Source organism: Pongo pygmaeus, chromosome 7 (assembly GCF_028885625.2).
Source record: "Pongo pygmaeus isolate AG05252 chromosome 7, NHGRI_mPonPyg2-v2.0_pri, whole genome shotgun sequence".
Lineage (NCBI taxonomy): Eukaryota > Metazoa > Chordata > Mammalia > Primates > Hominidae > Pongo > Pongo pygmaeus.
Window position 1 is genome coordinate 78508942 of NC_072380.2, and position 58638 is coordinate 78567579.

Below are 58638 nucleotides of genomic sequence, written 5' to 3' on the forward strand. Positions count from 1 at the left end.
AATTTCACTATATAAAATAGTGTTTTGAAGATGATTAATCTGTAGTGCCTAAAAACAACTAAAACTCAGGAAAATAGTAGTGTGTATGAAAAAGAGTGTCATCAGAGTTAAAGCATTCAAAAATTCATGTATTTGATAGGAGAAGGGTAAAGTTGTTTAACTTTAGATTTAAGTCAATTATGCTGTCAACACTTAAAGGATCACCCCAGAAGGACAGAAATAGAGTGTTCAATTTCCAAACCAGTAGGAAGTTAAGGTCAAAATGTAAAAGAAAACTCATGCAAGCTATTAAAATGCAGGAGCAGAGGAAAAAATAGAAATAGAAAAGTCCAGGTAGACACATAGCACAAAATAAGATAGAAATAAATTCAATACATCAGTAATTACAATAAATATAATCTAACTGTATTAATTAAAAGTCAGATATTGGCAGATTTTATATAAACAACAAATCAACAACAAAATTCAGAGATATATTGCTTAAAGAGACATATAGCTAAAGCAAAAAGGATGCAAAGAGGTTGGAAACAAAAAATGAAAAAAGATGTACCAGGTACACACTAACGAAGAACAATATAGCTATAGTGTCATCGAAAGCATTTTCAGGAATAAAGATGTTCGCTATGTTATAATAAAAAGATAAAAGGAAAACATCACCAGGAAGATTCAGCAATTCAAAATGTTATGCTTTTAATATTAGAGCATCAAATACAGAATGGGAATTTATAATCAAAGTAGAAAGTTTCAACACATCTTTCAGTAACTGATAGATGAAGAAAACACAAAATTAGTAAGAACATGGAAGATTTAAATAATAAAGTTAAGAAAATACCATTGTGGTTATGTCTTCACTGGTCTAAAACCTTCCATGACTCCCTATTGCCTATAGCATCAAATTGAAATTCTTCTTCTTGATCCTAAAGTTGCACCACAGTTGGCACCACCCTGACCATTTGCCAAGCTTATTTCTTACCTGTCCCCAATACAAATCATCTATTCTAGGCAAATCAAATTGCTAGTGAACCAGAAAGAAGAAGCTTTATGATGCAGTGTTTATGTGCATGAACTCTGAGATTGGACTGCAAAGGTTCAAATCCTGATTCTACAAACTATTAACTGCATAGTAACTTAATAACTTAATCTTTATGACCCTCAGTCTTCTCATCTATAAGATGAGGATATTGATAACATCTACCTCTTAGGCCTATTGTGAGGATTTATAAAGACAATCAGTGCCTGACATATTATACTTGCCATAAGAATTAGCTACATGCCTTTATTCATATTGTTACCATCTACTGGAATGCTCCTTTCCTTCTCCTATCTATTAGAACTCAGGCTCCAAAGCCAAATCAGGAACTTTCTCTTTCATAAAGCCTTCACCAGTTACTCCCTCCAGCCTTCATTTATCTCCCTCTCCTACAATACAGTAGTTCTTAACCTTGTGAAAGAGGGATAGAGAGTCACAGATGCCATTGAGAAGCTGATGGGAAAAAATCTTCTATTCATAAAAATGCACATGCATACACACATTTGCATAAAACATCAAGGGATTCATGTCCCTCTGAAGCTCACCCATGGAACCCCAATTACGAACATCTGACTTCAAGTCTATGCTTCACCATCACCTACCCTGTTCTCCTGAGGCCATCTTAACAAAAGCACAGACAGCTACAAGGAGCTGGAAGAGGCACAGAGAGAAGCTGGTGAAGCTCACTTCATACGTAAGGAAATTCACAGACAGATAAAGTGACTGGCCAAAGCCATATACAACTATGGAGTGACAGAGATGGAGCTGGAGGCTGTCTCCTGACTACCCCTGTAGAGTTCTTTACAAAAGTGTGCTTGATGAACTAATCTCCAATTCACAGAACTCTAAAACTGAGAAATCATGTTAGCCCATTTTTCAGGTGGGGTGATGATCCCTTAGGGAATTTGTCTCCAGGTAATCAGGCCAAAAATCCCAAGACTCATACTCAGAATAATAATTACTAAACATACTAGTAATGTTTTCTTTTTGTTTTCATTTTTGTTTACTTTTCTTCCTTGTATTAAAATTTCCTCACTAACTTTCTCTGAAGCAATATCAAACTAGGAAGCACAAACCTGTCCCAATGTTATTGTTTGGGGAAGGTAATTTTGAAGCTGTCTTTAAAACTTGTCTGTAACTGCAATAATCAAAGCACATCGTCAGTTCTAAATCTTGAGCTAGAAAAGAGATAGTCAATCCACAATCTTTCCATTCTCAGACTCAACTTTATAAACATAAATATTTTATAACTATCTCCTCTATCTTCTTCTCTATGACATTTTTCCAGAACAAGTAACAAACAATAAAATGGACTATACGCTGCCCATTCTCTCTTTAAGGGCAAGCAAAGAAAAAAGAAAAGAATTACAAATAAGCTATAAAACACAGTAATCAGCCTCCACATAATTAAAAACTGATTGACATCTGTATAGTCACAGACTCCTTGTGCACACAGGAAGCTGTTTCACTAAGTGAAATCATACAATCAGCCTAGGAAATGAGATAAATGACTCAGAAAGAGGAGGAGGTTTGTAAAATGAGATATACTGGAAAAAACTTTAATCAACAACTAGGAAAGAAAGCACTTTATAAGAAAACAACACTGGAGCACCTGAAGGATGTAGGTTTGAAACAAAAGAAAAGGATCATAGAGATGAATTGTAAAGGCCACCTCTTCAAAACCCTCATTTTCAGGATAAATAAGGGGAAGCCTGAGACCTAAACTTTGTTTCCTTTGAAATTCACAGGCTTTCCAGGGAAGAAAACCCGGGATACACCATAAGAAGTCAGCTTCCCCAGCTAAAAATTCACAGTATTTTGGATAATGAGGCAAGAGAAATAAACATTAGGAAATGCCAGGAACATTATTTATACATTCTAAATAAGTCCTATTTAGGCCTGGGGGAAAGCACCTACGCTACAAGCAACTGGATCTTCTGCATCCCCAAGCGGCCCAGGGAGCTGACAAGACTGGTGCACTCTCAGAAGCTGACAAGTACACAGTGACACCTACTTGCCACTAAGAGGTTCTTTCCTTTGCTGTCTTCCTTTGGCAAATAAAAACACTTCAAAAAAGAAAAGTGTAGGCTACAGAACTGACCACATTCAGAGTTCTGGTTTTTCTATCCATTGTTTTCACTTTTCACAGATGTGTTCTAAAAAATAAGGAGTTAATAATGTTTAGAAATAATTCATGGTTAAGAAGGGCCAGGAATTCGTGTTTATTAGGCATAATCACAACTTCATAACTTCCCTGTTTATTCTTAATATTGCTCTAGTGGGAAGTTTAAAAGAAAGATTTGATTGGCAGTCACTTCATTTAGAAAGGATTGATATTTCATACATGGTCTATGACTACAAAGACAAATTGAAGGCTGCATGGCAACAAGGTTGTTTTCCTTAGGGGAAAGACTCAGCTGCCTCATCTGGAGTAAATCTACTCTAAAGCAATTTACAAAAACTGTTCAGTGTCACTGATTAATAAAAACCCAAAAGGATTTTTTACTCATTGTAACTTTAAATTCATAAATTAAAATGTAATTAAAATGATAGATTAATAAGCAGATCTAAATATTCTGTTATTAGATTCTTTGAGTGCAAATATCCCTAAAATTCTGGAAATTCAGCTTTCCATTTTATATCAGTCTTTCATCCATGTAGCTGATCTCCATATAGAAGTAAAATCTAAAGACTAATACCAATCTCATTCTCTTAGGATACAATGATGATGTTTTATGAATAAAAACTATCAGCTAGCGGTGCTTACTTATAGGCAGTAATAAGATCGTGGCAAATGCAAAAAGCTGCATCTAGCGATTTTTGGAAAATAAAAACCATTGTGTCTTTTACAGCATTGGAGCTCAGAAAAACAACGCCCCAAAGTAAGGTGCTTTGGTATGCTGAGTACTTTGAGCTGAAGGATACTGGAAGGACCCCAGAAACAAAGTCTCTCTCTGGTCTTCTCCTGCCCTCCTGTCTCCTGGTCCCCCTTTCACCCTAAGGCAGGCCATAGAAATCAGAATTCCTCTGCCCCACGGTGGGTCATAGAAACTAAACATATTTCTCTCAACTTCCATTGCCTTTCTGCATATGAGCTGGCCATAAAGAAATTCTCTGGTCTACCTTGTCTGATAGTAGATCATAAAACTCTTATTCCAGAAGGGGTCCTGCTCTATACCCAGGAGGAAAGAATGCCACACAGAGAGGCCAAGAAGAATCCAAATAGACAGGCCTTGCTGGGTCATTCCCCTTCAACCTGTTACATTAGATTATTTCCTTTTTGTCCAATCCCATTTTTACATGGTTGTCCACTCTTCATTGAATCTAAGCATAAAAATGGACAGTTTTCCCTTGGGTCTTTGAGTCTTCATTGTGAAGGCTTCCGTGTCACGCAAAATTCTGACTGAATAAATTTGCCGTGCTTTTGTCTTGTTAACCTGTCTTTCATTATAGGTGTGTCAACCATGACAACCCCCCTCCTCTCTCCTTCCTTCCTTCCTTCCTTCCTTCCTTCCTTTCTTTCTTTCTTTCTTCTCCATCAGCCAGGCTGCAGTGCAGTGGCCCAATCTCGGCTCACTGCAACCTCCAACCTCCCAGGTTCAAGCGATTTTCCTGCCTCAGTTTCCTGAGTAGCTGGGATTACAGGCGCCCGCCACCACGACTGGCTAATTTTTGTATTTTTAGTAGAGACGGGGTTTTGCCATGTTAGCCAGGCTGGTCTCAAACTCCTGACCTCAGGTGATCTGCCCACCTCGGCCTCCCAAAGTGCTGGGATTATAGGCATGAGCCACCACTCCCGACAGCCATGTCCCTTTTGAGGGCTGAGGAAGGGTATCACAGCATTTTCACCCTGCAACAGAGACCAAAACAACTTAAATCAGTTCCAAAAGTCTACCATCAATTTTACTATCCTAAAATCCAAAGTTCTTTATAGGTGAATGTACAATATTTGGTTGTTTTTCTATCTGCTTCTACATTAACTATACAAAATGCTGTATCTTCTTTGTTCCTCTTTAAAATAAAATAATAAACTTTTAGTACAGGTTTCTCACTAAGACTGAAATACATAAATACAAGTTTTGTCTATGATTAAGAAATTTTTTTCCTTTAAGTACTTCCAAATTAAAATTACAAATCAGTAAAAACGAGCCATGTGGAAATAATGTAAGCATTTCAAGGGCCCTTTTCTCCTATTTTATCAAATTACTGGCACACTGAATTTCCTAGACAAAAGTACCTTTACACACTATGTTCACAGCAGGATTAAAGAATGGTTGAATCATCCCTAACAATTTCCGCTACCAAAAAGAGGCAACTGAAAAAAGAGACATTTAGAAAGTAAATCCAAGTTAATGTGGCATCAAAGAATGAAAAAGAAATTTCTTACAAAAATGTTTTACTGACCAAAGTAGTTATGTTTTGAGGGAACATGAAAGGTATTGCTTTCATGGCTTTAACCTTCTTATTCCTGTTTTGGGAAAAACTCTCCCTTCCAGGTTCACTTTACAATAATTGCTGCTTTTTCTGCCCTGCACCTCACCTCACTTTTCCCTTTCTTGAGGAATGTTCTTAAGGCTCTAGAGAGAGCTAAGATAGAAAATAAGAGTGGGAAAGAAATACTTGGAAAACAAGCATAAGGAGGACTATCATGACATGTGACTAAAAAACAGTTGCTTGGGGCCAGATCAGGAACATCCAAGACCAAGAATAGTCATTATTTCATTAAGGAGAAAGGAGAGTCTTTGAGAAGAGTGATTTGGCCAGATGCACAAAAGGTAAAGCTTCAGGACTGCCCTGAAAAGAGTACGGAAGCAGGAAACGTTGGGATGCTCCTAGGATGGTTCCCAGGATATCAGTCAGGGCAGCAAACAGGCAGTGGTCAAGCTGGGTAATTAAGAAAGATAAACAAAGAATACTTGCAGAGATGTGGGCAGTTGAAGGAAACTGACAAATAACGGTAGTGCTGCATTAGCAGAGAACTATAATCACTCCTAGGCCTGCAGCAACCAAGGGAGCAGCTAGAGGAGCAGGAGGAGGATGGCTGCGTGGACAGGGCTAACTGATGGGAGCTGTGGCCTTTTGATGGACTTTTGATGGCAATCTGCATATGTGCCCTCACTCTCTTCACGTCTTCTGATCTTCTGTCACTGCCCCTGCTGGCCAAACCCAGTTGGAAGCCAGGGACAGAGTGGAGAAAGAATATGGAGAAGCAGATGAAAGAGATCCAGTCTAGGAAAATAGTGGCAAGGTCATGGCAGTGGGAATGGAAAAGGTACAATATAGAGATAAGCCAAACAAGACTTTTACATTGATTGGATTTGGAGATAGGAAGAGAAAAGTCAAGGATGATGTCATAGTTTCAAGCCCAAACTCTAGACTAGAATGATGATAACATCAACTCAATGCCAGCATAGTGCCTCAGGCATCAAAGGCCTTCTATAAACATTTCCTGGGAGAAAAAGAGGGGATGGATGGATGGATGGATGGATGGATGGATAGATGGATGGATGGATGAAGGAGAAGCAAATCTGGGAGATGATGATGTGTTATGTCGTTTTAGCCATATTGAGTTTAGAATATGGTGGAAAAGCCCAGTAGGTAGTTGAAGATTTAATCCTAGAGCTCTGAAAAAGAAAGAAAGAAAAATGTACCTGTAAGAACCAGCTGCACAAAAGTGGTAGCTGGCACCATGCAGGTGGATGACACGTCATAGGGAGCACATAGAGAGAAAAAGTGGGATCTGATGACCAAACTTAGGATCTCTCTGTATTTATGGGATATAAGGAGGAAGAGAAACCAACAAAAGATAAAGACAATATATACCACCGTTTGCTGTACTATTAATATATATTCATATATATTTATACATCTCTGGTGGGCCTCCTTTTTCTTTTTTTAATGAAGGAGGCTTTTATTTATTTATTTCAGAATCAGGGTCTCACTCTGTTGCCCAGGCTGCAGTACAGTGGCACCATCACAGCTCAGTGTAACTTCAAACTCCTGGGCTCAAGGGAGCCTTCCTCAGCCTCCTGAGTAGCTGGGACTACAAACGCATGCCACTACAGCCAGCTAAATTTTTTATTTTTTGTAGAGACAGGGTCTCACCATCTTATTCACGCTGGTCTCAAACTCCTGGTCTCAAGGGATCTTCCCGCCTTGGCCTCCCAATGTTCTGAGATTACAGGTGTGAGCCACCATGCCTGGCCAGGGCCTGCTTTTTCTGGACACTGTATACTCTTGCCTAAAATAAGAATGATACAAATGCAACCTGGAGACCACAACTTACCCACTTACCTCAGTAAGATTTTTTTTAAGCCTGAAATCCCAATCTTACTGTTTTTGCTCACCTTGAATCTAACACAATCAATAGTAATAACCTTTAATTAGATAACCCTATAATGTTTATGCTTTTAAACAATCATTTTATTGAATGCCTAATATGTGCCCAGCACTATGTGGAAGTAAAAATCCGTCTCTAGTCTTCAAGGAAATTAAAATCAATTTAGACTATAAAAAAATACTGAATATGGCTGGGCCTGTAATCCTACCACTTTGAAAGGCCAAGGTAGGTGGATCACTTGAGCTCAGGAGTTTGAGACCAGCCTGGGTTACACGGCAAAACCCGGCTCTACAAAAAATACATACACACACATGCACACAAACAGCCAGGTGTAGTGGCACGTGCCTGTAGTCCCAGCTACTTAGGGGGCTGAGGCAGGAGGTCCACTTGAACCCAGGAGGTTGAGGCTGCAGTAAGCCGAGATCATGCCACTGCACTCCGGCCTGGGTGACAAAGTGAGACTCCGTCTAAAAAAAAAAAAACACTGAACATAAAACAGAGTTCAATTAAGAGCTGACCTGTATGATCCAGATCATACCATTTAACACTTGTCAACCTCTGCTCTTTTTTTCCCAATTCAGAAGATTGACAGAGAAGCTAACTCCTACATAACTGGTACTTCCTATTAAAGGTCCAATGACGTTACATTATATAGTCAATTTCTTTTTACCTTTCTTCCCCAGTATTCCGTAAGGTCTCAGTTATCTTTGCACCTAGTGTCTGGCACATGGTAGCCATTCAATTAAATGTTTGTCAAGTGAATGAATGAATGAGAAAACAAGCCAAGCCCATAGCAGTCATATCAATACACTCAACTGTCTCCTATGGCAAATCCCAAAGGTTTAAGGCTCAAGGCAGTTAGCTAATATGGTCTTTGACCTAGCCTTGGCTACATGGGATGACTGATGTTAAAGCCTTGATGCTGAATGTTAAAGTAGGTTCAGGGGAAAAAAAAAAAAAAAAAAAAAAAAAAAACCCAGCACATTCTAAAATGCTTCTGGATAAGAGAAAGGCTAGCACAATGCTGAAACTAAACTGAGTCTATTTGCTAATTGCTATTAAGTTAATTTCATTGGTTAATTCTCCAGCATAACCCCCTCTAGGATAAACCTTGCCCTCAGTGAAAGGAAGATAAACCCTGTAAACCACGCAATCAACAGTGCCTCTGATACTCAAATGTATATCCTAGTCACCTACAGATCTTATTAAAATAAAGGTTCTGATAAATTACATCTAGAGTGAGGCCTGGCATTCTGCATTTCCAACAAGCTCCCAGGGGATATTATGCTGCTGGTATGCAGACCACACTTTAATGAGTATCAAGTGCTTGGACGACATTGCAGAGAATAGATCTACAGACTTAAAACCAGAGTTAAGATATCTCTTGTTCTTATATTTCCTAGCTGCATAACTTTAGATAAGTCATTTCACCTCTCTGAGCCCTCTTTGTTTTATCTGTGAAAATAATATAGTTAATACAATAATTAATAACATAGTTAATACTAACAGCTAACACATACTGAGTTCTTACCATGTAGCAGGAACTAATGTTTTATGTTTGTCAATTTATAAATAAGGCTTAGATCAAACATCCTCTCCAAGTAATGGTGACCTGATACCTGATTGTAGGCGGTTTGACTCATACTTAACACCATGTAGCACTTACCTCCCAGAGCCTATGAAAATGAAATAATAATCGGTATTTGGCTAATTTGTACTGAGTACTCATATGCTCCAGGCCCTCGTTTAACCCTCCCTTGGACGATATTAACTCATTTATCTTATAACCACCCTAGGAAGTATTATTATCATTATCTCACAGGCCTTAAAATGGCCTCAACAAGTAAAATTGCTGAAGGACCAACAGTGGCACAGTCAGGATTGGAACCTAGGCAGTGTAACTGCAGAGCGTGGCTTAGTTTCAGCATTGTACTAGATTAACTGAACTAGACTAGGTTCTGTAACTGCAGAATCCCGGAGCTCCAAGTCAGCTAGCTCACTAGGGTCGGTGCACACCCGCGCCCACTCGGGGTGGCTTCATTGCCGGAGCCACTGACTCCCAAAACAAAACCAATCTTCTACAATTAGCTCTATGTGCCACAACTAGGAACCCTGAAAGCCGATTATTACTCCAGTGAAACAATTTGGCCCTAAGAAGGGTGATTGTTTAAACATCTTCACAACGGATTTACACTGAAATTGTAACACGCACTTGATTGGAACCCCACACCACAGGCAGTCCCAGGAATTTGTACCCGCCCCGGTCCCGGACCGCGCCCCTGGACAAACCCTCCGCTCCGCCCCTCCGGATTGAGCCCCAAGACTGTCCCCGGACCACCATCCTAAGACCACTCCCTGAACTGCCCCCCCTAGGACCGCCCCCTAGATCGCCCCCCAGGGACCGCCCTCTCTAGACCGCCTGCGAGACTGTCCCTGGATCGCCCCCTAGGCGGCCCCCCGAGCTGTCCCTGGACCGCCCTCTAGACCGCCTCCCGCCCCGCTGCATCCTGGGAATCGTAGTCCCAATCCTGCTCTGGAACTAGTAGTGCGGACTGCTCGCGCCAGCTCCGCCTCTATCTGGCGCCAGCCTAAAGGTCCCGCTTCTAATTCCATCATCTCTCCATACCGCCCTCTGCCGGCCTTTCCTCTGGTCGCCTGGATTGGGAGCCGCTTCCGGGCGCTCCGGAAGCGAACCTTTCTTTTCCGGATTGGGCATCCCGGCATCTGCACGTGGTTATGTTGCCGGAGTTTGGGCCGCCACTGTAGGAAAAGTAACTTCAGCTGCAGCCCCAAAGCGAGTGAGCCGAGCCGGAGCCATGGAGGGCCAGAGCGTGGAGGAGCTGCTCGCAAAGGCAGAGCAGGACGAAGCAGAGAAGTTGCAACGCATCACGGTGCACAAGGAGCTGGAGCTGGAGTTTGACCTGGGTAACCTGCTGGCGTCGGACCGGAACCCCCCGACCCGGCTGCGGTGCGCCGAACCCACGCCGGAGGCCGAGCTGCGGGCCCTGGCGCGGGACAACACGCAACTGCTCATCAACCAGCTGTGGCAGCTGCCCACGGAGCGCGTGGAAGAGGCGATAGTGGCGCGGCTGCCGGAGCCCACCACACGCCTGCCGCGAGAGAAGCCTCTGCCCCGACCGCGGCCACTTACACGCTGGCAGCAGTTCGCGCGCCTCAAGGGCATCCGTCCCAAGAAGAAGACCAACCTGGTGTGGGACGAGGTGAGTGGCCAGTGGCGGCGACGCTGGGGCTACCAGCGCGCCCGGGACGACACCAAAGAATGGTTGATTGAGGTGCCCGGCAATGCCGATCCCTTGGAGGACCAGTTCGCCAAGCGGATTCAGGCCAAGAAGGAACGGGTGGCCAAGAACGAGCTGAACCGGCTGCGTAACCTGGCCCGCGCGCACAAGATGCAGCTGCCCAGCGCGGCCGGCTTGCACCCTACCGGACACCAGAGTAAAGAGGAGCTGGGCCGCGCCATGCAAGTGGCCAAGGTCTCCACCGCCTCTGTGGGGCGCTTTCAGGAGCGCCTCCCCAAGGAGAAGGCGCCCCGGGGCTCCGGCAAGAAAAGGAAGTTTCAACCCCTTTTCGGGGACTTTGCAGCCGAGAAAAAGAACCAGTTGGAGCTGCTTCGTGTCATGAACAGCAAGAAGCCTCAGCTGGATGTGACGAGGGCCACCAATAAGCAGATGAGGGAGGAGGACCAGGAGGAGGCCGCCAAGAGGAGGAAAATGAGCCAGAAGGGCAAGAGAAAGGGAGGCCGGCAGGGGCCTGGGGGCAAGAGGAAAGGGGGCCCGCCCAGCCAGGGAGGGAAAAGGAAAGGAGGCTTGGGAGGCAAGATGAATTCCGGGCCGCCTGGCTTGGGTGGCAAGAGAAAAGGAGGACAGCGCCCAGGAGGAAAGAGGAGGAAGTAATATTTTCTAACTGTCGGATCCGTCGGTAAACCAAGGATTATAAATACTAAATGTTAAGTTCTAGGTAATTGTACGGGGACTCAGAAGGACCTGGCCGCTGCCTTCATTGAGTTTAAAGGGACAGGATTGCCCTTCCCTCAAGAGAGTATGTAAGTGTTGGACTGCACAAATTAATGTTTTTCCCACAACCGAGACTTTGGAGATGAAGAGCTTATTTGAGGATTTAAGAATTAGGGAAATAATTTGGTGGAAACCAGGAATTAGTTCTATTCTTAAACAGCCTTTTTTTTTTTTTTCTTTTTAATGTTGGATATACGGTGAGGTAGAGTTGGCCATATTTCAGAGACTTAGATTGACTTATATGTTTCTGCATTATTTTTACAAGTTTGTGTATCAGAGTGGGAGTGCGGGGGAGGGAAAGAAAACAAACTAGTTTCAGAATTGGATAGGCAAGTGACTGTTATAAAGATTAAGTAATAAAGATGTCTTATCTAGTGTGACTTTTAAGTTTCTGACTACTGGGTAGAAATTGTACTTGAAGCCAGTTACCTGGATACCTGGTACAGATTATTTTTGTTTACTTTCTGAAAAACACAAAGCAGGCCGTGCGCAGTGGCCCACTCCTGTAGAGTCCCAGTACTTTGGGAGGCCGGGGCGGGCGGATCACCTGAGGTCAGGAGTTCGCAACCAGCCTGGCCAACACAGTGAAACCCCATCTCTACTAAAAATAAAAAAATTAGCCAGACATGGTGGCTGGTACCTGTAGTCCCAGCTACTTGGGAAGCTGAGGCAGGAGTATCGTTTGAACCTGGGAGGCGGAGGTTGCAGTGAGCCCAGATCATGCCACTGCACTCCACTCCAGCCTGGGCAACAGAGAGAGGGTCCATCTCAAAAAAAAAAAAAAAAAAAGGCAGTTCAATTATAATGGTTTCAGTGTTACCACTTTTAAACTTATACTTCTTTTGGTATCAAATATAATATTCAAAGTAGTAAAACTGATGACTTTTTTAAAAGGATTTTATGCCTTTCAACACTGAACACATGGATTTCCTGTAAATGATCAATTTGGGCTTCATTGACTAATGGTAATAATCCTCATTAATCCAGAAAACACTTAAATCTTTCTCTACGTTTATATCCCCAGTTGTGTGTGTGTGTGTGTGTGTGTGTGTGTGTGTCTGTGTGTGTGTGTGTGTTTAAGCTTGACGTCAGGTATAGTTTTGTTTGGGGAAGACAGAAACAGACCCATAAGATCCTTAATTAGGACATTATTATCTTTTTTTAAGTTCCGGAGTAGATGTGCAGGATGTGCACGTTTGTTGCATAGGTAAACGTGTGCTATGGTAGCTTGCTGCACCTATCAACCCATCGCCTAAGTATTAAGCCCCTCTGCCCCCTTCCATCCCCTGCCCCCAGGCCCCAATGTGTGTTGTTCCCCTCCCTGTGTACATGTGTTTTCATAGAACATTACTATCTTTTGATTCATTTGTCAAGTTGGCCTGAGCTGGTTTGATTAGGAGATGAAATGTTTATATAGCTGTCCTTGGTCTTCCTGTCCATCAATCTCTTCCAGTTTGATCTCAGTAAATTCATTTCTGTAAAACTTAATATCTCCCGTAAAGGATTCAGATTTCATAATAACAGATTACTAAAAAGGCAGATGTTTAGTTGTTACTGTCTTTGGATACTTTCTGATAAAGTTGAGCTTTATCGTTAATCAACTTTTCCACTGGGACATGGCAGATATGACACTGCCAAGCCCTCCCGGAGCATAGTCTAATCATGGCAAGTTTTAACTATTGATGAAACCATTTTGCTTTCATCAAAAGCAAAGCCATTCACACAGTATTTAACAAAAACCCTCGGGCTCTGCCAGGTTCTTGTTTACTGTTAAAACAGTTTAAAGGCAGGGTCTTGATCACTTAAAATACTGTTAGAAGGGAAAGTAACATTTTAAAGGATTCACAGTGGAAAAAGAATATCCCTGTTGCTCTTCCTTCCCCCAAGTCCTCAACATGTGAAAAATAGAGTTGATAAGTAAAGAGATTTAAGGCAGGACCCGAGGCCTACGGAGCAGTTACCTTCTACGGCAATTTCAAGGGTGGATGGTGCAAGTGCCGCTGGGGCAGCTGGGGTTCTGGTTCTTACTCCGTGGGAAAATGGCCCTGAGCCCGACTGGGCTGGGGCTAGACAGGTGACCCCCGCGGAGCGGGTGGGCAGGCGCGGCCGAGGGGCGGGAGGCGGGCAGCCTCCGTGATTGGCCGGCGGAGGGGGCGGTGTAGGGACCCAAGGAGGGAAGAGGACTTCAAGCGCCATGGCCGCTGCCTCTCGGGCCCGGGTCGCGTACTTGCTGAGGCAACTGCAACGCGCAGCGTGAGTGCGGGGCCGGCGGGCGGGCAGGGGACCGCAGGATGCCCACGCAGCCCCCTGGGTGTGACCCGCTCGGATCCTGCGCAGTCTTCTCCGCTTACTTTCAAGAATTCGGGGAATTTGGATACCGCCCTGAGCTCCCACCGCGCGCCAGGCGGAACAGCGAGGTCACAGAGTGCGCGATACAGCCTCGCAGGGCGCAGTGAGGCAGCCTTTACTCTGCTTGTCTACCGTTAAGGAAACTGAGGCCCAGAGAGGACCTGGTCCCACATCGTAGCAGGCAGTGGAGAGCTTGGCACTGTGGCCAAAACAAATTCATGTATGCAATTGACATATTTATTGGGCATATATTATGTGCCAAAAACTATTCTAGGTTCTGGGGATACAAAGATGAAAGGCTCTGGAGCAGTTTGAGGTCTAGTGGGGAATGGGATGAGGGGACGAGGCTAAAACCGGCTATAGCAGACTGGGTGTAGAAGGGAAGGATGGATGTGAGAAGTCGCAGAGTCACACTCCCTGGCATGTACAGGGAGTCAGGGTATTCAATGTCATGACACGCCTGACTCCCAGCAGAAATGTGAGGTACATCCTGGTCACCTGATAAATACTTGCTGACTGTGCAAGTGCACAAGTCTGCCTGGGAAACATGGAAAAGTTTGAGCTCACAGGTGGAGATCCGTAGGAGGAAAGGCGAGGGACTGGAGAGGAACGTCAGGCAGAGAGAAGAGCAACACCAGCGATGGAGACGCAGTCCCAGAACACAAAAGACAAGTAGACCTACCTTTATAAGAGGAGGTAAAGATGGAGAAAACGGCTGATAAAAGACCATAAATAAGAATATAGCCAATACCATAAGCCCGGCAGTGTCTTACACACTTTGAATGGATTATCAGTATAATAGTAACTCTAATCCTTTCACTGACCCTATGACAAACGGTATTGTCATCCTCATAGATACGGAAATAAAGGCATGGAGAAGAATTTGTCCAGTGTCACACAGCTAAGCAAATGGCACAGTCATAATTTGAACCCAGATACTCTGGCTTCACAGTCCTTGTTCTCAGGCCTGTAGTAAGGAATTTGAATTGTGTGCTGTAGATAATGGAAAGCCATTGAATAATATTTCTCACCATGAAACACTGATACCTTAAAATGTCCCATGACAAAAGAATTCTATGGCCAAATAAGTTTGAGAAGCTCCTTACTGCTGTATTGCCCTCTTAGAGAATCAAAATATACGTTAGACGTGCAAGGCTCCGAGAAGCTACAAAAAAAACTAAAGCTGTGTTCAAATTTTTGGTTCTAAACCTGTGTCATCATAGAACTCTTTGTCACACAACACCACACATATCCCATGGAATCAGTGTCACACACAGAATGTTTTTGGAATGGTTGCATGAGAAGGGAGTATGGCATAATCAGAATTGTGTTAGCGCATTCTGGTGGAAATGTGGAGTGAAGAGGAAGGACTAGAGGTCATTGTCCTGCTCCAGCCTAAAGATAATGGCTTCATGCACGGAGAGGCAGTTCCTTGGGTAGATCGAAATGTTGAGAGGTTGGTTAGAATCCACAGGATTTTGTATCTGAATAGTGAAGAGTGGAGATTTCTGGCTTGGGCATCAAGTAAACAGTGGGCTCATTTACCAACGCAGGGATTGTAGCAGAGTTAGTGTTAGGAGGAAAATGGCAACTTCAGTCTAGGGCATTTTGAGTTGAGCATGCTTCTGGTACATTCAGATGGAGACCCAGTAGGTGATTGAATGTATTGTTCTGGGGCTCAAGAGTGAGTTGGGAACACATGCATCCATGTGTATGGAGGACAGTTGAAGCCTTAACAAAACTCTAACCTAGAAGGAAACAGCTGAGGGTGAATTCCTGGGGAGCAGCACTGCCACAGCAGGAGTAGCAAGATGGTGCTTTCTTCTGCACATGCTTATTTTTCTAATAGGGTAAACATTTTAAAAGTGGGAGATTTCCGATGAAAATCTTGGAAAATTGGAAAATGGCATCATTGGGCCCATGTTTCATCTGGGCAAAGTGGGCTAGGGCACGGGGTGATGTGTGGCCACTTCTATTGGACAGAGCATGCACTCTGGGCTTCTGCCCAGCACATTCCATAGAGCAGCTGTGCTGACAACTGAATGGAGGGGAAAGAACCAGCACTGAAGGAGACAGAGGGAAGGCGTGCACTGGCCAGAGAGGTTGTGGGAAAGCCCTGAAGGGCAAGAGTCACATTCTGTCTCCAGATGTGCAGTCCTGTACAGGGTGGCGGGTGCCCATAGTCCCAGCTACTCAGGAGGCTGAGGCAGGAGAATCACTTGAACCTGGGAGGCGTAGTTTGCAGTGAGCAGAGATCAGGCCACTTCACTCCAGCCTGGGCTACAGAGCAAGACTGTGTCTCAAAAAAAAAAAAAAAGATGTGCAATGCAGCCCTGCTTTGACTGTGTTATCTCTGGGGTACAGCAGGGAACAAAACAACCTAATGACACCATGCATGGGGCACAGGGGATAGATGACAAACTAGTTAGTAAAATTGAGAGTACATTAGCTGTTGAAAGTTATTACAGAGAACATAAAGGAGGCTGGGATGTTGAAGGAAGGGATGCAATTTTTGAGGTGTTCAGAGCAGCCCTCACTATGTTAGTTTCCTACAGCTGTTGTAACAAACTACCATGAACCTGGCGGCTTAACACACATTTGTCTTCTTAACAGTTCCAGAGGTCGAAAGTCTGAAATGAGTTTTACTAGGCTGAAGCCAAGGTGTGAGCAGGTCCACACTCCCTCTTGAGTAAGGCTCAGAGGTGCTGCAGAATCCACTTACTTGCTTTTTTCCAGCTTCTAGAGCTCTACCTTCGGTTCCTTAGCTTGTAGCCCCTTCCTCCATCTTCACAGCTGGCACCCATCTTGCTTCAGTGCTCACATTTCTGTCTTTTGGGTCAAATCTCCCTCTGCCTCCCTTTTATAAGGATATGAACGATTGCATTTAGGGCCCACACAGATCATCCAGGATAATCTCCTCATCTCAAGATTTTTTTTTTTTTTTTTTTTTTTGAGACAGTCTTGCTGTCACTTAGGCTGGAGTGCAGTGATGTGATCACGGCTCACTGCAATCTCGAATTTCCGGCCTCCTCAAAGATCCTCCCACCTTAGCGTCCCAAGTAGCTGGGACTACAGTGCACACCATCATGCGCAGCCGATTTTATTTTTTGTAGAGATGGAGTCTCACTATGTTGCCCCAGCTGTTCTTGAACTCCTGGCCTCAAGCAGTCCTCCCACCTCGGCCTCCCAAAGTGCTAGGATTATAGGTATGCGCCACAACACCTAGCAAGAGTCTTTTTTTTTTTTTTTTTTGAGATGGAGTCTCGCTCTGTCGCCCAGGCTGGAGTACAGTGGTGTGATCTTGGCTCACTGCAACCTCCACTTCCTGGGTTGGAGCGATTTTCCTGCCTCAGCCTGCTGAGTAGCTGGGATTACAGGCACACACCACCACACCTGGCTAATTTTTGTATTTTTAGTAGAGATTGGGTTTTCCCATGTTAGCCAGGCTGTTCTTGAACTCCTTACCTCAGGTGATCCACCCGCCTCAGCCTCCCCAAAGTGCTGGGATTACAGGTGTGAACCACTGTGCCCAGCCAGGATTCTTAATCATATCTGCAAAGTTCCTCTTACCATATAGGGTAACATTCACAGATTCCCAGGATTAGAACCTTATCTTCAGGAGCGATTACTCAGCTGACCACACTCACTGAGAAGGCAATGGTTGCAGAAAGACCAGTGGATGCAGAGAGCAAACCCTGTGGCCTTCAGGGAAGGTATGCAGAGGTGAAGCATACCTGGGTATGGAGCAGAGTGAATAAGGGGGAGATGGGAGTGTGGGGCCAAGGGTGACCCCAAGATTTTCTGGCACGAACAACTGGAAGGATGAAATTGCCATTAGAAGGGGATGGGAAAGGCTGTGGGAAGAGCAGGCTTGAAAGAACACCAGGAGCTCAGTCTTCCATAGGGAAAATGTTGCCACTTCATAGACATCCAAGCAGAGATGCCAAGTGGGCAGGTGAACCTGAACTTCGGGGGAGATGCCCAAGCCAGAAAGATAAATGTGAAGGTCATCAGCATCAAAGGTATTTGAGACCATGAGACCAGGGGAGGTCACTAAGGGACTGAGTGCGGAAAGAAAAGAAAAAGTTCCAGCACTGACCCCTGAGCCCTCCAGGGTTAGGAGTCAAAATCAGGAAAAGAAATGAAGCCAAGAGCAGCCAGTGCGACGAGAAGAAAACTGAGTGGTGCCCTGGAAGCCAGGGAAGAACATGTTTCCAGGAAGGAGGGAGTGAACAGGAGGATGCCGCTGACACATCGGGTACCATGAAGACAGAACTGAACTGAGCAGGGTGGTTAGCTAGGTGGAGGGCATTAGTGAGCTGGGAAGCTAGTCAGTTGAGTCGGGGTAAAAGCTGATGGCAGGAGGTTCCAGAGGGAATGGGAGAAGATAAATCGGAAGAATGGCTATAGCCCCGCTGAAGGGAAGGAGAGAGGTAGAAGTGGGAGTGGGAGAGGAAAGAGGAACAAGAGGTTTCTGGTTTTGTTATGTAAGATGGAGGAAATGTGCTTATTAATAAGCTAAAAAAATGCTGGTGGCTGATGGATAATGTCTAATAGGGAGGGGGATTTTGATGATTTAGGGGAGAGAAGGTAGAGCTGCTGGCAATCCTTGAGTAGATGACAGGGGCTGCGATTTAGGGAATGGGAGACAGATTGGCTTTTGCTGAGAGTGTGGCTAAGAGGTAATCAGTGATATCAGCAGGGAAGCCAGAATAATGGGGCCAGAGCCAGGAGGGCAGGTAGATGAGGTCCTGCTCTCCCCAAGCCTCACTCTGCTTCTCTGAAGGAGTCCAAAGAAGCCCATCAGTGCCTTCAGGCCATCCTAAGAAGGCGGGAACCCACAGCCTGCCCCCACACCCCCAGGCCCTCTGTCTTGGCATGCCAGGAAAAGAGAGGAGAGGGTTAGGGGAATGAAAATGTCTACATTCACTTATTTATTCATTTACTTGCTCATTTAATCAGTACAAAAGGCTTACTTTGTGCCTGGCACTTACTTGGTGCTAGCCACAGGGGACAAAGTTGTGAGAAACAGTAGATCCTGCCTGGGCATCACTAAATTCACAATCCACAGGCAGAAAGAAGCAGAAAAACAGCACCAGTGTGGTACGTTTTAACGCGAAGGGAGGCTCCAGAAAGGGTGTCTCTCTGCAGCCTTGGGCCTCAGGGAAGGCTGCCCAGGGGAACTGACAGGAAAGAACAAAAGTTATCCAGAAGAACAGGCAGGGAAAGTATGTTACAGGCAGAAGAAATAATAAGGGCAAAGTTCTGGAGGAGAGAGAGAGACTGTGGCTCATTCAAGGAAAAGAAAGAAGTTAATTTTTCCAGGAGCCCAAACCCAGAGATGGAGTGAGTTGAGAGGCCAGTCAGGCAGGGGCAGGCCTGAACTTTATGTGAGAGCCATGGGGAGCCATTGAAGCAGCTTTCAACAAGGGAGTGACATCATTGGAAATATGCCCCGACTACAGTGTGGGGAATAGAGGTGGCAGAGGTGGCGCCACGAGAAGCCAGTTGGGAATTTGGTAGTCATCCACATGAGAGGTGATACTGGAACCAGAGCGTAGCAGGGTCCCAGGAAAACTGGGTGGGCTTGGGTGGAGACATGTTTGAGGCCTTGGTGCACAATGAGCTCTAAAGGGTCAGGGAGGAGGAAGGGTCCGAATGGCTGAAGGCAGCCCAGGACAGAAACGAACATTTAAGGAATGGGCAGAGTGGAAAAGGAGCCAGCAAAAGAACAATTAGAGGAAGCCCAGACAAGTAGGGCTCCTGGAAGCCAGGAAAAAGTTCCACCTGCCCAAAAAGGTGTGGCCACGCGTTTCATGCTGCTAGAGCGAGGTGCTACGAGGTCTGAGAAGTGAGGACACAGCCGGACAGCTGGACTTGCAGACACAGCAGCCTGATTTCAGGGGCCAAAGAATGTGTCCGAGACCCAGAAACGAAGCCAGCAAATGTAGGTCGGGAGGAGGGAGAGGGAGAGTGAGCCCGCCAGAGGGGGTAGGAGGTGGAAAAGTTTCAGGCGTAAAACTCTTCAATAGGCTGAAAAAGATTGAGTGAGGGGGAGGACTAGGAAATACAGGACAGGTAGAGGTCCCGAGAAAGCAAGAGGGGACAGGATACAAACCACAAGTAAGAAGTAGAAATAATGAGTTGAGATAGCCTCAGAGCTTGGGGAAGAAAAAAAAGGGGGGGGGGGTGAGTGTGTAGGGAGGAAGCAAGGGCTCCCAGGAGCGTTCACGTTGGAAAGCTTTGAGTTTGGATTTTTTTTTTTCCTTCCTTCTGCCTCACTTTTCTTGTCCTTGGAGGGCGTAAAGCAGGGAAAGTCCTCCAACCAAAGCCCACTGTGAAGGGACAATCCTGGCGTGGCCCGCGTCCTCTCCCCCGGCGCGCGCGTCGGGAACCACTAGGTGGCAGCCGCGACTCGCGCCAGCTCTCACTCGCCCCCGCGTCTGCTTTGACTTCACAGTTCGAATTTTTGAGATCTGGACGGCCACTGAGATCAACCCTTTTCCTTCCTCCCCAACCTTCCCTCTCGGGTGTTTTAATTCCAGATTTGAATTTTTGGCGGGGAGAAGGAAGTGATGCACTCAAGTGTCTACCGAGACCCAACCACTGGACAAGGTCTTCTGGGCAACCCAACGAAACATAAAACCGTCTTCCCAGCCTGGATCAGAGAGCGAGCAGGAGAAAGAGAAGCCAGAGGAGGGACTGGGACTGTCCAAGAAATAGGAGACGACCAGGACAGGAAGAGGGACCACAGCCAGGGGAGGGAGGGTTTCCAAAAAGGAGGACGTGGGAAATCTGTAGAGAAGTCGACCGAGAAGTGAGATGCGGTGGCGGCCTCGGAGCGCGGGATGCGCCGAGTGTGCGCGCTGCTGGGGCCGCTGGGGAGCGGCGCGGCGGGGACGGAGGAGAGCTCGGAGCCCGGGGCTGCAACTGGGCAGAGAAAGATGGGGACCAGGGAGGTCTTTGGGTCCAGGAAGTTTTCCTGGAGGCTCGGGTCTAGAGCCTGCTTGAAGAAAAATCAGACATCTTGAAGACACTGTGAAATACACAAGGCAAGTTCCCAGCATAGGGTAGTAAGTAAGAAGAGGCACACAGGTAGAGTTAACCTTGGGCCGATTTGGTCAACGCTCCTAACCCAGTAAGAGCTGGGGCTTCATGGAGACCAGGGACCCCCATCTTAAACTTGTATGTACCCCCAGAGTGTTTATCTCAGCTGCCCGCAGGCATTTGATAGGAATTGCTAGAGTAAATGAATTCGTGAAAGAATGATGCTACAGCACTGGGAAGACGCTGAGTCAACTTTTTGTCCATCGTGATTTCTGGGTCTATATATATTTTTTCTATTGTACAGTGTCTGCCAAGAACTACCAATTTGATAGCATCTTAGCGCTAGACTGCAATGTGAGTTAGCTTAAGGCTTTTCATTTTTTGGTCTCTATTTTCACCTTAGGTTTTTTTTTTTGCTGTCGTTTTTATTTTCCCTAGGTGCCAGTGCCCAACTCATTCTCATACTTACTCCCAAGGTAATACTTCTGTATTTTTAAACTAGCCACAATTTTGGTTTCTGCATTTGGCATTATAATACATTTGGATAGAGTATGTAAAGAAAACCAAGGCATGTGAGAGCAAGGTCCATGAAAACAGTTACCATTTCACTGTGAAATTGATAACACGTAACTCTATACAAAGTTAGCTGAATGTATACTACTAATCACGTGTTTGTCTCAAATATCTATTTAATGCTACTTATAACGCTTTTCTCTTTTAATTATTTGCCAAGTCTAAAAATGCACAGATAGGATTTTAAGAATGTCTGAGTTTGTCAAACAATTAATCAAGATGAAGTCTTTGGAAGGTTCTAAGACATCTCTAAAAACTGGAAGCTAAAGAACAAGAACAAGGTGGTTCCTAGAAAGAAAAACAAAACTTGTTTGTATCAATCTTTAAAATAATATTGTATTTAAAATAATATTGTATTTCCTAATACTTAAAAATAATAACAAAGCTTCAGTTACCACAACATCTTAGTCATTACCAAACACCAAACACTGTGGTCCACAGAGCAGCAGGAAACTCAACATAGTTTCAGCATGTCCTAAGAATGTCACATGGATCACTGACACAACCACTGATTTTGTCTCTTCTAAGGTCAGATCTAAACATTAAGGCAAGAGTTGGAAAGGAAAGAGGCTGACCATCCAGGATCCTAAGCAGAAACCCACAGAGAAGCCCGTTGGGGAGTTAGAACAGAGAGAGCAACTCACCAAGGGCTTTCTCTTGCCCAAGGAGTGACTCACCCTTCAGGACAAGCCAAGGGACCTCCCTGTCCATCATTAACTGCCATCTATGAGGCAGAAACATGTCCAACCTTTAAGGCCCTTCTGAACATATACAGAATTTTGTCTTCAGCTGATTTTCTCTAATTCTTAGTTGGTTTCAACAATTAGTTAATTTCCTATTTGAAGGAATAAAATTAATAATTTACAGAAAGATATTCTCATTGTTTTCCAGGATCATATTTGTGTCTTTAAAATTTAGTAACAGAAATATTAGATTTTTATATATAGAGAGAGAGAGACAGGGTCACCCTCTGTCACCCAGGCTGGAGTACAGCGGTACAGTCGTAGCTCACTGTACCCTCAAACTCCTGGGCTATCCTACCACCTCAGCCTCCCACGATGTTGGGATTATAGGCTTGAGCCCCTGCACCCGGACCGATTATTTTTTTTAAGCCTAGAGGAATCCAATAAGTTTGAGTTTTGGTTAAGAGTGCCTTTGCACTCAGGTAGCTGAAGGTAGGTTGTTGTCTAGTTCTGATCTATTTTCCTTAAAAAAGAAAAAGCATAGTGAAAATTGTTCTGTAGACTATATGACTGACCAGTATTGATATAAATAAGTAGATAAAAACAAGGATAAAAATCTTTAATTAGGTCCCTTTCATTGTTCCAATATGACAGAAAATCATTTTTACCATAATTAAAACCTAATCAAGGAAATAGCACCTTATAAAAATGTTTATTAGGCCGGGCACGGTGGCTCACACCTGTAATCCTAGGACTTTCAGAGGCCGGGGTGGGTGGATCACAAGGTCAGCATGGTGAAACCCTGTCTTTACTAAAAATACAAAAATTAGCCAGGCATGGTGGTACACGCCTGTAGTCCCAGCTGCTAGGAAGGCTGAGGCAGAAGAATCCCTTGAACCTGGGAGGCAGAGGTTGCAGTGAGCTGAGATCCCGCCACTGCACTCCAGCCTGGGTGATGGAGTGAAACTCCATCTCAAAAAAAAAAAAAGAAAAAGAAAAAGTAGCTTGAACCTGGGAGGCGGAGGTTGCAGTGAGCCAAGATCCCACCACTGCACTCTAGCCTGGGTGACAGAGCGAAACTCCATCTCAAAAAAAAAGTTTATTAAATTTCACCAAGATAAATACTTTTTTATATGCATAAGCTTGAGAAATGTAAATATCTTACTGTGATAAGTTATCCCTATGAATTAAAAAAAACTTAATTCAAACAAGTTATCACAGTTGCTATAAGAAGTGTAAGCAAGCCTCTAATTCATGAACTTACTAATACTTGTTCTGTAATAGTAACCCACCTCTAAACTAGGCTATTTTTTTCCTAGAGGATTGTTACACATTATATTTTCAAACACATATTTTAAATATAATGGAAGAAATTTTTTATTATTTTCACAAATTAGGCTCAAGTTAGCATTACATTCTATCTTTTTTTTTTTTTTTTTTGAGACAGGGTCTCACTCTGTTGTCCAGGCTGGAGTGCAGTGGCGTGGTCTCGGCTCACTGCAAGCTCCACCTCCCGGGTTCACACCATTCTCCTGCCTTAGCCTCCCGAGTAGCTTGGACTACAGGTGCCCATGACCACGCCTGGCTAATTTTTTGTATTTTTAGTAGAGACGGGGTTCCACCATGTTAGCCAGGATGGTCTCGATCTCCTGACCTCGTGATCCACCCGCCTCAGCCTCCCAAAGTGCAGGGATTACAGGCGTGAGCCACTGCGCCTGGCCGTATTACATTCTATCTTAAAATGCAGGTATTGATTTTAATTTGATGTGCAACAGTGAAACCTGGAAAAAATATATTTTTGGTAAGACTTCAAAGGAAATACTTATGTTCACTGCTGGATTTTACTGTCAAATAACATTTATGCTTTTTTTTTAAGACCCACTTTGATGCTAACTTTTACATTTCTAGCCCCTGGACTTTCACCTTCTGGGAAAACAACAGATTATGCCTTTGAGGTATATTCACTCAATCCATTATTTCTTTTATGAATGACTAGAAAAAATAAAACTAGAATGTTTTGCTAATGAATTATTATTTTATTTTAAATCTGTTACTAATTCACATTCCATAATCTCTATTTGATCGGACCATATTTAGCAAAGTATCTGGTTGGTATAATGGAATATAAACCTTCTGAGATCATGACTAATGTCTAGAGTGCTGTCTTTGTACAGTCACTAAAATAGGATAAATTCCCAATTCTACAAATTCTCCAATATATATATGTTATATGTTAAATCTTTTGTTTTATAATTATAACAATCCCAAAAGAGGTCAAAGTAAAGTAACAATTCTGGTGCATTTTTATCACACTGTAATTACATAATTACGTATAATTATTTGTTTAAGTCCCTGTCTCCTCCTAGTCCAGGAATTTTTTTTTCTTTTTTTTTTTTTTTTGGAGACAGTCTCACTCTGTCACCCAGACTGGAGTGCAGTGGTATGATCTCAGCTCACTACAACCTCCGCCTCCTGGGTTCAAGTGATTCTCCTGCCTCAGCCTTCTGAGTAGCTGGGATTACAGGTGCACACCACCACACCCAGCTAATTTTTGTATTTTTAGTAGAGACAGGGTTTTGCCATGTTGGCCAGGCTGGTCTCGAACTCCTGACCTCAGGTGATCTGACCACCTCAGCCTCCCAAAGTGCCAGGATTAGAGGCATAAGCCACTGCGCCTGCCTTCGGGAATTACTAACCGGGGGCCTGACAGTTAACCAACAGATGACCAGGCTGGGTGATGCCATGCTGAGCTCACTGAAGGCACAGGCCCCATCTAAGGTGTGACTCCACTCAACCTTATCAGATCACTGCCATATGGGAATGCATTCCCAGTTTGCTGGATTATTCAAGAGAAAGCGAAATTCAGATGGTCTTATTAAATTTTTTATCCTGATTTTTAAGCATTATTAGTCAATTCAAAAAAAAAGAAATTTAAACATAACACAGATCAAATAAAATATATTTCAGGCCAAACATGACCCATCATCCATCAGTGTAAAAGCCTTTCTCTCACCTGTAAACTTTATGAGGCCATGCGTCTCTTATTCATAGTTGAGTTACCAGAGCCTACACAGTGCCTCAAACATAGAAGACAGTAGCATTGACTGGGTGGCAGGTATGCAAGGGTGGGTGGATGAATGGAAAATAAGACATTTGAGAGTTATTTTACAGGTGGAGATGGAGGAAGGCAGGAATTTGAAGCTAAGGGAACAGTTGAGAGTTTATGATGTGTTTGGGAAAAGACAAGTCATTCAAATGTGACAGGAGCTGAAGTTTGCTTAAGGAAATGTGGTGCGTCCACACTTCTTTAAGTGAGACCAGGTGGGAGATGACCTGGAAGACCATGCTAAGGAGTGTATACTTTATGCTCTAGGCAACAAGAAACCATTTCAGGTTTTTAGAAATGGACCGGCCAACTCTCAAATACTCCCTACACCTAAACCTTTTTATTTTTTTCAGATGGCTGTTTCAAATATTAGATATGGAGCAGGAGTTACAAAGGAAGTAGGAATGGCAAGTATTCGAGATGTCTACAGTCTCCTACTGTGAATGTTACATATCTCATAAAACACATGCTAAATGACAACAATCACATCCTCTATTTTAAAAAATGTACAATGTGAGTTTGCCAGAAGAGTCTGTTGCAGTTCTAGTGCAGTTGAACCTAACTTATAGGTTTTCTTGTAGGACCTACAAAACATGGGTGCTAAAAATGTGTGCTTGATGACAGACAAGAACCTCTCCAAGCTCCCTCCTGTGCAAGTAGCTATGGATTCCCTAGTGAAGAATGGCATCCCCTTTACGGTTTATGATAATGTGAGGGTGGAACCAACGGATGCAAGGTATTCTTGTATTGTTGTTATTGTTTCTTTACTTTAAGCAGAAGCTAACTGTTGATTAAAACTTGCCCCCAACCAGGCGTGGTGGCTCACCCCTGTAATCCCAGCACTTTGGGAGGCCGAGGGGGGCAGATTGCTTGAGGTCAGGAGTTCGAGACCAGTCTAGCCAACATGGTGAAACACTGTCTCTACTAAAAATACAAAAATTAGCCAGGCGTGGTGGCAGGTACACCTGTAATCCCAGCTACTCGGGAAAGTGAGGTGGGAGAATCGCTTGAACCCAGGAGGCATAGGTTGCAGTGAGTCGAGATTGTGCTACTGCACTGCAGCCTGGGCGACAGAGTGAGACTCTGTCTCAAAAAAAAAAAAAAAACACAGAACTTACCCCAAGCCTTAGTTAATGGCATGGCAATTTATTTCTGAAAAATATAACATAACTGGTTTTTATTTTCCCTTCTCCAAGCTTCATGGAAGCTATTGAGTTTGCCCAAAAGGGAGCTTTTGATGCCTATGTTGCTGTCGGTGGCGGCTCTACCATGGACACCTGTAAGGCTGCTAATCTGTATGCATCCAGCCCTCATTCTGATTTCCTAGATTATGTCAGTGCCCCCATTGGCAAGGGAAAGCCTGTGTCTGTGCCTCTTAAGCCTCTGATCGCAGGTAAAGACTGTTTATTTCTTTCTTTGTTTTAGTTTGCAATTAGCAAAAGGTCTTAAGAAAGATGCAAGCCAGTCCTTTTAGAATATACATTTCTAAAGCTTTCTGGTTTGTTCATTTCAAATCAATGCCTTGTTTGGAGACAAATCATTCATTTACAAATTCTGATCTTCGTTATTGTATAGATAAAGACAATTGGGGTCAGTGGAAGTAAAGTTTGCAGATTTAAGCTATGGCGTCACCATGTGGAAAAGGGGGAAGGTCGTCACTGACATATGATGAGATCCCTCTGTCAGCAGCTTTGTCCTCTAAACTGCTCTCTGTTTTGTCCCGTTTTGCCAGCCACTGTAGAGTTTAAGGAGAACATTAGCTGTTATTTTTCTGGTGTTGACTCAACCCTTTCTTCTACATAATGGCTCTTCAGCTGACCTCAGGCTTTGTCTCTTCCCTGGGACATGTGGCCAGCATGGCCCATCATGCTGGGTGACATCTGCTCTGTGGCTCCCCAGGGCACAGACATACAAATCCAAATCAGAATAGCTCATTTGTTCCACAGGGAACCTTGAGATTTTCTAGTCTTTTCTTCTCTGCCATTTTTATGGCTGCTAGCATATTACTATTTAAAGTTTTACAGCTAACATGCACTAACTGGTAACTGGGACATATCCTCAGTTTAAAGTTTTGCCCTTTCTTTTCCCCTCTCCTGCCCTATTGTGAAGAGGCCTTGTGATGGGATGTGAGTGAGTCGATGGCAGATGAACTGCTGTGTTGTGAATGAGGGATCAGCAGGGAGCAGCATAATTGGTGTCTGGCAAATGGAACCCTCTGGTGAAACTGTGTCAGCATCACACAGAGGGGTGATTAGTAAAGTTTAGAAACTTGACAGAACCACAAAACCACGGAGCCCAGCAAAGGCAGAGCGTCACTGTGCTTGCTGCCAAGAGGGAATAAAGATGTCTTTTAGAGACAGCAAATATGAGTTTTGTTACCAGAGGTGCCGGGCAGCCTGCATTGACCCAGCTGCAGCTGCTTAAGCTCTGGCCTCCGAGGAGCCTGAGGTTCCCAGAGCTCACTGCTATTAATACAGCACAGTCATCACACATGTGCATGATTAACATACATACATGTTAACAAAGACACAGAAATCATACATGCATGTTAACACAGATACAGATCACACGCACATTAAACACACATGTATGTTAATACAGACAGACACCATACATATTAACACTCATATTTATGCAGAAGCAGGCAATATGCATATTAAACATGACCATGTTAATGCAGACACAGACATGCATATTAAACACACATGCATGCTGAACATGCACATATGTTAATGCAGACACGGACATCATACATGCATGCTAACACAGACACAGAGGTCACAATACATATTAAATATGCATACATATTAATACAGACACAGACATTACGCATATTAAACAACATAAACATTCATCCAGCAATCATGGTACATGTCAAACATGCAAGTGCATTAATGCAGACATAGACATCAATGTCCATGCTAAACATACATGCATGCCAATAGAGATACAGACCTCATGCATGCCTGTTAATGCAGATACAGACATCATACACATTGGACTTACATGCATGATAACACAGACACTGACATCCTCCATGTTAGATTTACATACATGTTAATGCAGACATAGACATCATACATGTTAGGCTTCCATACATGTTAATTCATATACATCATGCAAACAAGAGGGTCAGCAAAGTTTCCTTCTCTAATTTTGTTCCTCAGTCCTAAGGCTGAATTAGGTATCTCCACTCACCTTTATTTAGATGCTTTATTAAAATTAATATTATTTTGTTCAAGTGCCAACTACCTCAGGAACCGGGAGTGAAACTACTGGGGTTGCCATTTTTGACTATGAACACTTGAAAGTAAAAATTGGTAAGAACCATACTTTTGAATTATCTCCCTTACCTTTCAACTCCACACTCTTCTTTAAATCCTAATATTTAAAAATCAAGCAGTTACGATACAGTTAGAATAAGCCCCAATATTCTATGGAAGAGTAAGGTGACGAAAGTCAGCAACAAAGTATTGTATATTTCAGAGTAGCTAGAAGAGAGGACTTGAAATGTTCCCAAAAAGTACTCAGAGTGATGGATACCCCACAGAGCCTGACTTGATCATCTTTCTATGTATGTAACCAATACTCACATGTACCCTATAAATATGTTACATATTTTGTATCAAGTTTAAAAAGAAAGGAAAAAAATCAAGGAGCCAAGGAAAGGGTGTGTATATATACACATTTTCTTTCCTTTTCCAAGTACATATAAAAATATGAAACAATGTAATAAACTTCTTGAGAATTACTGCTGAAAGCATATTGAAATGCCGTGAATCTTAATTGGCTATTCTCTGCCCAAGTTAGTGACTGTATACCAATGATAAATGGCTGTTTCCTTTCTCTGACGTATTTTTTACATTTTAAATCAATTGTATTGAGATGTGATTTTTGTATAATAAAATGCACACATTTTAAGAATCTGGTTTGATGAGCCTTGACAAACATATATGCTCATGTAACCACCACCCCAATCAAGATACAAAACATTCCCATCACTCCAGAAAGTTTCCTCATGCTCCGTCCCAGCCAATCTCTCCAGTCCTTTTCCCAGGTAACCTCTGTTCTGCTTTCTGTCTTCTTAGTCATTTTTATGCCGTCTTCTCTGTCGCAGACTCTTGGCTAATGTGGTAGAAATGTCTCTCTTTTTAGTCTGGCTCAATATCCTGCTTTCAGATCTCCGTAGCAGAATAAATTGACATTTAACTGCACACTTTTAGTAACTTTTCTTTTTAAAATTAAGTTGCACTATCCTTTGACATTTCTTAAGTTGATGATAATAATGGCCAACACTTACATTCTACCTTACATTCTAAAGACTTTTACCTAATATTCTCTCATTTGATCCCTACAACAGCTCAATGAGAGCTGGAGGCCCTGTGCTATTATAGTCTAATCTTATAGAGAACTCAGAGAGGCTAACTGACTTGCCCAAAGACACAAAGTAAGTTGTAGAGTGAGGACCAGTGATGTGCTAGTAAACTGGCTCTCTGGAATTTAATAATAAACAAGTAAGCCCTGACTTGTAGTGTTGACCCATTTCTGTGGTGTAAATACTCTCACCGTGGCCAATGACATCACTCATCCAGGAGTTGGAAAGAGATGCATACACATGGCCCTTGGAAACCAGTAGGAGCCAGCTCCAGCACACCACTGAAAACCCCAGGTTTCTGACTCTAAATCACTTTCCATTGCTCCTTGCTGCCTCACTACATGAAAATCAACCTTTTCTCATATTTTTATTTTTAGGGTGATTTATTATCCTGAAGTCATTTGCCTTCTTAAAATGATGCCCATGGCTTTAGCCTCTACTGAAAATCCTTATGTTTTAGGCATCGCTTCCAGAGCCATCAAACCCACACTGGGACTGATTGATCCCCTGCACACCCTCCACATGCCTGCCCGAGTGGTCGCCAACAGTGGCTTTGATGTGCTTTGGTAAGTGCTGGTGCTGCCTGGAGGGGCTTTTTTAGTACTGGGTCTATGGATAGTATTTTGTTGCTCAACGCACATGCTAAGTATTCATTGACTAGCACCCCACAACATCCCTAGCTTTGGCTGTCATTACCCCCTGTCCTAAATCAAACATTCAAGCTTTAGAGGTTGGTGACTAGGTGACATCTGGTGTGGGCCACAAACCTGCTCTTCAGGATGGACCCCCCCAGCCACAGCCAGGGCCATAGGGATGCCGCTAAAGGGGCAGTTGGAGCTGGTGTGCAGCATCTCAGGGACACACCAGCTACCTTTATGGTCTCACTAACTAGGCAATGCCCAAGGCTTCATGTCGTGGAAGAGGGCAGGGAACAGAGCTAACACCTCCAGAGCACCCCCAGACCGTGCACATTGTGTCAGCACCTCACATACATCACTACTTCACTGCAGCTCTGTGTGATACAGGACCTTTGTTTTATTAAACAAGAAAACTGGGTTTGAGATGTTTAGTGACTTGCCCATAGTCTTACTGTATGTTCCCTCGGCTTCAGCTGCATTGTGCCGATGGCCCCCTAATCAGTATTTCTATCACAGACCTTGCTCCTGAGCTCCAGGCCTCATGGAGACCCCACAGGCACTTCACATTCAGCATGTGCCAAATGACCCTTGTTCATCTATGTGCACATGCACATTTTTTTCACATTTTAACACCTCTGAAATCAGGACATAACTTAAAATCTGTGGCGTCACAGTATGTTTTCATTCTCAGTGGTGCCTATTTTTAAAACGGTGCAGGCTTGGCACAGTGGCTCACGCCTGTATTCCCAGCACTTTGGGAGGCCAAGGTAGGAGGATCACTTGAGGCCAGGAGTTTGAGACCAGCCTGGGCAACAAAGTGACACCTCGTCTCCACAAGAAAAAAAGTTTTACAAATTAGTCAAGCATGGTGGCACATGCCTGCACATCCCTGTACAGTGACTGTCACATCCTAGGTACTTGTATACTGCTAGTTCACACAAGCAGGAGGTGACAGAGTTAGAACTGACACCCAGAGGTCCCGTAGGGCCACAATCTGCTTCCCTCACTATGTTATGCTGCCTGCCAAGAGACTGTAGAAAATTGTGTCTAACTCCATTCTGGTCAATATTGTCAGAACTTTGATGAGCTGTCCCCTAATAACCTGGAAATGAGGGGAAGAAGATTATCCTTCCTAACTGTAAAGTACATAATAAATACATCATGACCCAAAGCAGCCACCCTTAAGTGGGTAACTCACAGGCCCAAAGACTTCACTGTCAATCAAAGTGGGGAGTGGGCTCAGAAGGCAGGAGAATAATGGCAGTTGCTCTTTCAAGTACTGCCCAAGGGAAAGAACCCCTGGCCTGAGGAATCTGCCCGTAAGGCCCAATGGCCTGTTCTGAAGGTGGACAAGCCATGTATTGAATCTTCGAGGTAACTCTGCTCATTAGGACTCCATGGACTTCTGATCATAAAGTGGCCATCCTAAGGCTTGACTGTGGGGAGAGAAGGTGCCATCTGGAAGACTCTGATGTCTGCTCAGTAGTTATGTTTCTTGTCATAAAGCATTAAGCTGACTTCCAGGCTTTACACATAGTTTCTGTGAGCTTAGCTCAGTGAGTCCGCCCCTGAGAAACAAATCTGCACTTGGATTTGGGATCTGATGCAGTCTAGATGTGCTGCAAGGCCGAGGTCACACTCTGACTACAGTGGCCTCACCGGCCACCCCAACTTCCCCATGTGGACACCTCATTCTTGCATTATTCACACATTCCTTGCTTAGAACCACAAAGCCTTCATATCCATCTACAAACTAATTTCCAAAACAATTTTCTAATGATTTGTCCAAAAAATATTATCTGCTTCTCATATGTAGAAGAGAGTAATTCCTCCATTCTAGGGAAAATGAAAACTGTAATTCATGCAAAACATGGGGTCATCTCCCTTCACAGTCATGTGAAACGAGAGTGTCCCAGAAACACTACAGAGGCCCCCATGGGGAATTATACTGAAAACTATAATTCATGCAAAACATAGTTCATGTTACACTGTGTTTCCAGTGCATCACTGATCTAGATGGTGATGTCTGTTCTCTTCTGCAGCTGATGAGCTAGAAGTCATGGCAGGCCAGCAGGTGGAGGCAGCTATGAAGCTTAGTTCTTGAAGGAGCAAACTCTGAGTTTAGGGTACATAAGAGAAAAAGATCTGCTTTTTCTTCAGGCCAAGAATTAATAATAATAGTGAATACTAAGATGTACAATGTGCCAGGTACTCTTCTAAATACTTTACATGTGTCAACTCATCGAATTTTCACAGTCACATCATGAACCAGTACTATTATTTATCCCTGTCTTAGAGTCACAAGAAGGATAGTGCCTCACACCAGGTCCACAGCAGGAATATCTTGTTCCAGGATTGACATCTGGGCAGCTGACCTCAAAGTCTATATTCTCACTCATTACTGTAATTTTCATAGGAGTCTGGTGTAGCTATGACCCACTTTTGGTAATATGGTATTTGATCAATGCAAGGTATAAAATGGTAAATATCTTCCACAAGGAAGTCATTTTTTAGATTCAGTGCTTTTTTGTTGCTCAAATATATAATTCGACACCATAAAAATGTATTCACACTAGAAAAGGTCCATATATAATCTTATACATACTACTCAAAAATACTGTAATGCTGTTAATGTAAACTCAACTGTATTAATTTATATTATAAGTAATGACTGTTGTAGGCAAGAGGTGGGCTGGTAGAATATACTGTGATCATCAGTGTTAGGTAATATATCCACCGTGGGTTGAGTGCCAAACAGCTCCAAGACAGGTTGTGATCTAAATGGAGGGAAGGAGGAAGACGACGCTTTCCATCTGTGTGCTTTCAATATTTCTTGTTAGCCATGCCCTGGAGTCATACACTACCCTGCCCTACCACCTGCGGAGCCCCTGCCCTTCAAATCCCATCACACGGCCTGCGTACCAGGGCAGCAACCCAATCAGCGACATTTGGGCTATCCACGCGCTGCGGATCGTGGCTAAGTATCTGAAGAGGTATGTCACCCCGAAGGGGATAGAAATAGAACACGAGGCCCACATTCTGCCGGCACGTGAAACATGACATGCCTGAGCCTGAAATATCCTGAGCAGGTCTGTTCGCCAGAAAAGCAGTCAGTGGATGCGCAGAAGCCCCAGACACCAGCAGCCTCTGGAGGGACCCAAGGGACAGGCAGATGAAAACTGGGTCCTTCAGTCCCTAAAAGGCAAAGGCAGCCAGGGGACAAACTAGGAGCCAAGCTAGGATGAGGGGCGGTGTCCTTTGAGATTTGGCTCCCCAGGGCAGAAATGAGACCCACACTGGCAGATGTTGGCTATGCCCATCCAGGCCCTGTCCGAAGACACACAGAATCCATCCATTGAGTTAACTCAAATGAACTAAAGAAATAAATGTGGACTGGGCACAGTGGCTCACACCAGTAATCCCAGCACTTTGGGAGGCCAAGGCAGGAGGATGGCTTGAAGCCAGGAGTTCGAGGTTGCAGTTAGCTATGATTGCACCACTGCACTCCAGCCTGGGTGACAGAACAAGACCCTGTCTCAATTTAAAAAAGAAAAGAAAAGAGTAGAGATTGCTGTCCCAGGAGATGTAAAAGGCAGAAAATGTAAAAAGATTCCTAAGAGGTTGTGAAAGATTTATGAATACAAGTATATACATACATGTATAGCCATAGGCTACAGGAGAGCAAATAGCAATCAGGTCCTGAGACAGCAAAGATATACTTAGGATGAAAGCTGATACCTGAGATATTAGGACATACTCAAAGTCAGACTCACTTTTGTATTTATACATAATGGACAGAATGGCCACAGGTAGGCTAGGCCTAGACATGAGCACGGTGCTTCCTCTGGCCTTGAGCTAGAAGCTCCAGTGACAAAGGAGCCTTGGAATTGCATTTGTAGCAGAGCAGCAGGAAGGATCCCAATACTATTTCAGGTTTGTGGGGGACTCCCAGGACAGCACAGCAGCACTTGACTAGGTCCAAACAGACACGCATCATGGGGAGCCAGTTTGTTTGACAGGGACAGAGGCTTGGCGGTGGCACAGTGGTGGTAGATAAGGAGAGACGGACAGAGGAAAGGCTGAAAGCTCCACCACCTGCTACTTCGCCTTGCCATTGGGGGAATAAGGAGCTAACATGGGGTTTCAGAAAGGAGGCAGGAACACCCAACCATTCCACATGAAAGGAACATTTCAAATGAAAGGGAAAAAAAAGGCTGTGCTTTTTTATTTCACCACAGGAACTCTTACACAAGGCAAAATTGCAAAAAAGCCCATGAAAAGTAGGTTCCCTTGACAGTCGTCAGGCTTCTTCCCTGGGGCAAGGTGTTAGCAGTGACTGCAGGAAGGCTGTGCACCATCAGAAAGGGGCTTTTGAGAATTTACTTTTCCAAAGTGGCATTGGGGACACCCAGAGCAAACTAAAGCTCATTCGACAATCACATCCACTTCCTCAATAATGTTGGCATAGAGGTGCAGCAACCACAGATATAAAGAGGCCCCCAGTGAGTCCAATGGGAGGCAGTGTCTCAGAGAGAAAGAGCGCTGGCCAGCAGGTAGCCCCGGGCATCTGAGAATGTTTACATCCCTTCACAGGGCCGTCAACAGCACTGACAAATGAAGAAGAAGAATGAGTCTCAGGGCACCTTCCTGGAGTGGCCCTCGCCATCCAGGGACCAGCGCGTTGCCTCCCCCGGCGCTTTCACATCACATGAGCAGCTGACAGCATATTTATTATGCCTTTGCTGAAACAGTTGATAAGAAAATATGTTTCCCTTCAGTTTTCATTTAGAAGACAAGACGTCGTTTGAATAACTTGCCGAATTTTTCTTCCTACCGAGTAGCATTTCTTTTTTTTCCCCATATCTTTCCCTAAGGCAGCTCCTTATTCTGTAGGAATTGCCAATGTTGATGTGTTATTGTTAGGTATTTATATCATTCACAGGGCTGTCAGAAATCCCGATGATCTTGAAGCAAGGTCTCACATGCATTTGGCAAGTGCTTTTGCTGGCATCGGCTTTGGAAATGCTGGTGTTCATCTGTGGTGAGCAAGTCTGAGATTTCATTTCTTTACTCAAGCTATTGCTTTAAAAATTTTTAATGTTTATAATTCAGGACAGGTGGTAAAATTTAAATATGCTATAGAAGGAAGAAATTTAACTTTATGTTCCTAAATGTATTCTTTTTTCTTTTTTTCCTTTTTTCACCACCAGCTAAAGTAGAAACCTAAATGTATTCTTAAATTGAATGTGGTTCCTAAATGTATTCTTTTATGTTCTTAAATGTATTCTTTTCCTTTTTTTCTTTTTTCCACCACCACCTATAAAGTAGAAACCTAAATGTATTCTTAAATTGAATGTGGTTTACTGGGTTTTTTAATAACATATTTTTAAGGTATAATTCACATACTATACAATTCACCCATTTAAAATGTACAGAACATTAGTTTCTAATATATTCACAAAGTTATGCCACCATCATCAATTTTAGAACATCTTATCACCCCAAAAAGAAATCCCATACCTCCTAGCTGTCATCCACCAATCCCCCCCACCTTCCCTAATACTTAGCAACTACCAATTTACTTTCTTTTTCTTTCTTTTTTTTTTTTTTTTTTGAGCTGGAGTCTCACTCTGTTGTCCAGGCTGGAGTGCAATGGCGCAGTCTTGGCTCACTGCAACCTCCACCTCCCAGGTTCAAGCAATTCTCCTGCCTCAGCCTCCTGATTAGCTGGGATTACAGACGTGCACCACCACGCCCAGCTAATTTTTTATATTTCTTAAGTAGAGACGGGGTTTCACCATGTTGGCCTGGCTGGTCTCAAACTCCTGACCTTAGTTATCCACCCGCCTCCACCCCCTAAAGTGCTGGAATTACAGGCATGAGCCACCGCGCCCAGCCTACTTTCTGTCTCTGTAGACTTCCCCATTCTAGACATTTCATGTAAATGGAATCATAGAATATGTGGTCTTTTGTGTCTAGCTTTTTTCTTCTCTATGGACATAGGTTTTCCTTTCTCTTGTTATATATGTAGGAGCAGAATTGCTGGGTCATATGGTAATTCTGTGTTTAAATTTTAAGATACTGACAGACTGTTTTCCATGGCATCTGCGCTGTTTTACATTCCCACCTGCAGTGGGTGAAGGTTCTGATTTCTCCACATACTCACCATGTGTTGTGAATTTTTTAAACTTAAATGTAGGATTTTTCCCCCAATCTCTCACAAAAGAAAGGGATCAGAATGCTTGTCAATAGCCCAGAATTAATCTCTTTGATTGAAACTTTATTGGTATGTTGCTTTAAATTTGAAAACCATTGAACTTTAAAAATTAAGAATAGGACTTTGCTAGGGCGAACGCAAGGAATGATCAGCCTCTGATGATCTACCACTGATGGGAACATAAATTGGCAACATCTTTCCAAAAAGCAAGTGAGCAAATGTACCCAGAGCCTGAAAAATATTTATGCCCCTGGGCCCACCAATTCACTTCTAGGAATCTAGCCTGAAGAAATACCCATGGCTGGGCGCGGTGGCTCACACCTCTAATCCCAACACTGGGAGGCCGAGTTGGACGGATCCCTTGAGCTGAGCCCAGGAGTTCAAGACCAACTTGGACAACATGGTGAAACCCCGTCTCTACAAAAGAAAATACAAAAATTAGCCAAGTGTGGTGGTGCGTGCCTGTAGTCCCAGCCACTCAAACACCTGTAGTCTCAGCCACTCAAACACCTGTAGTCTCAGCCACCCTGAGGCAGGAGGATCGCCTAAGCCAGGGAGGTCGAGGCAGCAGTGAGCCAGAATTGCACCATTCCAGCCCAGGCAACAGAGCAGGACCCTGTCTCAAAAAAACCCAAATAAACAACAACAACAAAAAAACTATAATATTTTCCTATTTGTTCATCAATAGTTCAAGAGGATATAAAAAATTTTTCACTGAGCGTGGTGGCTGGATCCTTCCTCACTTGAGCCCAGGAAGTCGAGGCTGCATTGAGCTATGATCACACCACTGCACTTTAGCCTGGGTGGCAGAGTGAGATACCGTCTCTAAAAAAAAAAAAATTTTTCAGTAAAAACAAAGACCATTGATGCCTTTTCTTGATGTCAACTAAATCTAAACAAATCCTTGAGGTAGAATTCAGGCAAGAGAAATCAGTCAAACCAGAACTGATTAACATAGCCTGTCAGGCTAGAATAATCATTTCTGACTGGACTCCGTGAGTATGTAAATTTGAAGGGATCTGTCAGTTACTGGCGAGACAGATCACTGGTGGGTCAAGCTTGCACATCATCAAATACAGCACATCCTGACTCACAAAATTCCCCTGACATCATCTGGGAGCACACTGCCAAGGAACTGCCAGGGAAAAACAGAAAACACATGCCCAGAGCTTATTACAGAAACTTCAAAGTGAATTCCCGAGTCTTTGAGATCGTAATGTTAACTAATGGCTTCAGGGAGCTACTTCTGGATCAATACTTTTTAATGTCATACAATTCTATAAGCATTTGAATTTGAGCATTTTCAGAGGTTTTGTTAATGAATGCACTACATGTCCTAGACATCATAATATATCCTTATATCCAAGAAAACAGAACATATCACTTTTTCAGGTAAAGATACTGTCTAGAGACTGTGACAGGCATCCCCTTAAGAGTATCTTTCTATTGTTGACTTGAATTTCGATAACTGTGTATGAACATAAGGATTTTTTTTCTTTTCTAGCCATGGAATGTCTTACCCAATTTCAGGTTTAGTGAAGACGTATAAAGCAAAGGATTACAATGTGGATCACCCACTGGTGGTAAAATCATAAGAATAAATTATTTAATTAAATATTATAATCCCCCCAATTTCCATAAATATATTTGCCAATTCTCGTCTGCTTAGAGTATGGGGTAAAGTAACTTAATATCTAGAATATGCAGGGAAGAACAGCTTTGTCATCTGCCGGTCACCGCATTTCATTTCTCCCCAGCCCCATGGCCTTTCTGTGGTGCTCACGTCCCCAGCGGTGTTCACTTTCACGGCCCAGATGTTTCCAGAGCGACACCTGGAGACGGCAGAAATACTAGGTATGAACCATTACTCAAAATTCTGTGACCGGCCGGGCACGGTGGCTCCCACCTGTAATCCCAGCATTTTGGGAGGCTGAGTTGGGTGGATCACTTGAGCCCAGGAGTTCAAGACCAGCCTGGGCAACATGGCAAAACCCCATCTCTACAAAAAAAAAAAAAATAGCCAGGTATGGTAGTGCAAGACTATAGTCCCAGCTACTTGGGAGGCTGAAGTGGGAGAATCACCTGAGCCCAGGAAGTTGAGGCTGCAGTGAGCTGTTATCATGCCACTGCACTGCAGCCTGGGAGACAGAGTGAGACTCTCTCTCTCTCTCAAAAAAAAAAAAAAAAGAACCATAAAGGACAATACCAAAAAAATATTGCTTTGCGATAGCTTAATAATGAAATATCAGGCTGGGCACAGTGGTTCATACCTGTAATCCTAACACTTTGGGAGGCTGAGGTGGGAGGATAGCTTAAGCCCAGACGTTTGAGACCAGCCTGGGCAACATAGTGAGACCGTGTTTCCTTAAAAACATTTTTAAAATATAAATATATGATTAAAAATGTCAGTGACCTGACCAAAGCCCTATCTAGCACTAAAATTCTGTCATTTTTATGTTTCTGAGAGTATTGAGTCTGTTACGTTTGTAGTAATACTGTTTCCTGTTTTTATCTCAAGGGAAAGTATAATTATTTTTATATTTTTGATGTTATAAAGTTATAAATGACTTTTGCTATGTTCGATAATAAAATGAATCTGTATCAGGAAGCAGGAGTAAATTCCTAATTATAGAGAATCAAAACAACTGGAAACTTTTTTTCACCAAAGCCTGAAAAGCTCCTGATCAATTAGAAACTTTATAAAAATATCCTGAAAGAGGAGTCTGTTTGCCATACTGTAGAATAAATAATGTCAATAATAAGATATCCACAGTACCTTTTGAATCTTACCAGAAATAAAATGATATTCAGGATAGCTTTAATGGTAAGTAAAATGTTGGTGTTTTACTAATACCAGAACTCTTTTAAGTAGACTTGAATATTTTATTAACTTGCAAAACATCTTATTCCGCCACTTGTGTTTAGTTAGGGCAAGAAGGGAAAGGCTAAAAAGAAAACTTCATTATGCTCTCCTAGCCCAGCCGTTGGAGAGATTATTTCCAGGGAGGTAGGAAGGACCGCAGACATCCTCCTGCAAGAGCTCCCGCTGAGTCCCAGGTGCTGTGCTGGGAATGTCAATAACACAAGCCCAGGGCAGAGAGGGGCCAGGGGCACCATTTCCCAGAGGGTGCTGAGGGGAAACAGTGCAACTTTGCCAAGGATCTGTGTCCCTTTTCTCTTTCGGACTGGAGATGTTGTTCAGCCATATGTTGGGACTCAGCTGCCTTTGTAAATATTCAAACCATGTAAATAAGAAGAGAGAGCACAAATCATAGGCTACATTTATGATAAATGGGAAAATCTTAGAGCACTTAAAGTTAACACTCCAGGCAACTAGCAACACTACTGAAAAGGGAGTTCTTCTGTTAGACAAATTCCAGGCTGGAAGAACCCACTGATTCTTCCTTCTTGAATGGGAAGTTTTAATGTTATCTATACTTAGCTATCCCACATGATGAAATATTTTGATTCTCCATGTCATCTTAGATTTCTTAGCTTTAAACTGATGTATTCTTTTTCCTACCATCTCTTTTTTTCTGTAACACTTCATAGGAAAATGCAGAGGTTTCGATGGTGTGTTTTATGGCAGCATTCCCAGGAACATTAAAACTTCATAAACTTCGTATCATATGTCACCGCTCCACCTAATCCATATTTTAGCTGCCGCTGGGTAATACAAACTGGTCTTGTCAGGCAAGGTTTACCTTTCGTCCGGCTGCTCTCCCAGCCAGCCCTGTATCTGGTTCTATTCATACCTTTTCCTGGATTCCTAAGAGTTCTCACTGTCATGGAAGAGAAAGCTAAAAACCAATTTAATAATGTGCTTCAATATGGAAGTGAAAGCAGTCACGATCTCCTTTTGAACAATACAAGAGAAAGTGGACTTAGACTACTGTGGGAGGCATTTTGCATAGACTTCATATAATGCTACACTCTATAGAGGGCTTTACTTCTTGGCAGTGAATGTGTTTGGCTAGAATACATGAGAATGCAGGGTGCTAAGGGTTGTGAAATCAGTTCCCTTCCTCTGGGAACTTTCTCTGTCACCCTGCCTGAGGGCAGAACCTCCTGCATGGCTCTTCCAGATTGCCATTTCCATGATTATGTGCATTATTTTTTAATTTTTATTTTATATATATATATATATTAACAGAGACAGGGTCTCACTGCTCAGGTTGTTCTTGACCTCCAGGACTCAAGTGATTCTCCTGCCTCAGCCTTCCAAAGTGCTGGGATTACAGATGTAAGCCAGCAGGCCCGGCCTCTTAATTACTAATCACGTAAAAATTCTGCCTTTATGAATCTTCTTTCATCAATACCATTATTATCTGCATATGAAATGCTGTTTTCTGAGAGCCTTCATGTTCTTGGTCCTGCCCAGCTGGTTCTATAATATTTATTTAGAGGAACCTACCCTGCCCTTTGGCAACAGAATCTAAAATTAAAAGTTTTATAGCTATAGAGGACAAAAGTTTTCTTCCCTGTTCACACATAATCCATTTTTGTCGTGCTTATTTTCTTTTTGGTGGTTAATTTTGGAGCTTTTGTACTTCTGTAAGCTTGTCTCGCAGGGTGTTTGCAAAGGATTTGTCTTTTTCTAAGATGTTGCTGTGGGAAAAGACGTTGAACACATCATATACCTCTAGATGTCAGCAAATTCCCAGCCTTGAAATTACATAAGCTGTGTGTTCTTCAAATATTCATTCCTCCATCCCAGCACCAGCCGACTTTCTTGCCTTGTCCTGCACCTCTCTTCTTGTCTTTGTTTCGCTTCTTCCTACCACACAAGGGGCGAGCATGTAGGACTTGGCAGCCCCTCCGAAATGTCAGAGCTAAGTGAGCTCCCCCAGCCAACTTGGGCCCTCCTGGGGAGGCACACGATGGCCCCGTGCTGGGCGTTAGGGAGACCCCATGGGTGTGCATGGTGTATTCACTGATCTTGTGACTGAACTCCACCCAGAGCCCGTTTCTTCCTCTCTCCCTACAGTCAGTGCTTTATGTCTTCTAGGAGCTGACACCCGCACTGCCAGGATCCAAGATGCAGGGCTGGTGTTGGCAGACACGCTCCGGAAATTCTTATTCGATCTGGATGTTGATGATGGCCTAGCAGCCGTTGGTTACTCCAAAGCTGATATCCCCGCACTAGTGAAAGGAACGCTGCCCCAGGTAAGAGACGGGCACGCTCCTCACTCCCGACGAAGGAGCCTAGCGCCTCCAGAAAGACATGCTCCATTGGTGGCGGGCTAGCGGGGCTGGAAACCAGGGCTCCCTGGTGGTTCTTTGGTCTCCTCCACAGCAGACAGCAGTTCTGTCCTTTCCCGGTGCAACGGGGCCAGGCCCTCGCCTTTCTGTTCATCCATACAGCCGTAGCTGAGGTGAGGCTTTTGTGAAAATTTTCATGAAGGGATGGATCCTTTATGAAAATTCAAGGCAAAAACAACCAAACTGATCTTGAACTATGGCAAAATTTCTCTTTTCCCTATTTCTGTTCTTTGAAGGGCTCCTATAAATAACTATGTGAAGCTGTTCCAAAAGGACCACCAATATTATTTTCCATTGTAAAAGAGTTCCAGGTCTCTGCTATTTTGTGAAGAATAGGCATGGCCTTTCAATTAACACTATCACCAAATTGCTTTCGATGAATGTGGGAGATTGTGTACTTGATACATATCTGTGTCACTATGGGTCTGATTTCATTTCTTAAATTTTTGTGAAGAATGTAAATGGAGCTGCATCCCTAATTCGGTAGAATCATACTAGGTGTAAAGTTTGCTCTTCCGAGGTTCTCATGAAGAGCTCTGATACCCTCAGTGGACCTCTCTTGAGCTAGCACATCAGATCCGAATAGGCCAAGGTCCTGTTCTTTGCAATTCATGATAAAGCAGAGAGCTCAGAGCATGAGCACTTGATTGGTGGACCACACCATAGTCACCATGCCCAAAATACTCCTTTAGTCCTCCTGGCCAATATGGGAAAGGCAGAGGTCACCTCAATGCTATGAGGGTATGAGGATAAGGATCTTCTGCCACAGGCTAAGGCATTCCCTGACCATGGAACAGAGTTAGCAGCTGAAATATCCACTCACACAGCAGCCTGCTTGCCGCAAGTGCTGGTGCTTTTCCCTCACCCCACTCCAAGTAGGCAAGGGCCTCAAACTAGCTTCTTCCTCCCCACTTCGCTAGTACTTAGAATGTTGACAGACTCACCACTCACTTAAGATAATATTTGTATAGATTGTGTTCATAGACTTATGTGTCCACAGGAGCCAGGTAGAGAATAGCAGTGAACAATGTCATGTAAGGCCTTAGGGAGTGGTGGGGACTTTGGTAAGCCAGAAAGCACATGACCCATCTAATAGGGTGAGCAGCTCAGCTACAGTTTATCATCACCAAGCAGAAAATCAGGTCCCAGTGTTAGTAGAACTTCCAACTCTCAAGAAAAATCAGCAATCTGGATGTTTGTGTTGAATTCCCTGGTTTCCAATGCACAAATCAAATGTAGTCCATGAACCACCAGTTTCCCTGATTTGAATTCAGGCTCAGTGAATTCAATTGCATCTACAAATAGAAATGAACAAGAAACAAAGGAGTCTCAAAGTATAGCAGAGACCCTGGGCTAACCCACACACCCTTAATTCTAACCCATACGTCCAAGGGACCAAATCACTAAAAAAATCAGACTCTCTAAGGCCCTCACAGTTATTTTATCCAAGCCTACCAGCCTGTAAGTTCTGTGAGGGCAGGAATCTGTCTGCTTGACTCATCCATTTTCCATTGCACCTAGCACAGGCTAGTAAACATGTTAAATGAACACATACCTCCATTCCTCTCCTCCTAAGTCCTCTGTCTAGATAAGCTTTAATGGCTGACTGAGGATAACTTTTTGAAAAGTTTCCTTAGACTGACTATGACTCAACCAAACACAGGGGAGCCATGAAAGCTCAGGGACACCCTAGACTGAGTGGTCATAGTGATTGTTTCCGGGGGGAAGGACAGGGCTGGAGTGCAGCGGCATAAACATAGCTCACCACAGCCTTGACCTCCCAGGCTCAAGTGATCCTCTGTCCTCAGCCTCCTGAGTAGCCAGCACTATGGGTGTATGCCATCATACCAGGCTAATTTTTTTAACTTTTTTGTACACAATAGGTCTCACTGTGTTACCCAGGCTGGTCTTGAATTCCTGAGCTCAAGCAATCCTCCTGCCTTGGCTTCCCAAAGTCCTAGGATTATAGATATGAGCCACAGTGCCTGGCATTCACTGCAATTTTAATGTAGCTTCTGGCTTTATGGCATGGTCCCAGTGACACTGTCCACCCTGCAAGGGGCCCTCCAAAAGGTTCTATTTGTTTAGCCCAGGAAAGTGTTCAGGAAAATGTGTGGGTCCACCTCCAAGAATGGTATCCATGATTTTCAGATGAAACTGTCTGATACCCTTGGCCATTTGATTGCTGGCCATCAGTACACACTGACAGGTGTTTACTGTTCTAATTCTACTGTGGTCAGACTGTCACTTTCTTTTGTTTGTTTTGTTTTTTGTTTTTGAGACAGAGTTTCGCTCTCATTGCCCAGGCTGGAGGGCAGTGGTGCAATCTTGGCTCACTGCAACCTCTGCCTGCCGGGTTCAAGTGATTCTCCTGCCTCAGCCTCCCGAGTAGCTGATATTACAGGCACACACCACCATGCCCAGCTAATTTTTGTATTTTTAGTAGAGACGGGGTTTCACCATGTTGGCCAGGCTCGTCTCAAACTCCTGACCTCAGGTGATCCGCCCACCTCAGCCTCCCAAAGTGCTGGGATTACAGGCATGAGCCACCACAACCAGCCCAGACTGTCACTTTCAAAAGCTATTCCACATAGCAGCAGATCCAGCCTAACATTTGAGACCACTAAAATAGCACTAAATTAACACTAAAATAGCAAGTTAATTAGTTATTCTGAATTATTCTGAATGCCTCAGTGCACATGCAATACTGGGAAATCACAGATAGCAAAACCTTAATTGGACAAAACCAATTTCTTAGTTTTACAAAAATGGGAGGTAAATGGAATCTTTTGGATATAAGTTCTGTCTTAAAGTGGGAAGCCAGATTTTCCTCAAGCTGTATTCATAAAGCGCCCCAAGGCATCTGCTGCCTTTTTACCTCTGATCATGTTTTCATGATTCAGAGAAATATAGTTAATTTTAATTAACTAGCCCTAGGTTCATTTGGAGTCTACATGATTGACGTGTATATTCACAGATTGATAGGACTTTGGTAGGAATCTTAGAAATAAGCTTGTCCATTTTGCAGATGAATAACTACCATGGAATTTTGTTTGTTTGTTTGATGGCAGTGACTGTTTTACAGGAATGCTGTGGCCACTTCAGAGTTTTACACATGCAATAGACTAATCTTCACTTATTAATATCTCCAGGATTTAAGGTAGTGAGAAGAATATACTGGCTCCTCCAAAGAATGTCACCAGAAAGATTATTCAATGTAGTTGACATTTGATGAAGGTTCTTTTCTGTTCAGCAGTGAAGGATTGGTTTTCTCTGGAAGGAACAACCAGGCCAGTATTCTTGACCAAACACAGCCCATACTGGTGGCAGCTAATAGAAGCCCTGTGTACAGAGGCTTTCAACTGCCATAGCCAGGCTGCAAGGGGAGCAAGTAAGAATATATTAATCTTCCAAGCTGGATTTCTGAAACCTCTGGAAAAAAACATTTACATTTCAAATCAAAACATTTCATTACTGAGGAGCGCTGTCTACCCAAATGAGCACTTCCACTCCCTGGTAGACAGGCCAGCTGAAATGTTGTTATTTCATGAATGTGCTAAAAGTAGATGTCTGAATTTATTTCATGCCCGTGTTAATGAGTTGTCCTTCAGTCTTACATGCCTATAAATAATAGCACATCATTGCTTAACATATCTTAATTCTGAGAGAGTTTAGCTTTTATATGGCAGAGCTGATATGTGTAGGGACATATCACAAACTTTATGTCCTTTTCCTGTTTAACCAATCACTGGGGGCCAGAAACGCGAAACAGAAACTCAGCTCAGGCTTGGCTTCAAGTACTTCTAAGAGTCCTGCACTGCTCCACCAAAGATAAACAGGATCATGTCAAGGGCCTTTGAGCTCATCAGATAAGACTCTCCCATTATGAACAAAGTAACTTGCCATCATCTGCAGTTACAGCAAACACTGAACTTCAGTTCTTGACCCTGCACAAACACATACATAATGAGACCCTCTGCCTTGCTATGGATTTCCAAAATTCCTTAGGGTCTCTTAAAAATCTGCTGGGATGTGAAACTTTGTCTTTGCCTCACCCATACTCATAGGCCTTGTCCCCCACTCCTCTCTCATCTGTCCTTCTATCCTTTCTTCCTTCTTTAACTTATCTTTTAAATTGTGATAAAATATGTATAACATAAAATTTACCATTTTAACCATTTTTAAGTGTACAATTCCATGCCATTAAGTATATGCACAATGTTGTGCAACCATCACCACTATCCATTTTCAGAACTTTTTTTTTAATCATGCCAAACAAGTGGTATGTCCGTTAAACACGAATTCCGCATTCTCCCCTTCTCACAGCCCCTGGGAACCTCTGTCCTACTTTCTGTCTCTATGAATTTGCCTATCCTAGGTACCTCATGTAAGTGAAATCTTACAATATTTGTCCTTTTGTGACTGGCTTATTTCACCCAGCACAGTGCCTTTAGTGTTCATCCACGTTGTAGCATGTGTCAGAATTTTATTCCTTTTTTATAGCTGAATAATATTCCATTGTATGGATATACTACATTTTGGTTATGCATTTACCTATTGGTAGACAGTTGGGTTGTTTCCACCTTTTGACTATTATGAATAATGCTGCGATGAATATTGGTGTACAAGTATCTATTTGAGTCCCTGCTTTCAATTCTTTGGGGTATATACCTAGGAGTAGAATTGTTGTATCATATAGTCACTCTATGTTTAACTTTCTGAGGAACTGCTAAACTGTTTTCTATAGTGGCTGCACCATTTTACATTTCCATTAACAGTGCACCAGGGCTTCAGTTTCTTCACATCCTCAACAACACTTGTTATTTTTCTTTTGTGTGTGTGTAATAGCCATTCTAATGGTGTGAAGTGGTATCTTATTGTTTTGATTTGCATTTCCCAAATGACTAAGGATGGTGAGCATCTTTTCATGTGCTTATTGGCTATTTATATATATATTCTTTGGAGAAATAACTAATCAAGTCCTATGCCCATTTTTGAATTGAGCTGTTTGAGATTTTTTGTTGGTGAGTTGCAATAACAATTTTTTTTTTTTTTTGAGACGGATTCTTGCTCTGTTATCAGGCTGGAGTGCAGTGGTGCAATCTTGACTCACTGCAACCTCCACCTCCTGAGTCAAGCAGTTCTCCTGCCTTAGCCTCCTGAGTACCTGGGACTACAGGCGTGCACCACCACACCCAGCTAATTTTTGTATTTTTAGTAGAGATGGGGTTTCACTGTGTTGGCCAGGATGGTCTCGATCTCTTGACCTCATGATCCACCCACCTCAGCCTCCGAAAGTGCTGGGATTACAGGTGTGAGCCACTGTGCCCAACTAGAATAATTTTTGTATCCTGAATATTAATCCCTCATCAGATATATGATTTGCAATTTTTTTAAATTTTGTTGTCTTTTCACTCTCTTGACCGTGTCCTTTGATGCACAAAAGTTTTAAATTTTTATTCAGCCTAGTTTATCTGGTTTTTTTTTCTTTTTTACCTGTGCTTTTTCTTTTTTTTTTTTTTTTAGAGACAGAGTCTTGCTCTGTTGGCCAGGCTGGAGTGCAGTGGCGCAATCTCGGCTCACTGCAACCTCCGCCTCCCAGGCTCAAGCAATTCTCCTGCCTCAGCCTCCTGAGTAGGTGGGATTACAGCTGCCCACCACCACACCCAGCAGAATTTTTTTTTTTTTTTTTTTTTTTTGTATTTTTAGTAGAGACAGGGTTTCACCATGTTGGCCAGGCTGGTCTCTAACTCCTGACCTCAAGTGATCCGCCTTCCTCAGCCTCCCGAAGTGCTGGGACCACCGCACTGGACTCCCTATGCTTCTGGTGTTACATCCAAGAAGTCATTGCCAAATCCGATATCATGAAGATTTTTCCCTAATTATTCTTCTAAGAGTTTTAGGGTTCTAGCTCTTACATTTAGGTTTTTGATGCATTTTGAGTGAATTTTTTTAATACATCCATCCTTCTTTTCATTCCTTTTACCAGACAAATACTGACTGAGTCCCTACTGTATACCATGCATTGTGTGGTACACTAAAAGAAGGAAAATAAAGTCCCTTTTCTCCTTTGTGAAGCTTTCCTTCTAGTGAGGGGAGACAGTGAATATCTATAAATAAGATATAAATGAAATCATTTCAGATAATGATTAGTGTATGAAGGAAAGCCTGCATAATGAGATAGAGAGTGATCTCACGGGGAAAGTGTGGAGAGATCTCCAGCCAGGGTGTTGGGAAGGTGCATGATGATAGGGCAATGCTTTCCAGGCAGATGGGAAGGGCCCTGAGGCAGGGTTAAGCTTAGCATGTTCAAGGAACTTAAAAGGGATGGTGGGACTAAGTGAGGTGTTAGAGCTGGGGCAGGAAACAGAGCCAGATCAGGGTAGCCTTAGAGGCCATGGTTCTGTTGTAATTGCCATGGGAATTTATCTGCCAGCATTAAACACAGGGATGGTAGGATTCAGTTTATACTGGAAAAAAATCACTTTGGCTGCTGTGGGGAGAATGACCTCTGGGGGGCAAGAATGGAGCAAAAGTGGAAACAGACCTTTTAGGAAGCTTCTCAAGCTGGACAGGCGAGTGATAGCAGTGCCCTGGATTCCGGTTGTGGTACCACAGGAGGTGAGAAGCACTCTGACTGGGGCTTCATTTTGGAAGTAGGACTGACACTCTTGCTGATGATTTGAATTTGCAGAGCAAGGGAGAGGGGAATCAAGTCTGGCTCCTGGGTTTTGCCTGAGTTACTGGGTGTCATTTCTGAGATGAGAAAATGGGAGGAGCGGTGGGGTGGGAGAGTCAGAGTTCTATCTTGTATATGTGAACTTTGAGATGCCAGTATCCCCCTCCCCACCATCTTCACTAATTCAGCAGATAACTGTTGAGCATCTACTTACTATGTCAAGCCCTCCGGTAGGCGCAAGGCAGAGAGCAGTGCACACAGCTGAGCCCCTGGCCTCACAAGCTTCCCTTCCACTAGCTACACTCCCAAACACATGCCAGCAATAGAAAACATGCCCAGAGACCCATGAAAATGGAACCTCAAAATGGACATTCCTCAGTTTCTTGCAGGTGCCAGGGGAGTCATCGCTGTACCTTTTAGCCCCTGTCCCTGAGAAGCTACTGACCAGAGTATAAATAGAAGTAGGATGTGCTGGATGTCTTCACTGAATCGACTCAATAATCACTGGAGAAATTAACAAATCACTGGATTTGCTTGGGAACGTAGAGATAAAACCTTAATTAATCTCATGAAATCTTAATTTCGTGCTGTGTGCAACGGAGTCACTTGTTGCACATAGCATGGAAGTTAATGTTCTACTGAAGTCCTTTTGAATATGCCTTAAGTCCAAGTTGCAAAATACATGGTCTTAGATGTCGGGGATGACCCAGTTCTCTCTCAGAGCTCTGTGCATACAGAGAACCTGGCAGAGGTTGTTGACTGACCTAGTTTTGTCATGATAGGGGTGTTTTCCCCAGGGTTGGTTTGGGCAGAAGGCTGTTGCCAGGGCATAAGGCAAGGGGCAGTGGCTTTCGAAAGCTCTATGGGGAAAGAGGTATGATGTGATAAACCTCTGAGTTGGGGATCAACTTATATGAAGTGTACAAGAAATACCATTTTTAAAGATAATGGCGTTTATCAAGTCATTGATTCTTATGACCAAGTAAATTTCCATAACTTTGTAGCTTTTACAAACTGCCTTTTCAAAGCCCTGGGTAACTTCTTTCATTTACTGTTTCAGGAAAGAGTCACCAAGCTTGCACCCCGTCCCCAGTCAGAAGAGGATCTGGCTGCTCTGTTTGAAGCTTCAATGAAACTGTATTAATTGTCATTTTAACTGAAAGAATTACCACTGGCCATTGTAGTGCTGAGAGCAAGAGCTGATCTAGCTAGGGCTTTGTCTTTTCATCTTTGCGCATAAATTACCTGTTACCAGTATAGGTGGGATATACATTTATCTTGCAGGAAATTCCCCAAAGCTCAGAGTCCAGTTCCTTCCATAAAACAGGCTGGACAAATGACCACTACGTTAGACCCCCAGGCTCCACTTCAGGGGTCAGTGTTCCTGTCCCAAACCCCACACAGAATACTCTGCCTCTGCTTCATGTAGCAAATGAGTAAAAACTCAGTATCTATCGAAAGTGTAAATTATATTTCCTATGCCTAGTAATTCACTGCATGTCTAAAAATTTATCTGATAGAAACACTAGCACCAGTACATACAGAAGCATGGCAAGGATGTTTCTGGCAGCACTTTTCTAATAATAAAATATTTGAAACAACCTTAAGTATTCATTATTGGTATATAGATCATTTATAGTATACTAGACAGTGGAATACTATGGTACTGTTAATAAAGATGAAGTAAATCTCTTGGAAATGTTTCCATAATATACTGGGAAGTTGGCAGAAAGCAAGCTACCAAATAATTATATATTAGTATGATCTGATTTTTGCTTTTTCAATTATACATAAACATATATCTACATATACATACAAAAGAAAGATACACATCAAAACTTAAAAGTTATTACTGGAGAAATGGAATTTGGGGTGTGGAGAACTAAGATAAAATGTTCACTTTATTTTATTTATTTATTCATTTATTTTTATTTATTTTTTTGAAATGGAGTCTCGCTCTGTCTCCCAGGCTGGAGTGCAGTGGTACGTTCTCAGCTCACTGCAACCTCCACCTCCTGGGTTCAAGTAATTCTCCTGCCTCAGCTTCCTGAGTAGCTATTTATTTATTTTTTGAGACAGGGTCTCACTCCTATTGCCCAGGCTGGAGTGGGCAATCATGACTTGCTGCAGCCTCCACTTCCCGGGCTCAGGTGATCCTCCCACCTCAACCTGCTGAGTAGCTGGGACTACAGGCGTGCACCACCATGCCTGGCTAATTTATTTATTTATTTTTGTGTTTTTTGTAGACACGGGGTGTCGCCATGTTGCCCAGGCTGGTCTCAAACTCCTGAGCTCCAGTGATGCTCTCGCCTTGGCCTCCCAAAGTCCTGGGATTACAGGCATGAGCCACCACTCCCAGCCTCATTTTTTATTTTACAAACTTCTGTATTGTTTGGATTTGTTACAACAAGCATATATTACTTTTCTAACTTTTACAAAAGGGAAGGGAAAGGAAAGAAAAATGTCATTTTAATGTTTTAGGTCAGATTCATTTTATTTTATAAAAATACTATTAACATATTTAAAAGGTAAAAACAAATCCACAAGGGTAAAATATTAGAGACCAATCCTCTGGTGAATAAGTTGTTTTTTTAATTTTTTTAAAAAAACAACAAAAACAAAAACAAAAAGCAAAAACAGTAACATCCTACATGGTTATTCCCTCTGAAAAAATGTTTCTGGTGCTCTGAATACATTAATTCGAAAGGAAGCAGTTTTGTAGGTTACAGATTACAGCATGCAAGTAGAATCTGACTAGTGTGATACTCTTCCTCCCTTTTATTCCCAGGCTACAGAAACCTGGACAGCTCATTTTTCCTTTCAAAAGTTAATCCACTGAGGTTTTCTTACCCAAGCTTTGGCAGTATACATCTCAGAGTACTTGCAGATTTACTCACATTTTAAATTGAATAAAATTTTAATCTTATAAATGAGTAATATAATTACTTCAGGATTTTTTCAAACAGATGAGAAAAGCATTACTGTGCCATTCAACTTGCCTAGGCCACTTAATCTCCATAAAGGTCTTTATTTTGTTGAGATTTTAAAATAAAGTTTATTGGGGGTTTTCTCTAACTACAAACATAAAATATATTCAGTACCAAAAACTGTTAATACAAAGATAAACACAAAAGAAAATCATTGTTCATACTGCACCATCCAAAAGATAGCTATGTAAAAATTTTGTATATGTTATTCCAGTAATTTTGTATGCATAAATATATGTTGTATAACTAGCTACATATGTGTACATTTTTTACTTAGAAATGGTATTATTAAGGTGTAATTTTAATTTCTACAGAACATTCAAATTTTTTTATACCAAGTGCCCCAAATGTAGGCTTAAGATGGTGCCAGTAGAATTTCAGCTACACCTTGCAGATCATAGCTAGCTAAAATTTCTTCCAGCTCTTCAGGAGAATCCTGGTGATGAGGGCAGAAGCTGGGCATGAATGAGGCAGAGAACAGCTAAACTCTGCCAATCTGAGATCCTTCAGGAAACTTTAGTAAAAGTTGTTAATGAGAGTCTCAAAATATATTTAGCATGGCAAAAACTTATATGTATACACATACACATATATTTTTCCTTCACCACCCCCACCTCAGAAGCAGTCTAGGTGAGTTTGAGAACACTTATAATATATTATGCAATGTGATATGACATTATTAGAAGAGCATTAGGCTAGGGTTCAAGGGCCCTGGATTTTGCTTCAGTTTTGTCGGAGTCTTAGTTCATTCAACTAAGGCCTCTTCCAGCTTGAAAATGCTATGAGGCCAGGCACAGTGGAGGCTGAGGCAGGAGGATTGCTTGAGTCCAGGAGTTTTGAGACCAGCCTGGGCAACATGGCATAGTGAAACACCATCTCTACAAAAAATACAAAAATTAGCTGGGTGTGGTGGTGCATACCTGTAGTCCTAGCTACTCAGGAGGCTGAGGCATGAGAATCACTTGAACCTGGAGGGTGGAGGTTGCAGTGAGCTGAGACCGCATCACTGCACTCTATCCTAGGCAACAGAGCAAAACTCTGTCTCAAAAAAAAAAAAAAAAAGAAAGAAAGAAAAGAAAGAAAGAAAATGCTATGACTAGGTTTTATGTATTACCTGGTCCTTAATGTGAGATATTTGAATTGGGAAAATTTGATGGAAAATAATTTGAGATGCAAATATGCATTCTCCCCGCCCCCCTTAAATGTTCAATGCCTTTGCTAACAGTAGCCAGACGTCTGAATGTGACTCACCAAGAGGAGTGTTTGGTATTCATATTGATGATGACTCTGTAGAGGAAGAATTTAAAGGTCAAGCATGAAGAAACAGATTTAGGAAGCCTTGGTGTTTTTATCTGGATACCCATCATTCTGACCATTACAATTAGAGAATATGGAAAAGGTGAGTTTTGTGACTTACTAGTTACTAAAAGAGGATAAGCTAGATTAGGCCCATTTCTGTAAATCAAACACTTTCATGTTTCAGAGACAATAATTAAGTGTATTTTTTCTAATTCTGTATTCTATTTTTCTATAGATGTCCTTTAAGAAAAATTCTTAAGAGTCACAGCTCTGTTTATATGGATTAAAATACTTACCAAGGTAAGGACATTTAATAGAATGGTATTCAAGAGTTTGGAAAATACTATGTTCATAAAACTATCATAATATGGTGTCATTTTCACTTAAAATACATGCATATCCCTAATTTATTTTCTGATACAGAATACTGATTTGTTCCAAATAGGTCATGTTTCTATTTATTGTTGAGTGCCACAATAAATAGCTGGCTCGTTTTGCACTCCTGTCCCTCTCTATGGCATTGTTTGAGTAGCTGTGGACACGGCTGTGGGGTGTTTTCAAGTGGTCAGTGAAGTAAGTCTGCTCTTGTAAAATACAGACAAGTACAGTATCAAAATAGCGCGAACGTGCAAAAATTGCTTTCCTGGCCTTTTAACCCTGAGAAAGATTAATGGTTGTTTGGATTAGAAACTGTACCCTAATGAGGGGGCTGTTGCCTCTGGGGAGTAGGTATGAGAAAGGGGACTGTTCGCCTCCAGGTCATCGTTGCACAGGCTGCGAGTCTCCGACGACCCGCAACACCATGCCAGACAGCTGCCCAGGCTCTACCAGTAAGTGCCTGGTCCTCCGGGAGCTGTTGAGGGGACCAGGCCATCACCATCACAATGGCCTGGGGGAGGCAGTCTCCAGGGCCAAGCGCACTTTGAATGGACAGAAATTGGTTCTTAAAGCCCTAGGTTGAATTACTGGCAGCTGGGGGTGGGAGGGTCTAGTTTCTCGTGCTATTATTCCACTGTTTTTCCAACCACTCCAATCACTCTCAGAATAAATGCAATCGCCTAACAAATTGCAATAACTGTTTTGAGATTTCGTCCCCTGTGAAATGCCTCATGAAGCTATGCGCACAACAGCTAACTTCGAAGTAACCCCACTTCATTCTTTCTGGCTTTAAGTTTTTGTCTTTTTCAGTTGGGTGCTTTAAATTGATTTTCCAATTTATAAAATTGGAAACTGATTAAAATAATCATGAGAGAAAAGGAAGAAAAAAAACAACTAATCATCCTATTACCCAAACACAGCTGTTAACATTTGATATATTTCCTTTTCATCCTTTCCATTTGGGTGGTGTAATCTTCAGCTCTTTTCTCTTAACACATAACATTTTAAGGATTTTCTATGTTGTTGCATAATCTTCATAATCATATGCAAATGTGTGCAATAGTTTATTAAATAAGAATTTAATAATTTATTCTTATTATAGGTCATCAAATTGCTTCCAAATTTTTATTCCTACCAATAACTTAGCAATGAATAGATGAATAATGTTTATATGGCATCTTTCACATTCTAAATTAATTTCATAGGTTAGGTTCCCCTAAAGTCAATTTTAACATTACAATATAGATTTTTTTCCTTTTTCTTTTTCTTTTTCTTTTTTTAATAGATAAGATCTCATTCTGTCACCCACAGTGAAGTGCAGTACGTGATCATAGCTCACTGCAACCTCAAACTCATGGGCTCAAGAGATTCTCCTGTGCCTCAGCCTCCCCAGCAGCTGGGAGTATATGCAAGCACCATCACACCTGACTAATTTTTGAAATTTTTTTGTAGAGATGGGGTCTCGCTATGTTGCCCAAGCTGATCTCAAACTCCTGGCCTCAAGTGATCCTCCCACCTTGGCCTCCCAAAGTGCTGGAATTACAGGCATGAGTCACCACACCTGGCCTAATATAGACATTTTTATGACTCTTTGTTCACAGTGTAAAATTACATATAACTCAGAATTGCCTTAAATGTTGCTTCCCCTCTCATTCAATCTTCTCTTCAAAATAAATACTAGTGCAAAGCAACAAGAAATGCAACAAAGTTCATTTGCAAGTATGGACCAGACAAGACTATCTGTGCCAACCTGCAAGTCAATGGTGTTTTTTTTTCCATGTCAGTACAGCTTAACAGTTCACAGGGATTAAAATTTTCAAATAAACTTAGGAAAATTTGGTGTTATATCCTTGCCTCTTAAGTGAAACTTTTAAGACCCCAAATCTCTTTTTTGCTTACTTTTTTTTTTCTTCTAGAGCCCTCTATGGGCCCCTAAGCCTATCGGTCTGTGTTATTACTCTCATGGTTTTCAGTTTTGCTGGCCAAGAAAAAAGACCCAAAGGAGTAACATATTATTTTCTACAAAGATGTTCTAAAACCACTCAGGCCTGTGAGTGAAATGATTTGCTGCACTGCAAGGGAGGTGAGTGAGACCAAGGAACTACACCCACCAAGATCCCTTCCAAGGGTCTAAGTTGCTTCTCTAATCAGAAACCTCTCAAACCTTTGCGACTGTGCACATAGGTCCCATGATGGCTTGGCAACATTTACCTGGGACCAGGGTAAACTTCATACCATGTATTGCATATGAGAAAAGAAAAGAATGTTTGTCAAACAAACCACTATATTTTATTTTATTTTAGTGTTGCTGGTAGGTGTGTAGTGAGCTCTCAGTGTGTGTGTGTGTGTGTGGTTTTTGTTGTTGTTGTTGTTGTTGTTATTGTTGTTTTGGACAGGGTTTCACTCTGTCTTCCAGGCTGGAGTGCAATGACGCGATCTTGGCTCACCACAACCTCTGCCTCCTGGGTTCAAGTGATTCTCCTGCCTCAGCCTCCCCAGTAGCTGAAATTACAGGCGTGTTGCCTCTACGCCCAGTTAATTTTTGCATTTTTAGTAGAGACAGAGTTTCACCATGTTGGCCAAGCTGGTCGCAAACTCCTGGCCTCAAGGGATCCCCCCACCTCAGCCCCTGAAAGTGCTGGCATTACAGGCAGGAGCCACTGCGCTCTGCCTCATTGTGGTTTTAATTTGTATTTCTCTAATGGCATGTGATGCTGAACATCTTTTCACATGGTGATTTGCTATCTGTATCTCCTTTTTGTTGAAATGTCTGTTCATGTCTTTTGCCCATCTCCTAATAGGATTGTTTTGTTTTGTTTTTTACTGTCAAATTTTGATGATGCTTTATATATTCTAAATACAAGTTTTTTCTTAGATATGTGGTTTGCGAATCTTTTCCCCCAGTCTGTGGCTTGTCTTTTTATTCTCTTACAGGGTCTTTCACAGATGAAACGTTCTTAATTTGATGAAGTTCAGTTTATCACCTTTTCCCTTTTATTCATCATGCTTTTGATGTCAAGTCAAAGAACTCTGCCTACCCATAAATCTCTAAGGTTTTCTCCTAAGTGTTTTCCTAAAAATTTTAGTTTCACATGTAAGTCTGTGATCTACTTTGAGTTAATTTTTGTATAAGGTGTGAGACTTAGGGGTGTGTGTGTGTGTGCATGCACACATGAGCACACCTAGGCTATCTCTAGTATCATGTGTTCATTTGTTGCAAAGATACTCTTTCCTCCATTAAATTGTTTTTATACCTTTGTCAAAAATCAGTTGGGCATATTTGTTTGGGTCTGCTTCTAGGTTCCCTGTTTTGTTCCAGTGCTCCGTGTGTCTGTCTCCACCAATATCACCCTGTTTTGATTACTACAGCTAAATAGTAATCCTTAACATGGGACATGGGTAGAGTGATTCCTCTCCTTTACCCTTCTTTTTCTTTTCTTTTTTTTTTTTTTTTTTTTGAGACGGAGTTTCACTCTTGTTGCCCAGGCTGGAGTGCAATGGCGTGATCTTGGCTCATTGCAACCTCCACCTCCCGAGTTCAAGTGATTCTCCTGCCTCAGCCTCCGAGGCAGCCTGGCCTATCCTTCTTTTTCAAAACTGTTGTAGCTATTCTAGTCCTGCACATTTCAATATAAATTTTAGGATAACCTTATCTATGTTGACAAAATATTCTTGCTGAGATTTTATAGGAACTGCATTAATCCTATTGATAATTTGGCGAGAGCTGACATTTTTAGTATGTTGATTCTTCCAATCCACAAATCCAGTATATCTCTGCATTTATTTAGGTCTTCTTTGATTTAATTAATCAACATTTAAAAATTTTCAGGACACAGATCCTCTACACATTCTGTTACATTTCTTCCTAAGTATTTCATTTTCTTTGGAGCAATTGTAAACAGTATTGTGCTTTGAATTTTGGTTTTCACACGTTCATTGTTAGTATACAGAAATGTGATTGATTTTTATATGTTGATCTTGTATCCTGCCAACTTGTTGCACCATTTATTAATCCTAGAAGCTTCATTGTGGATTTCTTGTGATTTTCTATAATTATCCACCTGTGAATAGGGACAGTTTTATTTCTTCATATCCAATAAGTATGCCTTTTATTTCCTTTCCTGGCATTTTTGCCCTGGCATACTATTCCACTACTGTGTTGAATATGAGTGGTGAGAGCAGATATCCTTGTCCTGTCCCCTATCCTAGGGGGAAAACATTCAGACTTTCACACTGAGTATGATGTTAGCTATAGGTCTTTCATAGATTCTCTTTATCAAGTTAAGGAATTTGTGTCATCTTTTAAAGGTGTCATAGTAGCATGGTAGCTTTTCTTACTCTCTGATATTTATGCTTAGATAATTTACTGGATTTAGGTTATTTTTGTAATCAAGAAACAGAGCAATCTTTTCCATTTTCATTATAATTCTGTTAGGTACCCGTGCAGGTATTTCTGTTTGACAGATAAACATTTTAAAAACAGAGACTCCAAGAGGTAAAATGTCTTGCCCAAATTTATATACAAAGGAGCATTGTCAGACTAGGTCCTAGGGCATCAGTTCAATTACATTTATTGTAAACCCAATACTCATAATATGATTGAACACCCCTATATGCCAGGCAGGCACTATAGCTGCTTTACATGTTTGTGTTATTTAATGATCAAAACATAGCTATGCTGTTGCCATAGAGATTTGCTCAGTCCCTGTTATGGACTGCATGTTTGTGTCCTCCCGAAATTCATAAGTTGAAGCCCTAACCCCTAATGCGATGGTATAATATTATGATGGGGCAGATGTTACTATTATCTTTGTTTTACAAATGATTATACCAAACCTTAGAGAGGCTGTGTAACTTGACCAAGGTCACACTACTAGCAAGTGGTAGCAAGTGATTTGGACCTAGACATAGATCTTGCTCTTGACAACCACCTAGTGTCAACTCCTGTGCCAGGTTCTGTGGCTACAAAAATGAATAAGACTCAGTCCCATCCCTTAAGGAGCACACAATCCATCAGGGGAAACAATCATATTCATAGCTTGATTCCTGAAGCAGCAGCAACCCCAGGTTGTAAGATACCTTACCAATATTAGAGGCACTCAGTAATATTTGTTGACTGAATGGCTAAGTGGAATGGCTGGCTTCTTGGACAGATCTAATGTTTGTCATACCTTATGTAAAAGATAATTATTTCTAGCAGAAAGTAGAAAGAGTTCCTTAAACCCAATCATCCACCTTCCTCCAGTTATCCTGATCAGTTTGCACAACTGTGCCAGGCAATAATAACTAAAAACTCTTAAATATAAAGAAAGAGACTGCCATATCATGGAATATCAAAAGAGAAAAGATGGCATGAACTGGTCATCCAGAAAGAACAGCAAACTGTTCACTCACAGCTCCATGAAATAGTCAAGTTCAGCTACAGCTGCTGCCCAGGGCAGCTGTGATCTCAATGTTCCCAAAACTCCCACCGTCTCACAAGACCTCCAACACCAAGCTCACCTCCCCTTCTTCCCACAGGGCAGAGACTCCAGGAGATGTTGTGGAGGGATGCTCTCCCCTCCCACTTATGACCTTCTTCTTTTCTGGCTCCTCATAGGCCTCCATTTACCCCTCTTCCTGTTTTTCCATTCTGCTATGC

General features: G+C 42.6%; 2 protein-coding genes and 1 long non-coding RNA gene across 5 annotated transcripts; all 3 read left to right on the forward strand.

Moving 5' to 3' along the window:
* Positions 1-10055: 10055 nt before the first annotated feature.
* Positions 10056-11791, forward strand: RRS1 (ribosome biogenesis regulator 1 homolog). Its single transcript, XM_054497532.2, has one exon. It carries the CDS (start codon positions 10187-10189, stop codon positions 11282-11284), a length of 1098 nt encoding a protein of 365 aa, XP_054353507.1. The 5' UTR covers positions 10056-10186; the 3' UTR covers positions 11285-11791.
* A 1768-nt stretch (positions 11792-13559) lies between these two features.
* Positions 13560-49935, forward strand: ADHFE1 (alcohol dehydrogenase iron containing 1). 3 transcript variants are annotated; one of them, XM_054497537.2, is made up of 14 exons: positions 13560-13657; positions 21239-21276; positions 23965-24011; positions 25516-25569; positions 25744-25898; positions 26359-26555; positions 28405-28482; positions 29998-30103; positions 33016-33168; positions 35118-35216; positions 37897-37975; positions 38150-38246; positions 41401-41558; positions 49394-49935. In XM_054497537.2, the coding sequence occupies exons 1-14, from the start codon at positions 13599-13601 to the stop codon at positions 49475-49477; spliced, it is 1404 nt and encodes a 467-aa protein (XP_054353512.1). In that variant the 5' UTR covers positions 13560-13598; the 3' UTR covers positions 49478-49935. The 3 variants fall into 3 exon arrangements, with proteins under 3 accessions (XP_054353512.1, XP_054353515.1, XP_054353513.1); XM_054497538.2 differs by having other exon boundaries at positions 13585-13973; XM_054497540.2 differs by lacking the exons at positions 21239-21276; positions 23965-24011 and having other exon boundaries at positions 13571-13657.
* Positions 49936-51698: 1763 nt separating this feature from the next.
* LOC129041999 (uncharacterized) lies at positions 51699-55871 on the forward strand. Its single transcript, XR_008504039.2, has 4 exons — positions 51699-52719; positions 52855-52919; positions 54914-55080; positions 55414-55871. It is a non-coding gene; the product is annotated as an uncharacterized LOC129041999 (long non-coding RNA).
* Positions 55872-58638: the final 2767 nt, after the last annotated feature.

What these genes read in the sequence shown, in the direction of transcription:
- RRS1 (XM_054497532.2), top strand. Translation starts at nt 10,187, where the DNA reads ATGGAGGGCCAGAGCGTGGAGGAGCTGCTCGCAAAGGCAGAGCAGGAC.
- ADHFE1 (XM_054497537.2), top strand. Translation starts at nt 13,599, where the DNA reads ATGGCCGCTGCCTCTCGGGCCCGGGTCGCGTACTTGCTGAGGCAACTG. An exon ending in AGGCAACTGCAACGCGCAGC is followed by an intron (nt 13,658 to 21,238) that starts GTGAGTGCGGGG and finishes TATTTTCCCTAG; the next exon opens with GTGCCAGTGCCCAACTCATT. An exon ending in ACACTTGAAAGTAAAAATTG is followed by an intron (nt 28,483 to 29,997) that starts GTAAGAACCATA and finishes CTTATGTTTTAG; the next exon opens with GCATCGCTTCCAGAGCCATC.